The 60,948-nt window shown below is 39.4% G+C and overlaps 1 protein-coding gene across 2 annotated transcripts; it reads right to left on the bottom strand.

The window, feature by feature from the left end:
* Nucleotides 1-363: 363 nt before the first annotated feature.
* UBE2D1 (ubiquitin conjugating enzyme E2 D1) lies at nt 364-36,431 on the bottom strand. 2 transcript variants are annotated; one of them, XM_070043877.1, is made up of 7 exons: nt 36,407-36,431; nt 10,236-10,299; nt 10,111-10,142; nt 7,736-7,813; nt 6,574-6,679; nt 3,086-3,179; nt 364-2,347 (listed from the first exon to the last, which is right to left on the bottom strand). In XM_070043877.1, the coding sequence occupies exons 3-7, from the start codon at nt 10,117-10,119 to the stop codon at nt 2,302-2,304; spliced, it is 333 nt and encodes a 110-aa protein (XP_069899978.1). In that variant the 5' UTR covers nt 10,120-10,142; nt 10,236-10,299; nt 36,407-36,431; the 3' UTR covers nt 364-2,301. The 2 variants fall into 2 exon arrangements, with proteins under 2 accessions (XP_069899978.1, XP_030699853.1); XM_030843993.2 differs by lacking the exon at nt 36,407-36,431 and adding an exon at nt 36,042-36,279.
* Between the last annotated feature and the right edge of the window lie 24,517 nt (nt 36,432-60,948).

The raw sequence follows: 60,948 nt of genomic DNA, 5'->3' as shown, positions 1-60,948 counted from the left end.
TTGTATGTGGCAGTTACGAGTGTTCAGAATCCAAGACTTCAAGAGGTAGGATCATAAAACTCCAAAAGACTTTCCATTTTCCTCACTCCCAGGAGGTCCTTAAATTAATGGTTGATCTATGGAGGAAGGTCCTTGGCTTCAGATTTACAGTTAGGTAACTGATGTACCCTTTGTTAGAATTAAACAAAACAACAAACCCAAAATACTGATCTGGCTGATCATTATGCCATTGCTGAACTTCTAAGATTTTTAAATTAATTATGAGAACTTGTGCTCACTCCTCAAGAGAGTGGTTGTACAATTCAGATGTAAGCAAAGGCAAACAGAGTTAGTGTTAGGCAAGTTTCAAAACTTTAATACAGAAAAAAAAAAAGACATTTCCAAAAATAAATGCCACACAAAAGTTTTTTAAAAAGTGAAAGATATTCAAGAAACAAAACCCTTTATTATCAAAATATACTAAATACTTAAATCTAATGATGTTGAGTGTTCAAATTCTGGGCCAATGTAGCTTATAATAACATAGTAGTATTCTTCATGATATGGCTGTTTCAAGACATCACTTAATATAGTTACTTTTTAAACCTATATTTTCTTAAACATCCATTTCACAATTCATTTAATTATTTTACATTCATTTATAAAAACACATTTTTTAACAATGGGTTATTTTGTGCTTTATAATAATGAACCATGGTAAAATACTTAAGTGATTTACATTCTTTGCTAATGACTACACCCATCACAGATTTTTGTACACTTATACAGCTACTGAAATAATCAGAAGAGCTACAACTCTTCTTAAAAATGACACTCAAGTTTGGTAAGCATGCTAATAATTAGAGACATTTTTTTTCCAAGTTAAAACATTAGAACTTTCTATAAAATCTGCAAAGATAACCTGCTCATTTAAATCATTTTAACTGACAATTTATAAAACAGAGGGAAAGTGTCATTTTAGAATTTTCTGTATAACTTCTACGGTAAAAAATGGATGTCCTCTTTCAAACTGTGATGGCATTAAAATTCTATTTTAGAAATTCTAGATTTTAAAATGTTAAGAAATACAACATCAGTTATATCTAGAGGGGCATTTTAATGAATTACCTAATTATTCTTCAGGTCTATAAAGACTTTTCTTCAATGTAGGTGACACTGTCTTACATTCATCTCAGTACCTTAGAAAATAATTCATTTTAGATGTGATCCAAGACAAATGCCAACATACCCTAAATTCTTTTCAATAACAAGGGACCAGTGTATATCATCCTCTAGATTGACAATTTAGTAAACAGATATCAATACAAACCTAAAGCAATAAAATTTATATAATTAATGGTGATTAGTGCCAAATACAACAGACTTCATTCTTACAATTTGGAATTAATTTCCATGCAAAATTTTATATAGAGTATTGATCCTTACTTATAAAGTAATTTTTTATCTTTTTAAGTAATCAAGACAAATAGTAGAAAAAGCATTTTATTTAAATGGAAAAAGCTACATTAAGATCTGTAAAAGGTGTCAATATAATATTGCCTATACAGAAAAAAATTCTGATGTGAATAGCAACAAATAAAAGTTACACGTCTTCCTACTTAGCAGTGCAATTAATTCACATTGTAATAAAGTTAAGTCAAGTATAACAAGATCAAAACAAGTGTTTCTCCATAATCAGTATACTGAGAATTACAGTGTAAAGATCATTTCAGGTTTAAGGAATCTGCAATCAATCTACAGAATACCCTAAGACAAGGGAGACGGACAGTTAATTCATTTCATTATCAGCTGTTGGGTTTTTTCAATACTGTTCACAGGAAAAAAGTAACGAGTTGACATACATGTAAATAGAATATATTTAGTCTATACAGTAAAAAAATACAAATTATAAAGTGAGCTAACAAAGAATGAAATCTGAATACAGATTTATATAACTGACGACATCTTAGACAACACATACAGTATTTTTCATGTAAAAACATCTAGTTTCAGCAAAAAATAATTTGGTTGCTTTTCAGATGCATTGTAGATCTTGTAAGCTGAAGATGCAGATGTCCAAGTATCTTAAAAACCATAATAAATGTCTTTCTCAATGCATACAAAATGATAAATGCTCTCATCACAGTCTCAAGAATATTTTTGGAAGTTTGTTTTGTCTTGCTTCAGAAATACATTTAAAATGGGTAAAAATCAAAGGATTTCATGGTACAATGAAACAGTAAACGGTGCTCGATTTACTGCTAATGTTGAAAAAAACCTAGATTTTACAGTACTCTGGTATATATGAAAATCTTTTTGATTTTACATTGCATATTTCTGAGTCCATTCTCTTGCGTGTCTGTTGTATCTGTAGACATACAAAAGGGATATAGTAAAAACATACAAATTAAATCTTTTAGAAGATCTGTCTATGTAAAACTGTATACCTTTTTTATGCTTAACTGCAATAATCATACATACACCAATTATTGGGTCAATGTGACTTAGGTTCATGCATAAATAAAACAGAAAACATGAGCGATTTTTTAAACTAATGGATCTCTTTACAACCTATATGAAAACGTACCTAAGTTATACACACGAAATAAAGAAATCAATTTCTAATACAAATCTATAAATGACAACCCTGAATGGTCATTATCTGTAAAATGCAAATGAATCAATGGTGCCAGCAAGATGTGGCACCTTGAAAATTAGGTCAGTTTAGGGGTAGTTAAGGATAACTTTTCCTGGGAGAAGGTAAGGAATATGATATTCAGTAATTTCCAATTATCAACTTTTTAAATTTACTACTTAGAATTATAGATAGTTTGATAGTTACTATCAAAAAACATGCATACTATGTAAATGCAGAACAAGTACTATTAAATAGTAAAGGATGAAACAAAAAGTGGGAAGGGATGAGATTTTTTTGTAAAAGGAGTTAACAGAATTTAAAAAGAAAGGTTTACTCCACTGGATAGATAAACTTAACATAAACACAATAAGCATAACTAAATGTACTTCAATACATTGATAATACTTATGTTTTGGCAGACTACATAGAAATGCACCCAAATAGAAATTAATATAAGCAAACACTTACTTTTCTTTGTCTGATTTATAGATTTGTGCAATATCTGGTACTAAGGGGTCATCTGGATTAGGGTCACAAAGCAGAGAACATATGGACAATAAAACTAGATTTAAAAGAGAACATCATATTAAGTAATGATCTTTCTACTTTATATGAATTACACATGTGAAAATAATTTTACTGAACAGACAATAAACTTACAAAGAAAAAACAAAATGAACACATTAAATTACATTTGAGATTAATTTTGGTTGGCAGCAAATATCTTTAATTTTTTAAATTACAAAATTACCATACAGTGTATATAATACAAAATTATCACTTTTGCAATTTTAAATTCTATTTGAATTTCTATTTATTTTAAAAATGTGAACCTCCAAAGTAGCTATTAACTTTTAAACTCAAGAGTTCTCTACAAAAATATTTTTTAGGTAACACACATATACCCCGGATGGTACATAGTTGGAAAAATATTAGAATAGCATCCTAACTTTAGATGTTTCTTAGAGATATTTTTTTACTTTAATAAGAAAACTGTCCACTTTTATTCTACTTTAATGCAGAAAATCTGTGTCCTAAACAGTTCAAGGTAAAGCAATCAAATTACAGTTAACAGTTCAAACCGCTTTGGGAGATGAAGCTCATGCACTGTTTTACTTGGGCTTAGAGCTAAAGAAGGAATATCTGTAAGATTATTTTCAGTGAATTTTTTTTATTCCATGTACATTATTTGTGGCAAATGCATTTAAAAATAATAGGCATGGGCTTCCCTGGTGGTGCAGTGGTTGGGAGTCCGCCTGCCGATGCAGGGGATGCGGGTTTGTGCCCAGGTCCGGGAGGATCCCACATGCTGCGGAGCGGCTGGGCCCGTGAGCCATGGCCGCTGGGCCTGCGTGTCCGGAGCCTGTGCTCCGCAGCGGTAGAGGCCACAACAGTGAGGGGCTCTCGTACCGCAAAAAAAAAAAAAAAAAAAAAAAAAAAAATTGGCACAGCTATCATTACATAACTTGTGTATTTTTAAATATAAATGAAAATTGATAAATTATAGTAGTTGTTTCTTGCATGTTGTATCAAAATCCTAATGCAAATAGCTACACTTAAAAAAATAAACAACTAAGTGTCTGAAAAAGAAGGAAACAAGGACTCTGGTTCCTCATTTGTCTGCTTCCATGCCACCACTTCTGAGGGGATACATGGTATCTTTGGAACAACATTCCACCTTCACCTTCCTCTACTATGTTCCTTTATCTTTTCCTACTCTTACAAATCCAAAGGTGAATTTATAAGGAAGGCAGAGTTGATTCTTTTTTTGTTTGTTTGTTTTAAAGAAGACGTTGGGGGTCGGAGTTTATTAATTTATTTATTTATTTTTGCTGTGTTGGGTCTTCGTTTCTGTGCGGGGGCTTTCTCTAGTTGTGGCAAGCGGGGGCCACTCGTCATCGCGGTGCGCGGGCCTCTCACTATCGCGGCCTCTCTTGTTGCGGAGCACAGGCTCCAGACGCGCAGGCTCAGTAGTTGTGGCTCACGGGCCTAGTTGCTCTGCGGCATGTGGGATCCTCCCAGACCAGGGCTCGAACCCATGTCCAGGCAGATTCTCAACCACTGCGCCACCAGGGAAGCCCCAGAGTTGATTTTTAATGACTTGGAAAGGGGGTGCTACGGGCTAACAAAAACTAATATTTCATTCATCTTTTTAAACTTTCATCTGCCCAATGGAATTTCAAGCCTGTATATTAAACCAACTGGGTAAGTTATCTGGGCTCACACCTCCAGAAAGTTTCCAAACTAAACTCATGATAAAAAGCGAAATAAGACATTTAAAATATTAAAAAGTGAAAAATGTACAAATAAAGAAAATATAAGCTACTTTATAAAATAGGCAAGAGGGAAGTTCCTCATCTCCCTACTCCTGCTGCCAAGAGCCCTGTGCCCTGATTTCACTATTATGCACACAAATCAAATGTTTTCAGATAAGGAAAAAGATAACTATATAACATCCATTTGAATGCTTACTATGTGCTAGTTGCATAGTAACCATATGTGGTAATACTATTATAATCCCCATTTGACATATGAGGAAACTGAGGCTGTTTGAAACTGTTCTTAAAGGACAGTTTCTAGAAGCTAACAAAACTATTTTTTATAAAAAGCGACCAACGGCAGAAGGTAAGTATTCAACATCTGGCAGTCTGCGCTCTCTAAGTATTTAGCTGCATATGCTAAATGAATTTCAGTTTGTGATCCTATTCCAGGAAACAGAATATTAATTTGAAAAACCCTATGACACAATATCTTTCCTATATCTAGTGTGTAACAGTTATAGTATATGAAAGATTTTTAAAAGAACACTAGAATCTACATGAACGTTTTATAGGGATATGTTAGATCAGAAAAATTGCCATTCATGAATAACTAACCGATCTGAACGGCTGTTACTTATCTAATACTTGAAATAATCATGGCTATGGACACTGCTTCCTCTAAACCTTATCAATTTTTAAAACAAGCTATATATTCAGGTAGCATTTATTTAAAAAAATTTTTTTAATGACCATGGATTCCTCCCCCAAATCCTTCAAGAGAAACAGTTTTCTTAAATTTTATAAAAAGGGAAAACTACCAAGTTGCTTTCAGGGGTAGATGGTTCTAATTCAAAACAATAACTCAGGCTCTTTTCTGTTAGAGAAACAAGACAAAATTAAGAGGCTGGCAAAGCAAATAACATTAGCTAATGAAACAAACGGCTTCAGATGCCCTATATACACATCTCATAATTCAGCAAAGAATAATGCTATGCAACTGTGAAAGTTGAGAATCTGCATGGATTATGTATCAGTCCTTACAATGATGCTACTGATTATTTGAAGTTTAGACTAACATGCTATATATACTACATTACTCTAAAGTGTGAAATATGTCTTTCATTTTTTTGGCCACACCATGCAGCTTGTGGGATCTTAGTTCCCCGACAAGGGATTGAAGCTGGGCCCTCGGCAGGGAAAGCGTGGAGTCCTAATTACTGGACTGCCAGGGAATTCCTGTCTTTCATTTTAAATCATTTACTTTATCTGCCAATCTGACATTTCCTCTGAGATGAAGTAAAGGAGAGTAAAGCTTTACTCATCATGTCAACAAATAATTCCATTTAATGAATGGGACATCTGGTTCTAAAATCTTATTTTCACTTCTGTGTCTCTCTCTCTGTCCCTGTCTCTTTCTTTTTAAAGATAAAGCCCAAACTAAAGGGGTGAAATGTCAACAGTCTTATCCCCAAATTCCTAGTTCTAACATTTTAAATTTCTCTCATTTCATCACTTAGATCTGTCCATCAACCCCCCCAAGCAAGAGTAATATAAAAGCTATGAAAGCAAAGCAAAAGCAAAGCAGAAGAAAACACAGTAGATTGGTTTTTTTAAACTTTGGTCCCTAAGATATTTCTGCTGTATTTTTCCTGTCTCACTGTTATCAACTGTTGTAAATCTGATAAATGAAATTACCTTTTGATACAGTCAGAGCTGGTGACCATTGTGACCTCAGGATATCAAGACAAATACTTCCATTACTGTTTATGTTTGGATGGTAAATTTTTGTTGTGAAAGCAATCTAAACATAAAACAAAACAAAACAAAACTGTGACAATCCATGAACTATGAAAGCAAACAGAACCAATTTGCTCTAGGGTAAAATGTCCTCAATTTTATGTGATCTTAGAGGAGAGATGTATTCAACACAAATTGGATGAGCATCTACTTTATGTGCACGTGGCTTTAGCTACTGATAATGTGAAAGCAAAGTCAGTTTTCTGCTCTCCCCAACCCCAAGGAATTGAGGAGTATTTTGGAAAGTGTGATAAATAAGTCTATAATAGGTGGTATGACTGGTCGAGTAGCACCTGAAGTAATTAACCGTGGCTTTCATCAACCCTCAAAGCAATCCTTTTCTTAATTTGATTATCAGTTGATACCTGGATCTAGAAATAGGCTGCTGACCTTATTCCAGAGGAAAGTTGAGGGGCCCCAGCTTATTACCTGCCCTAACAAATCCACCAAGAATTCTAATCTTCCACGAGAGTTGTTACATCGTTTCATATGTAATGTTAATTAGGTGTTTTTAAAAATCTAAAGTAAATATTTCCTCAGTGACAGAATTTGTTAACGATTTTCTCCCTCACTGACACCCCCATCATTTGTTGGCTTCCTCTTTAGATTTAAGCTAAATTTAATAAGAATGTGTTTTAATCTTTCCTCACTAAACAAAAGGGCTATGTCTTTTTACTTTTGTATTCCCCAATGCAACAGAACATGGTAGGTGCTCAATAAATATTTGTTGAATACTTAAAAACTGACAAAGAAGGGTCAACCTAGGAAAGATAATCCCCTGAATGGAAGAGTCTAACTCTTGACCATAAAAACTTCCCAAACTACACATATCTAATGCAGAGGGAAAGACAGGTAGGGAAGCTAATTTCTAGCCTAACAGATACTGCCTTCTGTTTACAGACATAATACAATATTTGAGTAAGAAAGCATTTTAGATTCATTGATTTTACAGAACAGTTTGAACATGCTAACCTACCCACAGTCTTTTCATGAAAATATCTCTGGATAGAGAGTAAAACCCCTGACACAGGAGTCACATCAATCATAAAAATAAAAATACCTTTGGTGGTTTAAAAGGATAGTCTGTCGGAAAATGTACAGTGAGAAAGAAGACTCCACCTTGATATGCGCTATCAGGCTGAAATTACAAAATAATCACATCAGTGTTTTGATTACTATATTTATTATTAGTAACCCAAGATGATTCCCTCCAAATATACCAGTTTGAAAAAAATGCCATCATTTTGTCATAAGTTCAAATCATTTACCTTAAAAACAGGTTTGTCTTTGCAGGCATGAAGGAGGACTTTCCAACAATCATGCCAACATCATAGTTTAAAACAAAACAAAAATAGGACATACACAGTGGAGTGGTGTGACTTGCCCAAACAAATCTGTTCATGAGTATAGACTATTAAAGATCAGTAAACACACAAGACTGCTGTGAGAAAAGAATAATTTTCTGTAGCAGTAATCAGTATAAAAGAAAAGGATTGAGGCTAGTGTTTTTCTTCTTAATTATAAAACTTAAGTTCTCATGATCCTTTAAGGGGCAAGAACAGAGATGAACTGAAAGGACCAACTTATAAAAAGAAAAGGCTAAGTGACACTGTTACATAATTTAGACCTCAAATCTTCACTTAGTAGCAGTTTACAAAACAACGTGGGAAATGCAAAAAAGCCCCAAACAAAACTAGATAAATTCAGTTTCATAGAATTATCTAATTAGGAATGAACTTTACAAGAGGAATTTAAGTTTGGCCATATCTCTTTATAGCAATTAGGAAATACTTATAGTGTTACAAGCAAGAAAAAAAAAAGGATGATTAAAAAAAAGGAAAAGGGGGAAAAAAGTAGCAAAAATACCTTAAATTCTATTTTAATTCATTTATATTTAATTAAAAGTATCATGTATATTAACATTTTGGTAATAATAGCAAGGCTATCGTTACTTCCTCCTTAAGTTTCTACATATACATTAGAGGACTGTACCGTATAATTATTCTTACTATACACATAGTTTAATTCCAGTTCATCAAAAATTATAAGGAATGTAGAAAATGTAAGTTAATTACAATCAACAGATATGGTCTTCTTAGATGTTCAAATTATATTATTGAGTGGCATATTTACATTACTACAATAAAGAGGGTATGAGTAACATAATTGTAACCATTTGCTACATGTGATTCACCTGAGAAATATTTGTGATGGGCTATAATTCAAATGGTAAGGGTAAGACTTGATATTATTTTGCAGGTTCTTGTTAAGCAATGAAAATCAAATAACTAGATTCTTATTAAAAGTTGTTAAATAAATATGTTGCACTTCACCCTTTAAAAAACTAACTTAATAAAACAATGTAGTAATTTAAGACACTTGCTCAGGACTCCTGCTCTGAAAATTCAGTAACTGTTGTATTTTTTAAAAGCTAAGCATGAGGCCATATGATTAAAAACTCTATGGCTGGGCTTCCCTGGTGGTGCAGTGGTTGAGAGTCCACCTGCTGATGCAGGGGACACGGGTTTGTGCCCCGGTCTGGGAAGATCCCACATGCCGCGGAGCGGCTGGGCCCGTGAGCCATGGCTGCTGAGCCTCCGGAGCCTGTGCTCCGCAATGGGAGAGGCCACAACAGTGAGAGGCCCGCATACCGCAAAAAACAAAACAAAACAAAAAACAACACTATGGCTTACTAGATAAAGATCTTTCAAGGGAGGGAGGAGAGAATGATGTTAACGGAAACATGTTACTAATGCAGTCTTTACTCAGAAAGTAGATTTGAGCTATCAGTGCCCATTCTTATGCAATCATATTTTTGCCCACAGAAAGAAAAGTCATAACTGTTTCTCAGGTGTAGAAGGAAATAATCTTAACAAAGGTAATATGTATGAAGAGAAGCCAGTCATAGAATAGCAGGTAATTCTGAGTTCAGGACAATGCAACAAAAGAGGCAAATTCATGATGTGGCAACAACAGAGCCATTGCAATATTTTATCCGTTCCTCTCACACACAGGAACAGTGATGAAACTTATTGCAAATTGATACTTGTTACTTGTAGGAATTCCATTATTGGGTTAATTAGACTTATTTCTAACCTACTAAAATGTTGATGTGAGAGTAATTACACTTAGTTCTGAACAACTGACTTTCTGTTTAAAAAAAGATAAACACGCAGCCTGGTTGCAAATTGTGGGTGATTCATTATTATGCATAATGATCAAGGATTTGGCAAAGTGTTGTAAATGTGTTCCTAGCAAGTATTTGCCACCAGCGCTCTAGAAAATCATCATAAATCCTTTACTCACATTTTGCTTTCTGAGAGATTCAGAGTACAAGAAAGTTCAACCCTAGCCAAAAACATCTGATAAAAGGTGAAATGCCAAGAATGAAGGATGGCTGAGGGGATTAATTTCACACAAATGAATCATACTTACAGGCCCCATAATAGTTGCTTGCCAGTGGAACACTGAAACAAACAAAGGAGTTTTGGAGTCATTAACAAGTGTTCAAACCTGTATTATTAATGGTAGCAAAATCCTAGCAAGAGAGCAAAGCTTACAGTCATCTCCCACAGGTCCAGCCGAACAGTGAGCAGGTGGGTCGCGCTGTAGATCACTCAATTCCTGAAACAAAGCAAAAATACTTAAGGTTAATTCTTTTCCAGTGAAACAAGCATAATAATCCATGAAGACACAAACTACTCATTTAAAAATCATTTTAGGCAGTTCTATTCACAATATGGACACGTAAAATATATTGTCACTGATGGGTAGAAGAATATGGAATGAGGTAGTAAATTCCTTCATGAGATAGCTCCAAACCCTGAAAAAATTAAATGGATTAAAAAATTGTTTTTCAAAAAAAAAAAAAATTGTTTTTCTTTAGCATCTCTAAGACAAACTATTTTTGAGTATCTATTATATGCAGGGTAACTTATGTAAATGCTAGGTGTATAACATATAAAAAACAGATCCTACTTCAACCAGTTTATAATCTAATTTGGGAGAGTGAAGGCTCACAGAGAGATGGATATTTAAGGAACAACATGAAGGTTAAATGGAAAGAAAGGAGAGCAGTTGGGCCATATTTTTAAAGGCTAGCACATTGATTCATATGCTCTTTTCTGCTCTCAAGGAAGCAAAGGAAGGATCATGGAAATGGCACAGCTTTAGTTGGCCAGTCCTAGGCTGGCATTCCAATCCTACCATAACTAGCTCTATGACTTTGGGGAAATAATTTACCTTCAGTTGGGAAGGAAATGATCACCACCAACTATGAAAGGTGTAAATTCAATATAAAAGACTATATATTAGAACTGAAGAACCTAATTTAGTTATGAAGATAAGGGAATGTCTTTGAGAAAGTGACATTTCAGCTGAAATCAAAAGGATGAGTGGGAGTCAGTTTTGGGAGAAATGAGTAACGTGAGGCAGAGTGGCATAAGATGAGGATGAAAGAGTAGGCAGAGGCCAGGCAGAAAAGTGAGAACAATATACACCATATTAAGGATTGGGGGTTTTATACCAAGTGCATTGGGAGGGGTTTTAAGACGTAGCATAATCTGATTTAAAAGATGGCTCTGACTGGTCTATGTATTGAATGGATCAAAGATGGGAAAGAGGAGAAGCTACCAGATTAGTTATTACAGGCTATAACAGGGGCTTGGACTGGAGAAGCAGCAGATAAAAAAGAGGATGGATCTGGGATATTGTGAAAGGCCTACTTATCACAGGATTGACGATGAATTACATGTACAGAGGAAGGAGAAAGGTCACGAATATATATGTTGAAGACTAGCAGCAGCTAATATTTACTCGATGTTTTACCATCTTAATAATCCTGAGAGGTAGGTGTTATTACGCTTCCCATTTTACAAATGAAGAATAAAGGTGACATGCTTCACTGTGTACTCACAGAACTAGTATAGGGTGGAACTGGTATTCAAACCCTGGCAGTGGGACTTCTAGCTTTTTAGCTTCTACAGGTGTAGATACCATTTACTGAGATGTGGGAATATACTAGAAGACATGTTGAGTTGGAAAGTAGATACACTGAATCTGTGATCCTTGTGAAATCAAAGGAAAATTTATTCAACATACAGGGCTAGAGCTTAAAAGAGGATTAGAACAGAAATCAGAAAAATCACTGCATATACCTGTTATTTAAAAACTATGGGACTGATGTAAACATTTTCATGGGAACACATGTAAACAAATACTGCACTCATCAAATCTAAGATGCCATTAATGGTAAATCACATCCTTATTTTACATACCAATAATTAAGGATAAACACTGTCAATTAATTTTAAGACACCAACAATTATAAGACGCGTCCACATTTTAGAAATGTTAAAATGAAAAAGATGTACACCTTAGAATCATTGCAATCAGTTCAGTGTCCTAATAGAGACAAGCAAGGAGTAGGGAAAGGCTTTCCTAAGAAAGTGATATATGAGCTAAGTAACCGAGCCAAGTGCAAACTCAAGTCTCCTTCCAAGTCTTCTGGTCTTTTCCAGTATACCTCAGTACTTTCATTTTTGTTTTTGTTGATTTTTCCCCACAGTTCTTGCTGTCCTTCTCTTCCTGACAAGAATTAACTAAACAGTTAGCAGCTTCTTTGGTCCTGGTATAGTTAAACAATAAAGAGGAAGATTTCAGTGACAGTGATTAAAAAGCAGGGCTTTGGGGCTTCCCTGGTGGCACAGTGGTTGAGAGTCCGCCTGCCGATGCAGGGGACACGGGTTCGTGCCCCGGTCCGGGAAGATCCCACATGCCGCGGAGCAGCTGGGCCCGTGAGCCATGGCCGCTGAGCCTGCGCATCTGGAGCCTGTGCTCCGCAACGAGAGAGGCCACAACAGTGAGAGGCCCGCATACCACAAAAAACAAACAAACAAACAAAAAAAGCAAGGCTTTGAAGCTCAAGTCCAGGTGCCATCACTCATCTGCCTCATGATCTTGGGCAAAACTCTTTTTTTCCTCCTCTATAAGCCTTAGTTTTCTTTAATGCAAAGTGATATTATGACTTGCATCCACAGTTTCTATGACAAACAAGTAAAATGATACATATGAAGCATACAGCAGTCTCTGGCACATAGTAGGCATTCAAATATATTGTAAAGTTAATACAGGATTCATAGCAACTATCTAATTCTCTAGTAGCTGAATACAATTACTGAACCAGTTTAAATGACTGGGGGAAGAGCAGTTCCCAAGTCATAGCCCCATTTATTTATCTATTTATTTATTTATTTATTTCCTCACCAGGTGGTTTGTGGGTCTTAGTTCCCCCACCAAAGATCGAACCTGGGTCCCCTGCAGTGGAAGCACAGAGTCCTAACCACTGGACCACCAGGGAATTCCCCATAGCCCCATTTTAGAATAACTGTGCTTTACTTAACTGTTTTCTAATTCGGTCTTTTAGGAGATTGCTCTTGAAAAGATTCATCATGTTGAGTTTTCCAAACATTAGTGTAAATGGGTAAATTGAACTTCTTGGCCCTTATTTTATTTTATTTTTATTTTTTTAAGAGATAATTTTTAAAAATTTTTATTTATTTATTTTGGCTGTGCTGGGTCTTCGTTGTGGCATATGGGCTTTTCTAGTTGTGGCGTGTGGACTTCTCTAGTTGCAGCATGCAGTCTTAGTTGTGGTATGTGGGATCTTAGTTCCCCGACCAGGAATCGAACCCGGGTCCCCTGCATTGGGAGCATGGAGTCTTAACCACTGGACTACCGGGGAAGTCCCTCTTGGCCCTTACTTTAACTAGAAAACTAGTTAATAAGAAAATGATAGTCTCCTATGAAACAGAAACAGAATCACGGACATGGAGAACAGATTGGTGGTTGCCAAGGGGGAGGGAGTTGGGGGAGGGGTGGAGTGAGAGGTTGGGGTTAGCAGATGCAAGGATTTTTTAAAAAAATTTATTTAATTAATTAATTTATTTTTGGCTGCATTGGGTCTTCGTTGCTATGCGCAGGCTTTCTTTAGTTGCAGAGAGCGGGGGCTACTCTTCATTGCAGTGCACGGGCTTCTCATTGCAGTGGCTTCTCTTGTTGTGGAGCATGGGCTCTAGGCGCGCAGGCTTCAGTAGTTGTAGCATGCGGGCTCAGTAGCTGTGGTTCGTGGGCTCTAGAGCGCAGGCTCCGTAGTTGTGGCGCACGGGCTTAGTTGCTCCGCGGCACGTGGGATCTTCCCGGACCAGGGCTCAAACCCATGTCCCCTGCATTGGCAGGTGGATTCTTAACCACTGCACCACCAGGGAAGCCCCAGGTGTAAGCTTTTATATAGAGAATGGATAAACAACAAGGTCCTACTGTATAGCACAGAGAACTATATTCAGGATCCTATGATAAACCATAATGGAAAAGATATATAAGAATGTGTGTGTAGGGACTTCCCTGGTGGCACAGTGGTTGGGAATCCGCCTGCCAGTGCAGGGGACATGGGTTCGATCCCTTGTTGGGAGGATCCCACATGCCACGGAGCAACTAAGCCCGTGCAGCACAACTACTGAGCCTGAGCTCTAGAGCCCATGAGCTCCAACTACTGAGCCCACGTGCTGCAGCTACTGAAGCCCACGCGCCTAGAGCCTGTGCTCCACAACAGGAGAGGCCACCGCAGTGAGAAGCCCACGCACAGCAACGAAGAGTAGCCCCCACTCACCACAACTAGAGAAAGCCCGTGCGCAGCAATGAAGACCCAACACAGCCATAAATAAATAAATTAAAAAAAATAATGTGTGTATATATATCTATATATACATATATATATGTATAACTGAATCACTTTGTTGTATAGCAGTAATTAACACAACATTGTAAATCAACTACACTTCAATTAAATATAATTTAAGAAAAAGAAAATAATCTCTAATTGTGGTTAAAAAACTGTAATGACTTGCATGTATATATTTTACGGAGTAATGTATATGCGAGTAAATCATACATAAATACATACAAATTTATTTTGTTTACTAATAAAAAACCCCAAACCATGTTTTACATGGAATAGCCCTGAATTGTGTTCAAATTTCAAATGTCAGACTGTTCTTTCAAATCCCTTCAAAATAGTATAGAAAAATATTCACTATCATGTTCTTATATTTCTGTGCCCTGATTTTACCTCTTGATAGAAGTTAGACCTAAGGATGAGAAAGATAAAATCTAACAACTGAACTGCAAAGGCCAGGTTCTTTTAAAAAAATTAATTAATTAATTATATTATTATTATTTTTTTGGCTGCGTGGGTCTTAGCTGTGGTATGCAGGATCTTTGTTATGGTATGCGAGATCTTTCATTGTGGCACGCGGGGCTTCTCTCTAGTTTTCACGTGTGGGTTTTCTCTCTCCAGTTGTGGTGCGTGGGCTCCAGATCATGTGGGCTCTGTAGTTTTGTGGCACACAGGCTCTCAAGTTGAAGCACACGGGCTCAGTAGTTGTGGCGCATGGGCTTAGTTGCCCCGCGGCATGTGGGATCTTAGTTCCCCGACCAGGGATCGAACTCATGTTCCCTGCATTGGAAGGGGGATGCCTTTTTTTTTTTTAAATTAATTAATTTTTAAACATTTTTTAATTTTTTGCTGTACTGGGTCTTCGTTGCTGCTCAAGGGCTTTCTCTAGTTGCTAAAAGCGGGGGCTACTCTTTGTTGCAGTGCACAGGCTCTAGAGCGGGGGCTTCAGTAGTTGTGGCACACGGGCTCAGTAGTTGTGGCTCGCGGGCTCTAGAGCGCAGGCTCAGTAGTTGTGGCGCACAGGCTTAGTTGCTCCGCGGCATGCGGGATCTTCCTGGACCAGGGCTCGAACCCATGTCCCCTGTATCGGCAGGTGGATTCTTAACCACTGTGCCACCAAGGAAGCCCGGAAGGTGGATTCTTTACCACTGGACCACCAGGGAAGTCCCAAGGCCAGGTTCTTTTTTTTTTTTTTCTGAGGATTACAGTTGCCTTTACTTTGTCATTTATCACTTTCAATACTTTATTACTTGTTTCAGAGTGAACATACATTATATATTATACATTATACATATACATCATAATCAGAATTCAAAAGCTTTGTTTTAATTTTTAAAAGGAAGGCAGGTGGGTAGAAAAAGTGAAGAGCTGGGAGCACAGAGCTGGATGTGCTAGGCTCCGTGTCTGGGCCCTGGGCAGTGAACTCACACAGCCTTTCTCCTTTTCTCAGGACCATGTTCTCTGTGAAGCCAAAGCCAGGTTCTTAAGTTGTCTATTTAAAGCTCACTTATAGGAAAGAGGCAGCTGATGGTACATCAAACATTCTTAATAGTCACATCAATCATTAAATTACTACTAATACTGACACAAGTGCTTTGGTGAGGAAACTTACGCATCCTAGACTTTTTTAGGAGGGTCTAAATTTCTAATGTTATTTTTATCAAAATATGTGTCTGCTGCTATATTTAAGATGGATAACCAACAAGGACCTACTGTATAGCACAGGGAACTCTGCTCAATGTTATGTGGCAGCCTGCATGTGGCAGCCTGCATGGCAGTTTGGTGGAGAAATGTATACATGTATATGTATGGCTGAGTCGCTTTGCTGTGTACCTGAAACTATCACAACATTGATAATCGCCAAACCCCAATATAAAATAAAAAGTAAAAAAAAAAAATGTCTGGAAATATGCCCTATTACACTGTTTGGAAATACGCAACTGAAACTATGGTGCATACGCACAGACAGAATGACCAACAGAAAACAAAAGGCACAATACACACCCTCCCCTGCCTACAAAAATAGAGACCTTAAATTTGAAAAACGAAAAATTCTGAGTTGTGCTAAGGAGGTGAAAATATAAAACAAACAAAAACTATAACCAAACAAATCAAAACCCCACCTTTTTGCTCTTAGTCTATTCAGAAGCCAATATGCTTTTAGACAAACACAAGAAATCAAGGACCACTTATACTTTTCCCTTTTGATTTAGTTTACACAAAGTTTTTCAGAAATCACCCAATTACCTGATTTATGCTTTCTCTACCATAACTGGCATTCTTATTTATCTACTTCTAGCATCACAGCCACATACGGAGTACTAAAAATAATTTAATGATTCTTATGTTATTTCAAAAGGAAATGCTAGGATCAGTAATCTCTTCCTTTGCTCTTCTCTCCACTCTTTAAGAATTAACACTGAATTATACAAGTTGCTCAAGTCCATAGGATCCTCATAAGATCCAATTTATCCCATACTGATTAACAGTTAAAGGTCTCAAAGACAAAGCATTTAAAACCATTCATTTTTTTTCACATCTTTATTGGAGTATAATTGCTTTACAATGTTGTGTTAGTTTCTGTTGTACAAAAAAGTGAATCAGCTATATGGATACATATATCCCCATATCCCCTCCCTCTTGAGCCTCCCTCCCACCCTCCCTATCCCACCCCTCTAGGTCATCACAAGGCATCAAATTCATCTCCCTGTGCTCTGCAGCAGCTTCCCGCTAGCATTCCATTTTACATTTGGTAGTGTATGTATGTCAATGCTACTCTCTCTCTTCGTCCCAGGCTTCCCCTTCCCCCTCTGTGTCCTCAAGTCCATTCTCTTTGTCTGCGTCTTTATTCCTGCGCTGCCACTAGGTTTATCAGTACCGTTTTTTTAGATTCCATATATATGCGTTAGCATATGGTATTTGTTTTTCTCTTTCTAAAACCATTCATTTTTAATTATTGTGTGTGTGTGTGTGTGTTACAAAAGCAAAACAAAGCAAAACAGTGCTTTGTAGGGAAAAACAAGAGAGAGCAATGAATAAATAGTCAAACATCCATAAGGCCGTTACCCAAACCAAACCACTGTCACCGTATTAGAACACCTCCATCCATGGCATTGGCGGGAAATAAGCATGTCACTTGCTGTTGGAGGGAGTGTTAGTTGAGATAGAACCTTTTGGAGGGAAATTTGGCAATAATTGTGAAAGTGGAAAATGCATATGATCTCTGATGCAGGAATTTCACCTCCTAGTAATAATCATCCAAACAGACAAAGATATATATATATATATAAGGATGTTTAGTGAGGCATTCTGTGTAATTATGAAAGACTGAGGATAACCTAAAGGCCCATCAATAAGGGAATGGTTCTATGACATAACCATACTATGAGATACTACAGCCACTAAAAAGAATGAGATATGTATATGTTGACATCAAAGAACGTTGTATAAAAATAATATAGTTTTTGGGCTTCCCTGGTGGCGCAGTGGTTGAGGGTCTGCCTGACGATGCAGGGGACACGGGTTCGTGCCCCGGTCTGGGGGGATCCCACGTGCCGCGAAGCGGCTGGGCCCGTGGGCCATGGCCGCTGGGCCTGCACGTCCAGAGCCTGTGCTCCGCGACGGGAGAGGCCACAGCAGTGAGAGGCCCGCATACCGCAAAAAAAAAAAAAAAATATATATATATAGTTTTTGAGTGAAAAATATATGTGGTAAAAGTATGCTCAAGAGATCCCATAATACTATACATGCATAGAAAATAAAAAGAATACACACCAAACTATTAACAGTAGTTATATCTGGCAGTGGGCCATCACTTTTTATTTATGTCTTTTACATTGTTTCAATTTTTTTTTTTTTTTTTTTTGCGGTACACGGGCCTCTCACTGTTGTGGCCTCTCCCGTCGCGGAGCACAGGCTCCGGACGCGCAGGCTCACCGGCCATGGCTCACGGGCCCAGCCGCTCCACGGCATGTGGGATCTTCCCGGACCGGTGCACGAACCCGCGTCCCCTGCATCGGCAGCCGGACTCCCAACCACTGCGCCACCAGGGAAGCCCTGTTTCAATTTTTTACAATAATTTTTTCAACTTTTTAAAGAAAAAATAATGGTTTTACTCAGGTTCTTATGCATTTTAAGAGAGATGAAATGACAGTTTTTTCCCCACTACATATATTATAAGCATCTTCTCTCTTTTTTATTAAAAATTTTTGCAAGACAAGGAAAGACTGAGAAACTGTCACAGATTAGAGGAGATATATATAGATATATATATATATACACACATACACACGGAGACACAACTAAATCCAATGTGGGATCCCAGATTGGATCCTTGGACAGCAAAAGAACAGTGGAAAAACTGGTAAAATCTGAATTAGGTCTGTAGTTTAGCTTACAGTACTGTATCACTGTTACTTTCCTCATTTTGATAACTGTACAATGGTTATATATATTGTAAAAATTAGGGGAAATTAGGTGAAGGATATATGAGACCTTTCTGTACTATTTTTGCAAATTTTCTGTAAGACTAAAATTATTTCAGAATAAAAAATAATGTAAAACTTTTTTTTACATATTCCAAAACTTAATTCACTATTTTCCTTCCCAAGCTTGCTTCTTTTTTATGTTCCCTATATTTATTAATGGGATTATTAGTCTCCTAGTCACCACGCTCATTTTGACTCCCGTTTCTCTAGTTCATCTTGTCAGAGGAAGAGTATAATATATTCTACCTTAATACCTATTACATTACCTCAAAAATCTATTACAGTTCAACTATAATTGCTTCCCAATACTCTATGAATTACTTGCATAACAATCTTCTAAAAGCACAGCTTGGTTTATTTCATTTTTCTGCTTAGAAGATGTCAGTGGCTCCCCATTGCTTATTAAAGACCAAACTCAACCAACTCTTTTCATTATCTAGTCCTAACCCTACACTTTCAATTGGGTTCCCCTTCACAAACATCCCAAGTAATTCTCCAAAGAATGCCCTTGGGTTTTCTAAAACACTTTCAGGAGGTCTGTGAGGTCAAAATTAATTTCATAATAAAACTAAGATATCTGCCTTTTTCACTCTCAATTATCTCATGGGTATACAGTGGAGTTTTCCAGTTTAAGAATATTTGATACTGTAACAGAGTGAATGCATGAGCAGATGTGAGAATTCAACTGTCATTTATAAGCCTGACTATAATGAGATCTGAACACGTATAAAACAATGACACTCTACTTTTATTTGTTTTGGAACATACAGTTATCTTTAATAAAAATTTTATTATTTTAATATGCAATGGGTTTATTGTTATTTTTAAATTACTAAATATTTTTAAATTTCTGTTTTAATTTCTCATATGGTAAATATTAATACATATAGCCTATACAAACAAAAGCTCTTTGAGGCACTCAATACTTTTAATATAAGGGGGTCCCGAGACCAAAAAGTTTGAGAACCATTTAGTCAGGTCTAGCCTGCGTACTTGGATGTTCCCTGTACATGACTAAAGTTTTCTGACCTTCATAATTTTCCTTCTCTAAAAATAACCTTCCTTCTAACTCCCTGTGCCCAAATTTTATCCATTCTCCTTAACAGTGGCTGTCTTCTCAATGACCACTTCAAAAATATGAGTTTTGGAGTCAGACCTGGCCTTGCTACTGACCCTTACTAGCTATGTGACCTTGGGCAACTCACTTAACCTCTTGCTCAAATGCCTCATATGGGAACATCACTGGAAGAACTATACTGAGAATTAAATGAAAACACATAAGTGAAGTAACTAACTTAATACCTGGCCTATATAATAGATGCTCAAGAAATTCTAATTTCCTCCTTCCCTTTCCTCTTCTACCAGAATATTATTTTAAAACTAAGACTTTTTTGCATTTTATTCATGAATTCCTCCACAATACTTAGAACAATGCCTTTCATATAAGGTGCTTGATATTGTTTGAGTTAAACAATATAATTTAAGGAATAGCTTGATACAACCCCTATGGAGAACAGTATGGAGGTTCCTTAAAAAACTAAAAATAGAACTACCATATGATCCAGCAATCCCAATCCTGGGCATACATCCAGAGAAAACCATAATTCAAAAAGAGTCATGTACCACAATGTTCACTGCAGCTGTATTTACAATAGCCAGGACATGGAAGCAACCTAAATGTCCATCAACAGACGAATGGATAAAGAAGATGTGGTATATATATACAATGGAATATTACTCGGCCATAAAAAGGGATGAAATTGTGCCATTTGCAGAGATGTGGATGGACCTAGAGACTGTCATACGGAGTGAAGTTAAGTCAGAAAGAGAAAAACAAATATCCTATATTAATGCACATGTGTGGAATCTAGAAAAATGGTACAGATGAACTTACTTGCAAAACAGAAATAGAGACACAGGTGTAGAGAACAAACATATGAATACCAAGGGGAGAAGGCAGGGTGGGATGGATTGGGAGATTGAGATTGACATATATACACTACTATGTATGAAATAGATAACTAATGAGAACCAACTATACAGCACAGGGAACTCTACTCAGTGCTCTATGGTGACCTAAATGGGAAGGAAATCCAACAAAGAGGGGATATATGTATACGTATAGCTGATTCACTTTGCTGTACAGCAGAAACTAACACAACATTGTAAAGCAACTGTATTCCAATTAAAAAAAAAAAGGGAAGAGTGTGATCAGCAGAGCATAGATACCTCAAATTTCTATTTTTTAGAAATGCAGGGGCTTTCCTGGTGGCACAGTGGTTGAGAATCTGCCTGCCCATGCGGGGGACACGGGTTCAAGCTCTGGTCTGGGAAGATCTCACATGCCGCGGAGCAACTAAGCCCGTGCGCCACAACTACTGAGTCTGCACTCTAGAGCTTGCGAGCCACAACTACTGAGCCTGTGCACCATAACTAATGAAGCCCATACACCACAACGAACAGTAGCTCTTGCTCGCCGCAACTAGAGAAAGCCCACGCACAGCAACGAAGACCAATGCAGCCAAAAATAAATAAATAAAATAAATTTATTTTTAAAAATGTAAATGATTAGATTTGGCAATAGAATCAGAATTAATTACTCCCCTATGCAGATATGCGGACTGCATATAATAAAAAAAATCTTAATAACAGGTGTTGAGAGAATAGTGCAGGTCACTTAAAAAAGACTGGGGTGGCCTTTTAACTAACATATAATAACATCTAGAAATGAACCTCAAAAGAATATTAATCATTAAGGTATCGAAAACACATGGCACTGCCACAACTATTTTCAATTTACAGAATGTATGATATTCCAGCAAAGTGTCCAAAGCCACACAAAATTCTTGAGTCTTTTTTGTTGTGGTTCTTCTGATTTAGGAGACCGCAAAACTCTAAATATGCCATCCTTATTGTTTATTTAAGATGCTGCTGACCTACTTTCAGGACGTAGCTTTGGGCTGCTTTTCCAAGAGGAGTTAGGGGTTTGTGCGGAGCTGACCTAGTCTCAAAGTTAAGCTGTCTTCCAAACACTGGCAATCCTTGGTGACAGAGCTACGCATACTCAGAGCTGCAGTCTGTGGCATGGACTGAGTTTTTTTTTTTCTTACTTGTTCCAAGCTCAATTTAACCAGCTGAACTAATTATAGCAGGAGTTTGTTTATTAAGCACTTCCACATCCTTTCTAATAGGGATCATGACTCTTGATTTTATACTCTCGTCCCAACTCCAATGTTTTAAACATTTATTTTTAATGGTATAAGATTATGATAGTAATAAAAATCCTCACAAGTCACTAGTCAGGCACATTTGTTGATGATTGAACTGGGGCATGAAATTCAAGGAGAACTCATTTGTGGAAAAAAGTAACTTTATAAGATATATTGGGTTGGCCAAAAAGTTCGTTCGGTTAGTGAATAATACATTGTTCAATAAAGTTCTTCATGAAAATGAAAAACATGCCTTTTATTTTTACTTAAAACTGAATGAACTTTTTGGCCAACCCAACAGTTTAAAAGATATAGGTTACAAGTAGTTGTGCCTCCAAGAAAATACATATAAGAGTAGCTACGAGCCTCAAGGGTCACCTTCTGAATGTGTTCATTAAAGTTTAGATCACTCAGGGGAGCCCTAGAAAGAAAGTTCCTCCTAGGACAGAAGTGTGATCTAGGAAGGAACTGGTATAAAATATCTTGACTGACACAAACTACTTTCTTTCTTTTTTGTTAAATTAATAAACTACTTTCTAAATAAAAAATAAACTCAAATATGAAACATTAAAAGGTTGTAAGAGCTGGGAAATTCTGAAAAGCCACATGGATTGCCTCAGAGTTTCTTTCTTACTCCACCCCTTTAAACTTGTGGTGCACCACAGTAATAGAACACAAATAACCCTCGTTTTACAAACGAGGATTGCTGGAGCATAGAAAAAGATCATGTTTTATTTACTTATTTATTTTAATTAATTTATTTATTCATTTATTTTTGGCTGCATCGGGTCTTCATTGCTGGGCGCATGCGGGCTTTCTCTAGGTGCGGAGAGCGGGGCCTACTCTTCGTTGGGGTGCACGGGCTTCTCATTGCAGTGGCTTCTCTTGTTGCGGAGCACGAGCTCTAGGCATGCGGGCTTCAGTAGTTGTGGCACACGGGCTCATTAGTTGTGGCTCGCAGGCTCTAGAGCGCAGGCTCAGTAGTTGTGGCGCATGGGCTTAGTTGCTCCACGGCATGTGGGATCCTCCCGGACCAGGGCTTGAACCCGTGTCCCCTGCATTGGCAGGCTGATTCTTAACCACTGTGCTACCAGGGAAGCCCCAAGATCATGTTTTTGTTTTTGTTTTTTTTATAATTTGCCAGTTATTACAAGCAGCACTCAGGGCTGCTGCATTTGCCCCACAGGCCATGTATGCCAACTCCAAGGGGCGCCATTCACATAGATTTCAATGTGAGTGGTGCTCTCTGGGGCTCTACAAAGCTCCATTACAGAAAGCTGCACATTTTAAAAATGGACAGCATATCCTTTAAACCCAATTTAGGATATTATCACTGTTTTGAATAAACAAATAGCACTTCCGATGTAGAAGCAAAAGTGATGGTGTTTGACATCTGAGTGGTACCATGAGCACTTATTTTAACTTCATCAATGTGCTGAAAATGGAAAGAAAATGGCAAACTTGGAATTCAAAAATTAAAAGTGAACACAGTGACATTCTAGTGGAGGGAAAAGGAAAAATTTTTTCAATAGGTGGTGCTAGGTCAACTGGGTATCCATATAGAAAAAGAAAAAAAGGGACTTCCCTGGTGGTGCAGGGTATCCAAATGGCCAACAAGCATACGGGAAGGGCCGCAGCTTCATTAGTCATCAAGGAAATGCAAATTAAAACCAAAATACAATGTCATTACAACCTCCAAAGGTGAAAATTAAAAAAGAAGAAAAGTACAAATGTTGACAAAGATGTGAAGCTACTGGAACTCTCATATGTCACTGGTGGAAGAGGAAAAGTCTGACAGTAATCATTAAAGGTGAACATGACCCAGCAATTCTACTGCCAGTTACACAGAGAGAAATCATATAATGTAAAAGATGGCTATCAAATAATGAGACTAGTTATAACTCCATATATGAAAAGAACTCGTTATAGTAAACACGCTGTGTGTATACATGTATTTTGTGTATCTTCCAATTTCATTTCCAGTGGCTTTTTAAATTGAAAATTGAAATACATAGTTTTAACTTCTGTCTTCTCCTTTAAAACAAAGTAAGCTTAAAACAAACCAATCTTATACTTAAACATAGACCATGCAATAAATATCATCAATATGGTGAAAGTATGCCCCCAGATAGTCTGTATCAATGAAGCAGTTTTCTATTCCAATCTGACACTCATAAAAATACTAATTAAATTTCAAAATAAAAATACAAGATACAATAATGAAAGGCAGATTATAAGATATTGTCCTTATCTAGATAGTGTCCCTAGACTGGCACTATGAGTCCACAAAAACATGTACTTAAGGAATTTATATAGCCTTACATGGCTAAGCACCTCCAGTCTAGTTCAGATTTCTATATCGAACTAGACACAAAGAAAAGTACTGAGAGGCCTGAAACTGAATTTTAAATTGGCACAGATGGCATGTTTATAACATCCCCACAATATGCTGAGTGTTCTCCATAAAACCAAACTAGACACAGTCCCTGCCTCTAGGGGACTTAAAATCTAAAAGTAGATGAGGCAGCCTAATTCAAAGAAAGTAAACAAATAAAAGGAAACAAAGAAGGGAATGTAAGAGCAGAGAGGCCTGCATTAATCTCTCAGCTCCCCGAAGGGTAACAGGCCAATCTGAACAGTGGAGGAGGAAAGCTAACAAGTCAGTTTCCTTATTTACCATCATACTTAATATGACACTGTGCAGTAAATATTCTCTAAAAAATTGTGCTGACCAGACTGAAAATGCTTTGTTGTTCTCTAGTTTCAACATTCAGAAAGTCTAAATCTCCATAATAGATGTAATATATACCCCACTGGGTGTGTGTAAAGGACATTAAACAGCCCATGCATAGTGACTGATTTACAGTCCAAAATCTAAATTACTGAATCCAAAGCACATGAAAGCATTATTTCAAAAATCCTGGCTCAACAGGCAATTAATTAATGTGACACAACCATCTTTATATCAACACTTCTAAAACAAGACAGTGATTCTTACTGGATTGCATTTTTTATGTTGTCTCTAAAGGGATATATGAGCTATAATTGGTTTGTCTGTAAACAAACACTTCATGGGCTTATAATTCAGACTCTGATCTCCTTATCCAGTTGACTAGAGCTATTTCAATAGGGAGATGTCAAACAATTCTCAGAAATGTCTCTGAATACAGAACCCCTCTAAACACTTGAATTAAAATACCTTTATTTTTGGGCTTCCCTGGTGGCGCAGTGGTTGAGAGTCCGCCTGCCAGTGCAGGGGACGCGGGTTCGTGCCCCGGTCCGGGAAGATCCCACATGCCGCGGAGCGGCTGCGCCTGTGAGCCATGGCCGCTGAGCCTGCGCGTCCGGAGCCTGTGCTCCGCGACGGGAGAGGCCACAGCGGTGAGAGGCCCGCATCCCGCAAAAAAAAAAAAAAAAAAAAAAAAAATCTTTATTTTAAACTGTGAAGATTCTTTCCTGAAGACTTCAAAATGCTGATGACATCCAATTAATTAAGTTATAGGAACCAAATTCACTTCAGTAAACTGGTCCTGGCTGCTTCGCTGTCTCTTTGGATCAGGTATCTCTGGCAAAGGCTGTTTATTAAAAATAATGATGATAATGCAGCCAAATTCCACACAAAAGGAAGATGATGAAGAAAGCAATGACACTATTGAGTTTGCCACATCAAAGTAATATTTATTAAATTTGAACTATAAAGAGCACAATTTAGAATAAATGTTTGAGGTCAGGTTAGGGACATTATCTACCCAATATCTCAGATCTGAAACCACTTTCCCCCATGCTCTCTAGAGCAACCATAATATGACTTTCAATTTCCCAAAATGCTACCTTGCCTGTAATTTAAAACATGGCTTCCTTTTAAAGGGAAGACTCAACAACCTCCCTTTATATGTAATATTTCCATCATAGGAATTACATAAATAAAAATATATTTTGGACAAATACAAGGTATCCCAGTAAAAAAATGTATTTGAATCTACTTTATGAAGTATTATGGTAAAAATGCACTTATTCCAGGAACCCAAACTCTAAACCTTGAGATCACCATGATTCCTTCTTCCCTTCACACCCCATCGTCTACACGAATCAGTACCAAGTTGTTTAGATTCTCCTTTAGTCCAGATCCTCCCACTGAAAGGGTTCTAGAAGGAGGCCCATCCTATAGAAAAACTGAGGTCCAAAGGGCAGAAGAGTTGGAGAAAAGCCAGAGGAGAGACATTTCAGGATAAGAAGCCAAAGGTTTGAACCAGGGAGACACTATTAAAGAACTGGTCAGTAGATGGAGGGGTCTGAAGAGACTGCCCAGATTACTGAGCCTTAGAGATTTGACTTGAAAGGCCAAGCAGGGGGAGGTACGGTGGGTCAGACCAATTCAAAAAGGCCAGGTGGTACAAACACCCACAATTTTCCTCACATACTCCCTTTTCCAAATGCCCTCTGCCACCAGGATGGCTCAGACCCTCCTGGACCTCATTTGAACAAGTGTAATGCTGTCTTAACTAACCTGCTGTCCTCCTACTTCTCTACCAACACACTGTGGTCAAAATCATCTTCTTGAAGTACCATGTCAAACCCTTTCAATGTTTTTCCATTAGCCTTAATAGAAGATTTATAAATCCTTAAAATGGTTTCCAGGATCTGACTGCTCTCTAGCCCCACACTTTCCCCCAACATTCTCTGCACCAGTCACAGTGACTTTCAATTCCCCAAAATGCTGTCTTGTCTCTAGTTTCAAACATGACTTCCTTTTAGATAGAAGACTCCTAATCACCGCCCCCCTCAACTTTCACTTTCATGTCTCATCTTAAACATCATTTCCTTAGGGCGGCTTTCCTTGAACCCTCCAAAGGGTCCCTGCTATATTCCCATGGCACTCTTGTACTTCCCTTTTCGTGATGTACTACAAATCTGTAACTACAAACAGTAAAGAATCTTGTGTTCTATGAGGGCAAGAATGTATACCTAGCAATAGGATTAAGAATGTTTCTTCTTTACTCAAAAATCTTCAATGGCATCCCCCAACTCCTGCATTAAGTACACATTTGTCAGCATGAGTCTTCAAGGCCCTCCACAGTATGAACTTTTATGGTCTAATATTTTCTGAATGCTTCCCAAAAGCATGATTATCTGTTCCCTTCCAAATAAGCCATGTAGTTTCCAGTGCCTTCATTTCTGTAGCTTCCTCTATGGACCTAGCTTCCCTGTCTTAAAAAATGCTATTCTTCCAAATATGCCATTCTTCCAAACCTATATCCAATTCCACCTTTTCCGTATAATTTTTCCTAATTTCCCCAAAATATATTTGGCCTCTCCCACCTTTGACTCCCCTCCTGCTCAAATGTTGTATTTTCCTTATGGTACTTTCCTAAGTCTACCTAGTTGTTATGATACATCTCATATCCTTACTAGTTTAAAATTTCTTAGATAATGTTGGTTATACCTTGCTTTTCCATATATCTCCTTATCACATTTTGTATATGCCTTATATACATAAGGTGCTCTATAAGTGCATTAACTTGAATCTAAAAAATCTACTACATGTAAAGCAGTTGTGTAAGGCAGCTGTCTAAATATGTGGATAAAATAATCTTTTAAGTACAAAAGATACCTTTGAAACAGATGGATGCTAAATGGAATTAGAAAAGCTCATTATGTTACCCATACAAAAACAGAAATACATCTTATTTGCATCTCAAATAAATGCTCTTTAATCAAAAAGTAATATATCTTTAGAGGCTCATTCATCTTATATTATACATTAAGATGCCCACATTTATTTCAATACTGACAATTTAAAATAAATATAATTTTAACTCAAGTTTCATGCAGCAGTAGAGCACAGTGTCACTGCTCAATATTTATTTTTGTGACCATTTTTGCTGTTTGCTGGACAAAAGGAAAACAGCAAATAACATTATTTAGATGTGCTTAAGATTGTAAGTCAGAAAAGACCACAGAAGTTATCTAGTTCAACTAATTATATTTCTAGATAAAGAAAATAAAGACTATGAGTTTCTTGGCCAACGTCACAAAGCCAAAGCCAGGACACAGGCTCAGACCATCTGACTTCCACTCCAGCACTCCTCCCACTCCAAAACAATACTCACCTCAAGGCTGTAATAACTAGAGCACATTATTTTCAGTTGACATTGGAGCCAACAATACTCCAGTACTGAATGAAGGACATCTGCACATTTTCAGTCATGCTCAAGAGAAACAAAAGTGTGACAAATGAAGAAATGAAAAGGAATGCTTATTATATTTTCCCAGGAGCCTTCTTTCTTATAAATGGTTAGAAATGAACACTACTTCACAAGCTTTGAGAGGGTCTGTGTTCAAAGACACTCTGAAAGGCGAGAAAAACATGATAGGAAATTACATACACAATAGAATTTTGACACACGATGGAACATGCAACACAACATTTTAAATGCTACATTATCTAAAGTTACTATTTATTTCATAGTAACCAAGAAAGATGGTGCTTCAGGGAAAAAGAAAAAAGGTAGCAGCCTATTTCTCAAAACCCACTTAAAACACAAACCTATCTACCAATATGTACTAAATATTTACCTTCTTACAGTTCTATCCCTAATAACTGGCACATAGTAGGTACTTAATAAGTATTTTCATAATAAAGTAATTAATCTCTCTTAGTATCACCCAGTACTATTCTTGAATACTGCAGTTGTACATCAGTGACTATAAAATGCTGCTACTTGTAGCAGAAAACAATGAGCATTGACAGTTTGTATCAAACAGAAACGTTCTAAGACTAGCACATTTTACAATGTGTGTGAATCTATATCTGTGTATGTGTGCTTGTATGTATGTATATAGGTTCATTTGTTTTCTCTCTATATACATATGTACACATATATGTATATGACATGTATTTTTTGACAATAGTGATTTTACCTAAAGATCTTATGCTATGGGACAGTGATTTTCAAACTTTCCTTACAGCAAGTCATAGTAAGAAAAACATTATATACCACAACCTAGTACACATAACACATACACGCACAGGAATACATATACATAACTAAAACAAAGATTTCATGAAACAACACCATTACTATACCCAAAGCACTAATGTTTTCTATTCCATTTTTTAAAATGCAGTTTGTGTCCCCCTAAACTGATTTTGTCACCCCTGCTCTGAAAGCTCATAAAAGTACGAGAAGACACTAAAACATTGGCAAGGTGTAAATGTCTTAGTTTGGCATTCATTACTTAAACATAGCCTAGGCTGTACAGACACCAAACGGACACTGGCAAAATGAAGGCAAGAAATTATTGAACATTGTTCATTGAAAAGCTATGCTGAAAACCGGAAGGACGTTATCATTGTGTAAGTAAAAAATAGAGACCACATTCTGGGCCATAAAACAAGCCTCAAAAATTTTAAAGGAGTCAATAATAGATATTCTGATCACAATGGAATTAAATTAGAAATCAATAACAGAAAGCTCTCTAAAATCCCAATTATTTAGGAAATAAATAATATATTTTTAAATAACTCAAGAATCGAAAAAGAAAACAAAAGGGAAATTAGAAAATATTTTCAACTAAATGAAGATGAAAATACAACACATCAAAACCTGGGGGAAGCAAAAACACCAGCAAGAGTTTTACTAGTTTATGGGACTTCCCTGGTGGCGCAGTGGTTAACAATCCACCTGCCAATGTAGGGAACACAGGTTCCTGGTCCAGGAAGATACCACATGCCATGGAGCAACTAAGCCCGTGTGCCACAACTACTGAGCCCGTGTGCTGCAACTACTGAAGCCCGCGTGCTCTAGGGTCCGGTGCCGCAACAAGAGAAGCCACCGCAGTAAGAAGCTTGTGCACTGCAACGAAGAGCAGCCCCAGCTCACTTCAACTAGAAAAAGCCCACCCACAGCAATGAAGACCCAACTCAGCCAATAATTAATTTATTTATTTAAAAAAACAGTTCAATCAACATACATTAAAAATAAATAAATTAAAGAAAAAAAAGAGTTTTACTGGTTTAGAGAGAACAATGAGCCCAGGCCACCAAGTCTGCTGGGTTACCTCTAGAGCAATCCAAACTACTCACAAAAGGAGGGTGGCCACCTGGAGTGAGAACGATCAGGTTAATTTTACTGCGAACAAAGTTTAAGGTGAACAAACCCCCCACCTCACCCCAGTTAAAAAGGCTTTCCTAAATCTGAAAGACTAGGAATCTAATAACAATCTGCTGTCAGTGAAGGAGAAGAGCCACGCAAACAGGGATAATATGAATACAGAACAGTGGGGGAAACATCCAGAAAGAGGAAAGACAGGAAGCTGCAGAGCATAGTGTGATCCAACGGGCAGTGCTAGATGGAGTTTTTCAGGATGGTTTCTTCCCCATACTACGGACAACTCCTGGAACATAGGAGCCTCGTACTACTGTCTAATGTATGTAACTGAACCTTCACAGATTCATCCCAAGACCAAATTAAATGCAGAAAAAAACCCTCAGCTTCTCAGAGGCCATCTAGATCAAAGCAGGCCAGAATCAGAACCTGTTTGGCCTTCATTTGTTCTGAGGTGGTCTGTGGACCCCTCCAATCCTGAAACCCTGCATATCTGGGTTATATTATATATTCCAGTATTTTTTAATCCAGCATACAGGGTTAAGAGGAGAGAGGACAAGTATCTCAATACTTAATTTTTTAATTACACATAGCATCAGTTTACCCACTTTTTAAAAAAGGGGTGGGGGGAGCTAATACATTACAGACAACCATTAACTCAGTCTGATGCAAAGCATTAGGCTGATCATTTTGATTAGCGGTGCTCATTAAATACATTTCCTACATGTATTTCAGGGAACTAAAATGAATAAGGATGCTATTCTGCTTTGCTGGAAGCGATCCCACATCCTGCTAGGTTTGGTTTTTATAACATGTGCCTGGCTTCCTAAAGCAGGCATAAACAGCCTTATTAGATCTATGCTATTTATTTCCACAGAGAAGAAACCTCAGAACTTTTAAACTAGGATAGGTTATCTAATCTTTTTACACCTTGGTTGTGATAAAGGAAGAAAAATATATGATCTTGGCGGCAAAAGGAAGACTGAATTTAATTACAAAGATTTAAATGCAGAAAAATGCATACAGTGGCTTTTTAGAAAAAGAACACTTTCTTCCTTTCATCTCGAGGCAAACCATTTATCTACCAAGAAGCATGAATAGTGTGTTCTTTTTAAAATGTTTTTAGAAGTCATATCCTTTTTTACTGAAGGAACCTGGAGTCTTAGACTTAATCTTGTAATCTGAAAGTCTTTCTAATATATCTGTGTAATCTGAACTGTTGACTACTATTCAAAGCCATTATAGGAACTAAATAGCTAGATCAATTCGTAAACCATTTTCTCAAATGAAAACCTCACAATGAAATGATACTTTTGACAGAACATTTATGAATTACACCAATTTTTCTAAATCCTTTTGGAGGAGAAACATTTTAAGTGATGGAATAAAGATGAACAAAGTTACATTATTCTTTTACCATGTTAACCAGTCTAGTGCACATTACCTCAGAGCAAAAACTTATAATGCATAATCAACAAGCTGAGTGATGCATCAGTGAAAATGATTAAATATGCCAAGGTCTTAATTATAATACCACATTACATTTGTACAGAATATTCCAGTTTGCAAAACACTTACATCCATAAACTCATTTGACTCTATGTCCTTCAGTTTAAGTACAATAGATAGAAGATGTGAGTCTACCTGGATATACTGAAATAGTTAAAAGCAGGGACTCTGGAGCCAACTGTCTGGTTTGGGCTCTTAGTGCTGCCACTTACAATTACAAAATGTGATTCTGAGTACATTACTCAACATCTTTATGCCTTAGTTTTATCATCTGTAAAATGGGGATAATAATCGTTTCTACCTCTTGGGCCCACTAATGATTAAATCAATTAATATATGTCAAGCACTTAATACAGTATCTAGCACAGAGGAACCATTATATATTATACATGCTGGTTGTACTTATCAGCAGCTGTATGGATAGGGAAACAAGCTGGTAAGTCACAGAGCCAGGAACAGAAACCAGAGCTTCTTCTCCCATCTGATGCTCCATCCACAAAGGCCTGGGTTTTTTTTTCTGTTTGTTTTTTTGAAGTATCCTAAGGTTTTCTAGACTGACATAAAATAGTTTAATGCGGAAGTGTACAAATCAAAAAATTCAACAGTTCAGAATACTTATAAAGTATTTTAATTTATATATACATTTTAAGTTAAATTGATTATTAAAAATACAAATATTCCATTTTGGCAGCAGAACTATATACTGAGGAATAGTCATCTGTGTTGCTATATTTGCAAAATAAAACTCAAATCTAGACGGAAATATACTAAGATGATAACTGTGTTAGAATTTCCTTTCTTTTTTTTTCCCTTTCTGGTTTTCAAGACATTCAGTATTGTGATATAACATTCATAATTAAAAAAAATTATTTCCAGGGACTTCCCTGATGGCGCAGTGGTTAAGAATCTGTCTGCCAACACAGGGGACATGGGTTCGAGCCCTGGTCCGGGAAGATCCCACATGCCACGTAGCAACTAAGACCGTGCACCACAACTATTGAGCCTGCACTCTAGAGCCTGCGAGGCACGACTACTTAAGCCCATGCGCCTAGAGCCCATGCTCCACAACAAGAGAAGCCACCACAATGAGAAGGCCACGTGCCCAACAAAGAGTAGCCCCCGCTCGCCGCAACTAGAGAAAGCCCACGTGCAGCAATGAAGACCCAATGCAGCCAAAAATTAATTAATTAATTTAAAAAATGATTTCCAAAAAAAGTTTACCAAGGTATGAAAATAGTATTCATAGAATAAACACTTCAAAATTAATTCTAGAAAATAATAAATGTCCAGCTGAAAAACTGCCCTCTTTTTTCAGACATGTTTTAGGGGATCTTTCCTCAGACTTTGTTCAAATTTTTTCCCTTTAGTGATTCAGGTGACTGTGACAACATCTTCCATTGTGTCTAAAAATAGGGCATGGGTGTGTAAATTTATGAGCCGAAATGCAAAACTGGCATTGGATGTCTAAATCAGAGTATTAAATCATTTAGCATACTCTAGCATAAAAATATATTCTGAGCACTCATATCCACATGCTTTGTATATTCATACAATTTTAATTCAACTATCTTTAATCTTTTCAGACGAAGTGAAGTTATGAACTTTTAAAAACATGCCAAATCACTTAAGATATTAACCTGGACAAAGCACTCCACTCCAAACCTCAAGCTCCTTCTCTAATAAGGAGAGTAGACTAGAATGTCAGTCAGTGGTTCACAACCTTCTTTCCACCCCAGCGCATCTGTGGGATTCAACATCTCTCCATTTACAGCAGTGGGGACAGTCTGAAAATGTCCCACAGGTGATTCTGATACACTACCTTATAACAGGAGTCCCCAGCCCCCAGGGGCGGACTGGATACTGGTCCATGGCCTGTTAGGAACCGGGCTGCACAGCAGGAGGTGAGCAGTGGGCCAGCGAGCGAAGCTTCATCTGCGGCTCCCCATCGCTCGCATTACAGCCTGAACCATCCCCCCCATCGCTCGCATTACCACCCCCCATAGAAAAACTGTCTTCCACAAAACCGGTCCCTGGTGCCAAAAAGGTTGGGGACCACGGTCTGTAAGCTATTCCCCTGCCCTCCACCCCACTCCACTCCTGCAGAGTTCTTTAAGGTTCTGCACAGTTCTAAAGCTTGCCACTGTAGGTACACGAAAATCACAACCCAATGACCTGGAAGGTACCTGACAGTGTTACTTTATTACATTTTAAAAGAAAGGCCGAAAGTTAATTATGCGTATTCTTTTGTTGAAGCACGCAAGATTCAAAAAGAATCTGTAAACTGATGATATCAAAGACAGCTTTTAACTTAACTGTTCATATGGCAAACAGCACAGCTCCCCTGGAATTTGCTTCTAGTCAAGGAGGTAGGTAAAGAAAAAGGAAAAGTGGGGAATCAAATAAAATGCCTCCTGAAGTTGAAAGAATGGCTGGAAAAGAGATTTGTACAAGTTAACTTTTCTGATAACAGAGAAGAAAAGCCAAAGACTGATATGCAGAGATGAGATATTATGTGATCCCAAATTTTTCTTTTTTTTTTTACAGACAACTCTGTTATAAACTAATAGTAACCAATAGCTACTAAAAATATGATTTTCATATATGCCATATTATAAATATAAGCCAAATATATTGGCTTAGCATGGTGATTGATAATTGCCCAGTATATCTACAAATAGTGTCCATTTTCTTTGAATGCTTACTTACTGTGGACAAATTCTACGGTATTTAAAAGCTACTGGATGTGCGAAGTCTTGTGAAAAATTCTCACAACTAGGGAAGAAGGAAATGGAATCTTAAGACTTCCTTGCAAAAATGTGTTTACCTCAAATGTGAGCCAACATTACATCATCATTAATAAGTACACAAGACATGGCAAAGATGCTGAGTGTGGCTTCAAAATTAGTATTTTCTACATGAAAAAAATGTGTAATTGCATTATCTTCAAATCAGAAAACACATTAATCAATAAATGCTGATGATTAGCTATGTGTATTGTAGTGAGAGGAACCTTAAAAGGCACAAAAAAATAACAGTATTTCACAGATTTAGTATTTGACCTCTCCCCCACCCCCGGCAAACCGGCTGGGTCTGAAAGTTGCTGTCCTCTGTACCAGAAGATGACACCAAGGGTAACTGAGAATACAATGTATACATCTCTATCACTGCTCTGTGGATTCATGCCTGAAAAAGTTGACACAAATTTTTGGTAGGATTTCTTTTGAAATTCTTTGCAAAACATGCTGTCCACTGTTGGCTTAACTTGCTGAACGCACTACCCATTAAAAAAAACAAATTCTCAGTGTTCTCCACATGAACCATAACAGTAAAAACCTAAAACTTGTGTCAGTGAACAGACGTGATAACCCAAAAAGAAATAAAAGTGAAGAGAAAGAAAATGCCCCAACCTCAGTTTTGTAAGATGTTCACATTAGAGACTGTAGCAATAAACATTATGCAAGAGAAGATAATTCCTAACACTGAGTTGGGATGGATAAATATTTGTTTAATGAACATACACATTTCTTCCTCATTCTATAGCCATGTGTCAAAGCATCAAACAATTTAATTTGTGGCAGTTTCTGTTGTGTCACAAACTTTACATATAAGTTTATCACAAGGGGGAAAAAAACCTGCTTGGCTTGACTCACGATGAATCACAGCCAAGAGGTCATCTTGTTGTGTATCAGCAACTATGTTTTCACTACAGCTATGTGACCTAAAGTGGCAGCAGGAGAGGCACCAAAATAGAAGAGGCAGGAGGTTTCTCCTGGTTTCTCGGCCCCAAAAGAGCTTTTCCACCCCATTCGGGCATCTGAGCAACAGCCAACCGCAGAGGAGAGAAAGAACAAACCCAACAGCTCCGCGGAGGAAGGCTGCAGGCCCAGGCCCTCCCGGGAGCCCGGGGAGGCAAGCACATAAAGAGGACGGGCTTAAGAAACAGCGTGGAGAAAGCAGCATGACAAGGGCCAAAACTAGCCGGTGTAGGGCAAAATCCAGCAGTGACCGAGCAGCACAGACTGCGGGATGGTCTGGAGACCAAGGAGGCTCTCCAGCCCGGGCTCGGGGCTCAGCTCCGGCGCGAGCGCACAGCGGGCCCCCTGCCTCCAACAAACCTCCAGCACACGGGACCTACCGCTGCTCCCACCTCACCTGTCGGGTGCCCGCTGGCCCCGCCGGCGTCTCTGGCCCCCGGTCCCCGCCCCGGCCCATCCTCCCTTGACGTTCCCTCGCGGCGCGTCTCTAGGGGCCACCGCCGGGGTCAGCGTGGGCAGGGGGCCGAAGCCCGCCCCGCCGCCCCAGGCCTGGCCCCGGCACTCACTTTCTGAATCCGCTTCAGCGCCATGGGTCAGGGAGGGCGGCTGGGATACCGGCCGGCTGGGGTCGGCTGCGGGGCTCGGGGTCGTGGGGTCGTCGCGGGCCCGGCTCGCCGGCTCCTCGGCTGGCTCAGCCGGGTGAATCCCCAGCTCGCCGCTCTCTGTCTCGCTCTGGGTGCCGATGCCTGTTCCTAGGGCGCCCGAGCGCGAGTGTGCGCGAGTATGCGGGCGGGGACACCGGCGAGACTCTTTTGTTTCCGCTTTTGCTTCTGGGAAGGAGCCTGCGCCCGCCCCGCCCCGCCAGGCACACTGGGAAGTGTAGTTTCTGCGCCCTGCTCGGCCGCCGCCCCGGGCCGGGCTGGTTACTCACCGCTGACCTCGACCCACAGCGTGGGCTCAGAGCTGCCGGCTCTGGAGTTGGTCCCTGCAATTGGATTTTGATCAAGGTACTGAACCTGGAGTTCCCAATCTGTAAAATGAGGATAACAAATTAGCTCGAAAAACATGTACCGGATTCGAATATGTGCTACAGCTCGTCTTGTTATTTTTACCTTTACAGATTTCACTGTTCTCAAATACATGAATTGCCTAAATTTCTCACACATGCACAGACTCATTCCAGTTATGACGCCTTACTTACCTCCTTAGTTTCTGTTTCAAAAGGCGCCTCTTCTGTCCGACGCTAATCTCGCATGCCTGCTCCTCTTTGGAACTGTGAATTCTGAGCTTCGTCCTCACTCTTGTCTCCTTTTCCGTTGGCAGTACAATGCCTGCTCAATCCACATAGTCTGCTCGCACTCCTCACTCCCCCAATTCTTATGAACTTGTGTGCTCATTAAAACTTGCCTTCTGCTTTCAGCAGCAGAATTCGGTTTTCACCAAAGTTGAGCCTGAGCTTCTAATTCCCGAATCCAATTCACTCCTTTTCCTCTGTGATGTTTTTGACCCATTTGATTGCTGGCTACCCTTTCGCTTTTCAAAACGCTCACCGCCTCCCGCTTCCGGAGCACCAGGGTGGTTGGCTCTTCTACTTCTCTGACTTACTCTTTTCTGTTACCAGCTCCTCTTCTCAAGAGTTAGAGTGCCCTGGAGTTCCAATCCCTGATCTCTCACCATCACTATCTTCCTAGAAAGTAGACTTCGTGTCCTCCCATGTCCTGGGAGGCCACCCAGCATGGCTGGAGGAGCTTGGGCTTCGTAGATTGACCCCCTATCCTGGAGTGGAATCCCAACTCTGACCCCTACCACTGTGTGACCGTGTAGCTACATAAACTCTCTAAGCCTCAGTTTCCTCATGTCCAAAGCGATAATAATCTCTAGATATGTTATTGTAAGAATTCACTGATATTAATGTAATGTGCCAAACACAGTACCTAATATGCTGTGCTGTATAACAATTATTTCCTTATTTGTTTTTATCTATATGATGATGCCTTTAAAATCTGTCTTTCCAACCAAACTGTCACCCCAGTTTCAGCCTTTTATGTCCAAAAGTCTACTGGACATGTGCAACTTCCTCCCCTGTGGCCAGGAATCAGAATGTGTTACCAGGTAAGGGCTGAAGGGAAAGCTTTTCAGGAAGTCCAGAACAATAGCTACCATAGCATTCTAAAGGCTTACAAAGAGCAAGGAGCAAAAATCCATTCATGTAACTTAAAAGAAAATGTCTAGGGAAATAGGATCGTGAAAGAATGGTAGAAATAATTAATGGAATCTGAAACTTTATTTAGAAGCCTGTCATTCCCCCTCCCCGCCCTCCCACCCAAAATAAACAAAAACTAAAACTGGTCTGGAGCCTGGCTACTCTCTTACTTTCCTTTCCCTGAGGTCTCGCTTCTCTCTGCACGCTGGCCTGCCCTCCTTTTTCCAGCTCCCGCCTTAACTTCTCTTGTACAAGGCATGAGCTCCCACCACCCTTAGCCCACTTTTTGACACTCTTCAAGCAACTGCTCCTGCTGCTAAATGGCCAAGCCTTTTGGTACTCCCTATTTATCTCCCTAAAAGGAAGAATTCCATTGACACAACTCATCTTTTTACTCCAGGCTATACATTTTCAGCTAGTGAGCAAAGTATATGTAGATTGACTTGGGTTAGTTGGCCACCCATGGTCAAATCAGCTGTGGGAAGTTTGAAGTACTGTGGGGCAAAGAGGTTTCTGAAACACACCAGCAAAGTCATATCATCCTGTAGAGAGGTGTATTGGGGCCAGCTTGATGCACCATCTTTGTGCTCCAGAAAGTAGGGCCCTACCCCAAACATTGCTCTTCCTTTTTATAGGGCAAGCATGAGAGTGTCCTTGTAAATAGGGGAGAAATAGTCTGAGCTTGGGCATCAGCTGCTTTGGGGAGTTGCATTCCCAAGCTGATAGCATTTGGATAGTATCATGTAGGAAGTGAGGCCATGCTTAGCTGCTCCCACTACAGGGAAGCACTAGTTGCAGGTAGCTCATTACCAGGAAGCCCAGAAAAAAACCTCCAGGGTCATTAAGTGGACAGTCCTGATAGGACAGTCCATCATCACTCCGTAGATAACAAAAACACACACTTAACGCAGAGGCTACAATCAGGGCAATTTCATTCAAAAGGCCCGGACACTGGCATTAATTTCTCCCTCTTCCAGGTTATCCTACATACTCCTAGAAGACGCAGTAGTCAAATCACTCCATTGCTTAAAAACCTCTATTGGTTTGTATCATGGAAGTCCAATGCCTCAGCTTACTGCAAAATACCCATCCCAATTTGTCCCTAAATGCCTCCTTTCCGACTTTAGCTCACACATTATAGTTAATTAATGTCACGTGTCTTTGCACAATGCATTCTCTCTGCATAGAACGACCTCCCACCCTGCACCTGACAAACCCAACTCAAATGATACAGACTTTGTGGGAGGGATTGCGCTTCTTTCAGAAACTCATATTTGAGGATATGGAGCAGCCATTCTCAGCACTTGGAATACAGAATGGTCGCTGGATGATTTTAATCAGGAAAAAGAATGGTCCAGGGGAAGAAGTTCAATTAAGTAATTAAGACATTTGGAGAAGTCTGGAGAGGTTCGCTGACCAAGTAAAAGAGGTGACTGAAGAGCTTCTTGGGACTAGGTGGAGTGTGCTGAGTCTTTGACAGACTCAAAGCAACCATCTGGGCAGTTTATGAAGACCCTGGAGAAACTGACACACTGATCTGGCCAGAAATTTTCAGAGTAGAGTGAAAAGGAAGGGTTCGATGAAAAGATTCAGGCATTCCTGGTGAGTGTGGCATGATGGAGCAGGGCATGTGTCAGGACTCTGGAGTCTGTAGTCGCTGAACTTGGCCCTGGCTGAGTGAGGTGAGCAGAGAGGCCACCCTGCTAGGAATACCGTCACCAGCTCTACTCTCTCTGGAACAGAAGTTACCTGTTTCTCAGGTACTGCTGGGAACAGTCACTGATAGCCAGTTTTGCTTCTCTTCCACCTGTTCTCTATATAAACGTGTTTGTCTTTGCAACTATAAGAGCTCCTTTTGGTTTTCTCTCTGTGCCTCTTTGTGGCTGTGCTGTCAAAAGCCTTCGTAGAGGGCCTCCCCACTCAAATGCTCCCAGTTCTTTTGAGCTGTGGGTGCTTTTTGGGGCTGATGAGAGCTCTCATTTGTCCTGGGACAGTTCTGAGCATATAGGCCACCATGGTCTTCAGATACAGGAGGGCCTTTTCCCCTTTGATTCTACTGTCCCATAACTGTAAAACCAGAATCACCAGGGGTCAAAACCCAGTCAGGAGAGTTGGGACGGCTCAGAACAGGTGTTTGGCACACATGTAGTTCAAGCATTCTTCCTTTTAAAGTATTTCCAGAATAGCTGTCTGGCTTGTTTGCTCACAGATTCTAACCTTACCCCCCCCCCCCACTAACTCTGTCCAGCTACCCGCCGGAAGATTCAAGGGGACCATTCCCAGGCTGGGGCCTGTGTGTGAAGCATGAATTTCCTTGTCCCCAAGGAAATCTCCATAGGGTTAGAACCCAGTGTTGAGGTAGCTTCTGCTTGAAACTAGGCCAGAACCATGGTTTAAGAAGGGCACAGAGCAGACAGCCTCAAAGGTTGTGCAACCAACCATAAACTTTTCAGGAGGTACTTCCCTTAAGGGCGTTTTCTGTTATGTGTATCCTTCTAGGGCCTACATTTCCTTCAAAAGTGTTTCTGTCTATTTTGTAGCCTATTTTTTAAACGGTTAATTAAAACCAATTTCGAGCACTGAACAGCAAGCAGAATGTTTGAACATTTTTTGGTTTCTGTTTGTTTGATGAGGTATGAGAAGGAAACGCCTTCTGTGGTTCCAGTCATAATCTATTTTAATAAAGTTTTGAGCAGCCCTGGTGTATTAGGTAGGACTCTCCAGAGAAACAGAACCAATAGGGTATACAGTACATAGATATGTAGGAGGAGATTATTATGAGGATTGGCTTACATGGTTACGGAGGCTGAAATATGCCATGATATGGCGCCTGCAAGCTGGAGAACCAGGAAAGCCCGTGGTGACATTCAGTCCAAGTCCGAAGGTCTGAAAACTAGGGAAGCCTATGATGTAACTTCCAGTCTGAGGCCAAAGGCCTGAGAAAGAGGAGGGAAAGAGGGGGATGCTGGTGTAAGTCCTGGAGTCTCAAGGCCCCCAAACCCGGGGCTCCTGTGTCCTCCTATGTGCAAGGGCAGGAGAAAATGGATATCCAAGCTCGAGAAGAGAGGGAGAGAATTTGCCCTTCCCCAGCCTTTTCGTTCTATTTGGGCCCTCAACGGATTAGATGACACCCGCCCACATTGGGGAGGGTGGATCTTCTTTACTCAGTCTAGTGGTCACTGCCACACACACACCCAGCTATCTGGGCCTCCATTAGCCCAGTCAAGTGGACACCTAAAATTAACCACATCTGGGTAGCTAGAACTCTTCTTAAACAGAGCAACTGAGTCATCTCATTCTTTAGCACAGTGCCCAGCAGACGTCCAGTCTGAGGCAGAGTGGTGTTTCACTGAAGTCCCAGAAGTTTGGACTGGGATTGTGGAAGGTAGGACAAGAAGGGGGTGAGGGCAGATGAGTGGTTGAGGCTCTAGGCCTGGCGCCTCTCACCCCCAAAAGTAATTGGAGCAGTTCAGTATGTATCTGTTTTTCTAAACTGTCTTGAGTGGACTTGGGTAAGTTTCCTCATATAAAAGTTGGTTTAATAACACCTACCTCATATAATGAAATGAGGTAATGCACTGATGCGCTTAGCACAGTGAGGGGATCATGGCGCTTTTCAGAAAAATGTTATCTGCTATTGTTTGGATTCTACTTTAGAGTTTGTTAGAAGAATGGTTTCTAGTACTTGAAAATCACTCACTTGGCCCTCATTTAGAAAATGTTTTGATAAGTTATATAAATATACATGAATTTGTTTGTATAAATTTTTTTTAAAGAAGTAACAATGACAATACAGCAGTCTCCCCTCATGTTTTCTTCTCTAAAATGAAAAAAAAAAAATTCTGTAAGAAAATGTCACTAATCAACTCGGTTCAAACTTTTAATGTAAAAAAGATTACATCAGGGACTTCCCTGGTGGTCCAGCGGCTAACTCCCAATTCAGGGGGCCCCGGTTCGATCCCTGGTCAGGGAACTAGATCCCACATGCTGCAACTAAAAAGATCCCGGGTGCCGCAACTAAGAGCTGGTGCAGCCAAGTAAGTAAGTAAATAAATAAATATTAAAAAAAAAAAAAGATTAAGGCAGTGATAGTCCTAGAGCAGAAAGCTATATGTAGAGAGAATTTTACTCCCTGATTAGATGTGTTCTATTCTTTTGCAGAGTTCTTCCTTCTCAGATCTCTCTTTTTTTTTTTTTCTTCTCAATTCCATTTAACAGTTTTCTCCTATGCCAGGAAATCTCTTGCTTCTCCACAAGTATGTTCAGAAACTTAGTTCCTTCATTCTTTGATATGACTTGTCATATTAGGCTATGATATAAATATTCTGGATGGAGCCTTTCAACTCCACCCCCATGCTTCATTGCTCTGAGAATTTTTGCTCTATTTTACAACAGTTGCACATTTTCCATTTGATATTACCATATAATAGTAAAGACTATTCTTTAGAGGCAATAAATGACTACCCCGCTCTGTAAATTCTCTAAGTAATCCAGGACAGTATATGACAATTTACTGAGAAAGAGGGATGTTAGTAATTTTGCTCCCCAGTTTAAACAATATTAAGCATGTTAATGCTTTAAAAGTTGTTGAACAAGTCTACATGATACAGCCTTTCAGCAAACAAACTCATTCCCAAGTGCCATGAATCATGGCTAGATGTGCTTTTCTGCAAAGCCTAGCAGGATCTAATTATGGGCAGTAAATGCAGAGCCAACTGCATAATCAATTTAAAGCTGCAAGGACTCCAAAAATCAATCTGTCCAAGAAGACCATATATATATGTGTATGTGTATATATATGTATATATGTGTGTATATATATATATATATATATATATACTTTTGCCCTGTGAAAGGCAGGAAGGAGATTACTTCTGACTGCCAAGGGGAGTTTGGTGGTTGGGCTCACCCTGGGCAAAAAGGGATAAAGTATGTGTTCCTAATTCCTTTCTGTACTTTCTCCTTTTCAGAAACTTTCCTCCACAATATACTTCTCCTATCTTCCTTCCTCTTTCCTTCTCTTTTTCCTTCCCTCCCCTGCACCTAGGACTGCAAGAGAGACTTTGCTTAACCCTAAGGTTGATAAATGTAGCACTCCTTAGCCTTTAAAAATCCATGCCTCCTGGACATATACAGACTGCCAAATGTAAAATAGATAGCTAGTGGGAAGCAGCCACATAGCACAGGGAGATCAGCTCAGTGCTTTGTGACCACCTAGAGGGGTGGGATAGGGAAGGTGGGAGGGAGACACAAGAGGGAGGAGATATGGGGATATATGTATATGTATAGCTGATTCACTTTGTTATACAGCAGAAACTAACACACCATTGTAAAGCAATTATACTCCAATAAAGGTGTTAAAAAAAAATCCATGCCTTCAACCTTAAAAAAGAAGGAAATCCTGACACATGGAAGAATCTTGAGGACATTATGCTAAGTGAAATAAGCCAGTCACAAAAAGAGAAATACTACGTGATTCCACTTATATGAGGTATCAATTTCATAGAAACAGAAAGTAGAATAGTGGTTTCCAGGGGATAGGGAGCCTAAGAGGCGGGGGGAATGGGGAGTTGTTGTTTAACGCAGCAGTTCCCAAACTTTTTGGCACCAGGGACTGGTTTTGTGGAAGACAAGTTTTCCACAGACGGTGGCAGGGGACGGGGGATGGTTCAGGCTGTAATGCGAGCGATGGGGAGCGATGGGGAGTGACAGATGAAGCTTCGCTCCCTTGCCCACCGCTCACCTCCTGTTGTTCGCCCAGTTCCTAACAGGCCACGGACCAGACACCTGGTTTAATGAGTATAGAGCACAATGATGTGAATATACTTAACACTACTGAACTGTACTCTTAGAAATAGTTAAGATGATAAGTTTTATGTGTTTTTTTTAACCACAATTTTTTAAAAAGTCTTATTAAAAAGACAGGTGTTGGAGATGGTGGGGACAAACTGGAACTCTTATAATACAGTGCTGGTGGGAACGTAAAATGGTACAGCCACTTTGGAAAAATATATTGGCAGTTTCTTAACAAAGGCATAAACTTTACCATATGACCCAGCAATTTCATACTTAGGAATCTACCCAGGAGAAATAAAACATATGTCCAAAAAGACGTGTACATAAAAGCATTATTCATAATGGCCAAAAAAATGGACACAGTTCAAATGTCTATCAACTAGTGAATAGATAAACTAAGTGTGGTAGATTCATACAATGGAATATTATTAGGCAATAGAAAGGAACAAACTACTGACACATGCTACAAAATGGCTAAACGTCAGAAACATTATGTGAAGTGAAGAAAGCCATATGCAAAAGATCTACATATTGCATGATTCCATTCATATGAAATTTCCAACGAAGGTAAATTTATAAAGACCAAATAAAGCAGATCAGTGGTTGCCTAGGCTGTGGAGTGCAAGTGGAGATGAACTGTCAATAAGCACAAAGGAACTTTTGGGGGTGAAAGTAATGTTCTAAAACTGGGTGGTGGTGATGGTTGTACTCAGTAAATTCACTAAAAATCACTGAGATGTACATTTTATTTTATTTTATTTTTTAATTTTTAAAAGTATTTATTTATTTATTTGGCTGCACCGGGTCTTAGTTGTGGCAGGCAGGCTCCTTAGTTGCAGCTCGAGAGCTCCTTGGTTGTGGCATGTGAACTCTTAGTTGCGGCATGCATGTGGGAACTAGTTCCCTGACCAGGGATTGAACCAGGCCCCCTTGCATTGGGAGCAAGGAGTCTTATCCACTGCACCACCAGGGAAGTCCCTGAAATGTACATTTTAAATTGGTGAATTATACAGTATATAAAGTATACCTCAATAAGATAAATATTAAAGATAAAAATTATAAACAACAGCATGCCCTGCATCTGGGGAGCCATGTTGGATGTAGATCCTGCAGCCCCATTCAAGCTGCAGGGCAAGTGTTTCCTGGAGCAGAGATGACCTGTCTCAGTGAGCTCTGCCCAACATGAAGGTCTGTGAGCAAGATAAAGCCCTACACATACACAAACCCATGTCACAACAATAAAAATAATATTTCATCTTCCCACAGATTCTAACCTGCCTATTTTCTTGAAGGAAAGAAGTCTATCATGGGGACTTCCCTGGTGGTCCAGTGGCTAAGACTCTGTGCTCCCAATGCAGGGGATCTGGGTTCGATCCCTGGTCAGGGAAACGGATCCCACGTGCCACAACTAAGACCTGGCACAGGCAAATAAATAAATATTAAAAAATAAAAATAAAAAGTCTGTCATGGAAGAATTCCCACCAGTGAACTGCACTTTACACACAATCACCTTTCAGCCTCCTAACAACCCTAGGAGAGAGACTAGTATACACAGAATATAAAACAGCACAGATTGTCAGATATCCCAATCATAAACATTAAAATACAAAAAAGTCTGCCTCTCAGTTAAGGAAATACTTATTAGCCCCATTTTACATATATAGAAACTGAGATTTAAAGAGAAAAAATTATTTCATGAGGTCGCATAACCTGTAAGTAATAGAGCAAATAGCCATGCTGTTAGCCGTGGCCCTTCACTGCCTTCCACTGCACTATAATATGCTTTTTCTAAATGTATATGTTCCTCCAACAAATAACCACCCTGTCTTGAGAACAGTTGATCTCTCAGAGGATGGGATTTGGCATTCACTCTGCCAACCCTTCTGTTACAGACAGAGCAGGTGGGTGACTCACCTCTGGGAGCCAGTCCCTTTTGCACACTTGTCTCTCTGGCTTTTATTTGTGAGAGAACTCCATCCACTGTTGTCCTGAAGAAAAGGGACACACTCTATCATTAGATGATCAGGAAATGCAAGAAATGAGGAGAGATTGAAAATGAGGGAGCAATCCACCTTGTAAGACTTAAAAGTAAAAGGAGTTCAGCTGCCTGGGAAATAGTGAAGACAAAACACATTTGACCAGGAGAAAAAGTGTGAGACTTTGGGCAGAGGCCCTTTGTTTGCTAGGAGATAACTGTGCTGTTTTGATGCTTGCCTGTTGGGAAATGGGAGAGGGCTATTGTGTAGAAATGGGAAAGAGAGCCACAGTGTCTGGGTTTTGACAAAAACATCCCATAAAGGTGCACTTACTTAAGTGTCTGCTATTTGGTTAATTTCTTAAGTCTCCCCAGCCCACCACTCTAGTGGGGGATAGGGAAAAACTGAGTCACATCTTAACGTTAACATCCCACCCACCTCAAAACAAAACAAACGTTTGGTGTCTGGCTTGGAGTTTCTTTTGCCTTTGCAAGAAAAGGAGGTGGAATTAGTGTGAATGTAGGTGTTGTAGCTACACAGATGCTGCAGCCTTCATACCTTAAAAAAGAAAATCACCTTATTCTGCTGGTGTTAAAAAGTCTCAGAAAACTGACAGGTTTAAGAACATTAAGCCTCTTGGAATAATTTTCAGATATTTCTTAACACGGAATGCTGGGGAGGGGGAAAAGGAGGGAGAGAGAGTGTGTGGGAGAGAGAGACAGAGGAACTACATGACAGAAAATTCATTATCAGAGGCAGAGAAACTGCAAAGTCATCCCTGAATGTCATTTCATGCTAGATTCCACAATCCCCTGGATTACTGTGTGGTTTAGCATTTGGGCAGCCATAGTACAGCTGCCCCGAGTTTAGAGCCTAAAGGAGTAAAATTTAATGACAATTACATTACATAGAATTATAAACACATGAATTAATTGATCCAGTGGCATGCCAAGGGAGCTGTTCACCCTGGGCACAGACTATATGGGGCTCATTGTAGAGAATTTAAGAATAATACAAAACTGCCAGCAATTCTAAACAATGTCATTGATAAAATTCTCCTACCCTCAAAAATCATTCATTGATGTAAGTTCTAAACTATCGCTGCAGTTCCTCTTGAGTTTTTAAAAACATCTTTATGGTGATATAATCCACCTACCATAAAATTCACCTATTTATATAATTCAGTAATTTTTAGTATATTCACAGAATTGTGCAACCATCACCACAATCTGAGTTTAGAACATTTTCATCACTTGTTGGGTTTTAGTAATGCGTATGTAAGATTCTGATTAGCACATTTTTATTACTAATTCTTTAATAGCTTTGCATACTACATGGAAGTTAATTTGGAGAATTTCCAATTATACTGTTGGCTTCTGACCCAGTGGAATTTAGCTACATGGATTCATTTTGAAAATAAGTTCATAATGATCAAGAATTGTTTTAGGTCATTGGGCAGTTTTTGCCTCCAACGCTTGTAATTTACATATTCTTACATTTAAACTGTAGGTTCAAAATGAACAATGGTGGATGTAAGTATGTTTCTTGTTATCTTTTTTCTGGTATGAAATTCTTAGATGAAGTTAATCAGATGTGAAAATATTTGTAAACAGCAAGAATCAGACTTGAATATCTGATGAAAAAACACTAAGCTTTGAAATTGCTCCCTGAAGATCTGTGCGTAGAAATTGAGAAGGCTATACAACAACAAAATGTAAAGAAATGGGACATTTACATTAAAAAAAGAATAAAAGTTCAAAGAATGCCAAGAGAAACAATGAAAGATTCTGTTCTTACATTGCTAGAAAAAAATCAGAAGTCAATGTTTCAATGTCAAGCACTGGACACCCATTTTAAAGTAATGGATCAAAAAAATGCCAATATTTACTATTATTCTGTCATTTCCTCAGATTTTTTCTTTTTATAAGATGCAAAACTTTGGAAGTTTTTACTAAAATACAGAAAAAGTAATCTCTGGTAAAGATTACATTTTAATAGAAAATTTTTGATTGTGGAGACATTTGAAAGCCTCTAAAATCATTCCTGAAGACAAAGACTTGAAGCATATTGCAATTTCTGGAATTTCTTGTTAAATCTGATTTTTATGACTCTTCCAAATTTATCCTCATGTTTAAGACTTTCCCTAACTCTTTGTGTGTCTGTTTCTTTGTGTGAAAGAAACTTTTCCAAGTTAAAATTATTAAAACATGTTGTTTGCTCTGAAGATAGATCCACAAATCTATTGAATGTGAAGATACGAAAGAGGTCCAATTTGATGAAGTCATTGACAAATTTTTCTAAGCCAGCGCCCCAAAACAGAAGATGTAATGTTATTCATTTCTGTCACAGACAAATATGTAGGTATGTTTCCTTTCTTTCAAGAAATACATTAAAGTAATTGAAAAGCTAGATGCTTTTTTTCTTTATTGAAATATTTAAATTTTAATTTTTACCAGCATGCTTATACATATGAAGTTAAATAAAGGAAAATTTTCTCCCCTCTGCATTCTTTTCTGGCCATTATTATTATTTATTCCCTTTTACAATACTACTGAAGCTAATTTTGTCGTGTAACATAGAAGGTGTTTAAAAGCAACAATAATAAAATGATTTGCTCTGGATGTCAGATAAGCAACATATTTGATCACTACATTGATCATCTTTGAAAACTACTTTTGTTAAAAAAATTTATTTATTTTATTTATTTATTTTTGGGTGCGTTGGGTCTTCGTTGCTGCGCGCAGGCTTTCTCTAGTTGCGGTGAGCGGGGGCTACTCTTTGTTGCGGTGCGCAGGCTTCTTATTGCAGTGGCTTCTCTTGTTGAGGAGCACGGGCTCTAGGTGCATGGGCTTCAGTAGTTGCAGCATGCAGGCTCAGTAGTTGTGGCTTCCGGGCTCTAGAGCACAGGCTCAGTAGTTGTGGCACACAGGTTTAGTTGCTCCACCGCATGTGGGATCTTCCCGGACCAGGGCTCGAACCTGTGTCCCCTGCATTGGCAGGCGGATTCTTTTTTTTTTTTTTTTTTTTTTTTTGCGGTACGCGGGCCTCTCCTGTTGCGGAGCACAGGCTCCGGACGCGCAGGCTCACCGGCCATGGCTCACGGGCCCAGCCGCTCCGCGGCATGTGGGATCTTCCCGGACCGGGGCACAAACCCGTGTCCCCTGCATCGGCAGGCGGACTCTCAATCACTGCGCCACCAGGGAAGGCCCTGGTTTCTTTTTTTTTTTAAACCTATGCTATCATAAATAAAGATATACTAATGACTTCCTGGAAACTACTCGGTTAGAACCTGGCGGGGCATGACTCACATCTGGTCCTCAGATGTGTCAGATGCTAGGACAGCCGGTTTCGCATGTGTTGCTTGAATCAATCAGCCCAACTCCCTGTGGTAGGTTTTATTATTTTCATTTTACAGGTGAGGTTTAGAGAGGTTTAGCAAGGTAAACAAAGTTACATAGTAACATGTGGTTTGTAACTAGCGGATTTGAATCCAGGTCTACCTCAAATGAGAGGCATTGTGCTGCAGACGTTTACAGCCTAACTGGGAATTCACAACCCATAAATGAAGATAAAAAGATAAAATAATATAAATAATCTATGCCAAGTGCCCATAAAGACCTGACCAAGACCTTTATTGGGTCAAAACATGGAGCCGTCATTAGGGGGTCTCGCAGTTGAGAAGGCTTTATGGGGAAAAGATTGAGCAGGGCCTGGAAGGGAGTATTTATATACAGAACTATAAAAGAAAGAGGAATCTGCATGAGGAAATGTGAAAAGCTGAAAAGCTGGGTCTGTTCCTTGCCTGTCAGGATTCTAAGCGACGACTTTAATTGATTTAGAGGGACCTGCTTACAGAAGAAAGAAAGTTCACATCCTTTTAGTTTACCTGTATAACTGAGGCAAAATCCTACCAACCATTTCCGGTCATCTTCAGGTTTGGGCTTGGATTTCAGAAGCTCATGCCACTATATTCAATGTAACAAATATTTCAAGCATAGTAGCCATGGATAAAGCTTTGCACTGATTTTTCTTGTAACTTTATGATTTTTAGTTATATGTATATGCATATCCACACAGATATACACTCACACAAATATACATTTTCACACAAAAGATAGTTATGGATAAAGCATATACATACTCTTCTGCACCCTTTTTTTTTTAACTTATCATATATTGCAGAGTTTCATATCAGTACATAAAGATCTGCCTTATTTCTTTTTTTTTTTTTTTTTTTTTTTGCGGTACGCGGGCCTCTCACTCTTGTGGCCTCTCCCGTTGCGGAGCAGCAGGCTCCGGACGCGCAGGCTCAGCGGCCATGGCTCACAGGCCTAGCCGCTCCGCGGCATGTGGGATCTTCCCGGACCGGGGCACGAACCCGTGTGCCCTGCATCGGCAGGCGGACTCTCAACCACTGCGCCACCAGGGAAGCCCTGCCTTATTTCTTTTAATGGCAGCACTTTCTTTCATTGTCTGAATCCTATCGTCTTTAACCCTTAGGTTGTTTCTTTTGGTTTGCCATTACAAACAGTGCATCATATAACAACTTTAAAACTATATCCTTTGCTTATGTGTAAGTAAATCTAGGATAAATTCCTAGAAGTAGAGTTTCTGGATCAAATTATATATGAATTTTTAATTTTTAAAAATAGTGACAAAGTCTCCTTCATAGAGGTTGGCATTAATAGTTTTTAACTTATCTGCAACCAAATTATTTTCTTGTAGGAACAAAAGATTGATCCATTAATGCTTTGTGCTGTCTGCTGGGTCCACCAAAGCAGTGCATGAAAGTGCATTCAGTTCATTTCAGCCCATATCGCTGGAGCCTGTGCTGTGTGCAATGCATAACTTAAAACAATGAGCAAGAGAAAGGACTGAGGGGGAGAAATGGGGACATATTGCAAATACTAGAGAAGAAAAACAATGCTCCTGCACCAAAACACCCACTTTCGCACAGGTGGAAAGTACAGAGAAATCTTGAAAGAAGAGGCCTTTTGTGTTTTTTCCAAGGCCCCTCTCAAAGCCGTGAGAAATCTGGGACAGGCAAGGTTGCGGTCTTGGCTGTCCCAGTCTTCAGACAGGCAGGTGACTCCAGCAACAGAGGTCAAGCTTGGGTAAGTACACTGAGAAAATGAACACAATCAAGGTGATCAGCTAAGAAAAAGTTTGGTGGCTGGCAACGGAGAGGAGAGAGAGGATTTTGGAGGAGAACCAGTGAGGAAGAAGGGCTTCTTGGGGGGCAGAGAGGAAAGCTCGTGGGGAGAAGGGCAGTTTAGGGGCCAGGAAAGGGGAAGCAGGTTATACAGGAAAACGTAGGGGGACAGGGTTTGTTGAAAAAGGTTCATTATAATCTCTTTCCTGTCATTATCTCTCAAGTTTTGTCTGTTGAAAACCACTTCAGTGGGTCCCTACCAACCTAGACTCAAGACCTGTTTTCCTTCCATTGAGACACAGGTCAAAGCATCTGGTGTCTTGTCTTCCTCTTCTTGCCTCTTTCCCTCTCTGCACCAAATGGTTAGTGCAAACCTAGCCAGATAGTTACCTCATTTGTAAATGGGAATTCTTATTCCTGAACCCATGACCCTCCCCAACAGACAGGATACATAATGTAGTGGGAATCGATCATTTTTTAAAAAAAATTTTGTTGGAGTATAGTTGATTTATGAATCTATCATCTGAATGCAGGCTAGAGTTTGCTTTGCTGAAAAAACTCTGAGATCTTTTTACTTCCAGCTCCTTCATCATGTCCTCCAAGAAAAGATTGCTTTATATATCAAACCCAAGAAGAAAATACAGATGACATGCTAGTTGGAAGCAAAAACCCAGTAACTTTATAAAGTTATGGACTAGAAGTTTGGAAAAGATGTTAAAGGGTCACTTGGTCCCATACTTCAACAACTACAGGAATTCCCAGACCAATGATCTGTAATGACAAGAAACTCTAGTAAGTTTGGAAAAAAGATCAGCTCCTGGGGTCGTTTTATCAGTAACACTTCTCCCTTTTTTTTTTTAAACTATGTGATGTCTTTTTTTTTTATTAGAAATTTATTTATTTATTTTTGGCTGTGTTGGGTCTTTGTTCCTGCACGTCAGCTTCCTCTAGTTGCCGTGAGCGGGGGCCACTCTTCGTTGTGGTGCGCGGGCTTCTCATTGCGGTGGCTTCTCTTGTTGCGGAGCACAGGTTCTAGGGGCGCGGGCTTCAGGAGTTGTGCCTCGTGGGCTACAGAGCGCAGGCTCAGTAGTTGTGGCGCGTGGGCTTACCTGCTCTGAGGCATATGGGATCTTCCCGGAGCAGGGGTTGAACCCGTGTCTCCTGCATTGGCAGGTGAATTCTTAACCACTGCACCACCAGGGAAGTCCAGCACTTCTCTTTATAGTGAGCTTAAACTTGTTTTCCTTGTACTATTCACCCACTGATCCAACTGTAATATCCATAGTTATACGAAATAAATTTAACTTCTCACTCCTCTGAATGTTTATGGTATTTATTGTCTATGTTGTTTCTCTAGGACTTATTATAATTTAAGACATTTAATATAGTAATTAATCAGTGAACACCAACTGCTGCTCTACAATATAACAGGCACTTGCCTACATTCTGGTATTATTTCAATGAATAGGACGAATCTGGAAGAGACATATAAACAGATAATAATAAATAATTGTTAAGTGCTATCTCTATTAAAGGTTTGAACAAAACACTATGGAACCACAAAGGAGGGAATAATAGAACATATGGATGGGGTACCATGAAAAAACAACCAAGTTCATCATTAAATAAATGTTTGATCTAGGTTTTGAAGGATGATTATGCATTTGGCAGGTGAAGAAATGGGGAAATAATTTTAGGAGGTGTTGGTTTCAGGGATTTCTTTTGGGCTTTTTTTTTTTTTTTTTTTTGGCTGCACCGCCTGGCTTGCAAGATCTTAGTTCCCCGACCAGGAATTGCATGCCCTCGGAAGTGAAAGCGCAAAGTCCTAACCACTGGACCGCCAGGGAATTCCCTCTTTTGGGCTTATAGAGAGCAAATTAGAGTCTAGAGACTGAAAATTCCTTTCTCCCTGCGGTGCACAGACCTTAAGATGGTCTGCAATGATCCCTAACTCCTGGTATTGATGCATTTGTGTAATCCCTTCCCCTTTATTGCGGGTGGGGCCTGTGACTTGCTTCTAACCAATAGAATACTGCAAAGGTGACAGCATGTCACTTCTGCAGTTATATGAGGTATAACGCCCATCTCGATAGCATGATGAAGCAAAGGCCGTGTTGGGGAGGCCTACGTAGCAAGGAACTGAGAGTGACCTTTGGCCAGCAATCAGCCAGGGACTGAAGACAGCAACTGCGACAGCAAAAAACTGAAGATTTCAGTCCAACAGACCACAAGGAACTGATTTCTGCTAACGACCATCTGCGTTTGAAGCAGATCCTTGCCCAGTCAAACCTTGAGATGAGACCAAAGCCAGGCCAATACCTTGATTTCGGCCTCATGGGACCCTGAAATAAAGAGTCCTGACCCACAAAAGCTGTGAGATAATAAATGTGTGTTGTTTTAAGCTGCTAAATTTCTGATAATACTGTTATGCAGCAATAGATAAGAGATAACCTTATGCATTTTCTCTTGCTGTTCCTTTTTTTCCTCTTCATTATCTTCTTTGTTTTAAAATAGCTCTTTTCGGGCTCCCCTGGTGGCGCAGTGGTTGGGAGTCCGCCTGCCAATGCAGGGGACGCGGGTTCGTGCCCCGTTCCACGAAGATCCCACATGCCGTGGGGCGGTTGGGCCCGTGAGCCATGGCCACTGGCCTGCCCGTCTGGAGTCTGTGCTCCGCAACGGAAGAGGCCACAACCGTGAGAGGCCCATGTACCGCAAAAAAATAAATAAATAAATAAAGTACCTCCTTTCTTCACTCTCTTCTCTCTGTTTTAGAGAACTAAGCTGACTTTTCTGCCAGTCTTAGTCCAGAATGCTCTCTCTCTTCTTTAAATACAGCGAGTAATAACTTTAGCATGCATCTTTGTCTAGGATTGAGTGAAAAATGGAATTGTGTGGGAACACTTGGATTTGTGGAGTCAGAGAGACTTGGGTTTGAATCCTGACCTCTCTACTTAACAGCTACGTGAATTGAGGCATATTATTTAACCTCTCTGAGCTTCACTTACAGTAAAATGGGTATAAAAATAATGAACCAGGGTGGAAGATTTTAATTTTAGGAATTTCCTTGTAGCCAAGCTGCTTCTTCTAAGGGCACCTCTAAATACTGTGTACTCAGCTGAGCAGTGGCAGCATCAGTAGCTAATGGTTCTCTCTAGCAATGCCAGCTAGCGTTAACTAGCGTCAAATATGAAAGGAGTCCTGATTGTAAGGGAGTCCTTCACTCTCATATCATCTGGGAAAAATACCATTAGATATTAAATTTAAAGTCCTGGTTAGGTCTTATAAGAAAATCTACTTATTTATTTGGGGATGGGGAAGACTTTACATATTTCATTTAATCTATTAAAATAAAGAGAGATTTCAATTTTGCTTTTATTTCACTTTTATAATTCTTTAAATAGAGACTTGACCCCATTTTAGCAGGCTCTGATAGAACACACACCATTCATTTAAAGAGTATTCCTAGTGTCTATTTTGGGCAAAATGCATTTTATAAAATTCACCTGTCCTAGAAATAGAAAATATTTTATAGAGGAAAGTAGCTAAATAAATTAGGGAAAAAGAAACCATTCCTTATATTATTTAAAAAGAGAAGAGAAAACAGAAGTAGGCTACTCCCAACAGATACAGGAGATGTAAGGACACTTTATTTTTATTTCTTTGAATTTTTGAATTTTATTTTATTTTTTATACAGCTGGCTCTTATTAGTTATCCATTTTATACATATTAGTGTATATATGTCAATCCCAATCTCCCAATTCATCATACCACCCCCCACCACCACTTTCCCCCCTTGGTGTCCATACATTTTCTCTCTACATCTGTGTCTCTATTTCTGCCCTGCAAACCAGTTCATCTGTACCATTTTTCTAGGTTCCACATATATGCGTTAATATACGATATTTGTTTTTCTCTTTCTGACTTACTTCACTCTGTATGACAGTCTCTAGATCTAATGGAATATTACTCAGCCATAAAAAGGAATGAAATTGGGTCATTAGAAAGGACACTTTACAGGTCAGGTGTCCAGCATGTTCAAGTCTGCACCCCAGGGCTTGGCAGTCCTTGTATTTACAACTTCTGCCTAGTGGAGAAAAACTGAAGAATAAAAGGCCTCGCGAAGAGAATAAGGCAGAAATGAGAGGACGGGAAGGAAAGGGACTGGGAGGAACACTTTTTTCGAGAAACTTCACCCTCCTTTTTTTATTCAACTCTTCTCAAGAGCTGCACAAGCTGATCCAAGGCCTCTAAGAAACAGGATGAAGCCTACATGCTGAGCATTTCTCAAATAAAAGATCCCAGGGTGGGGGCTTCCCTGGTGGCACAGTGGTTGAGAATCTGCCTGCTAATGCAGGGGACATGGGTTCGAGCCCTGGTCTGGGAGGATCCCACATGCCGCGGAGCAACTAGGCCCGTAAGCCACAATTACTGAGCCTGCGCGTCTGGAGCCTGTGCTCCGCAACAAGAGAGGCCACGATAGTGAGAGGCCCATGCACCGTGATGAAGAGTGGCCCTCGCTCGCCGCAACTAGAGAAAGCCCTCGCACAGAAACAAAGACCCAACACAGCAAAAATAAAAAATAAATAAATGAGGCAGAAGGAAATAACTGCCCTTTAAAACAGATTTTGAAAGGATTCTTCTACTTATATATAAAAAAAAAAAAGATCCCAGGGCTGGTGTCTGCAGTTCCTAGGGTGTTTGTTAGTCTAATGAAGTTTATCTTGAGAAGACAGGCTCGGTGGAGGTAAGTGTAGGGAAAAAGTAAGTAATAGCTACTTCTACATAGTAAGTACAAAAGGGAGGGGAAAAAAGAAGTTTATCCAATAGGAGAGGGTGTAACAAAGTTTAGGAAAGGATGCAAATGCGAAAGTAGAAATAGTAGAGACTTTTTTCTGGTCATTAATTCCTTTGGACTGTAATGTTGGAACAGGATTGTGGAGGCCATTTCATTGCTGGGTCATAGGGAACTGGGTGGAAGAGGAGTTTGGGAGAACATATAGGAAAGCTGGGGCAGCACTTGGGGGTCTCCTCTGGGCACTGGCCATTTGCCAACTGATTCAGAGGAATTTCAATATTTTAACATCTGGAATGCCCATCCTGGTGCTTCCTGGCCTGAACATCAGCCCTGCCAGTGTCCCCGCCCAGGAGCCCCCTCAGGTTCTTACTATAGTTTCCTGGGATCAGTGGGGCCAGTAGCTCAGCCATTGGGCCAAATGCCCCTCTTCAGTTTTCTTCTCTTGTTTTGAGCTGCCTGAAAAGAAGTACTGAAACGCTATATTACTTTTCCTTCCAAAGAACAACAACAACAACACACACAGATTTTAAAGGAAATCCACTGTATGATAAATCTTGATCCACAGTTTGACAGTTTGCTCATCCCATAAAAAAGTTTCACAAGGAAAAAATAAAACATAAAGTGATAAAAAAAAAATTTCACAAGGACCATCCCAAAGTTAGAAACTCCAGAAGCAAAGACATACCATGCATAAGAAAGGAAAACAACCAGTGCTCCTTTAGGAGCACAGACTCAACATAGACAAGAGCATGGACGTCACCCAACTCCATGGAATAGAATCCCTCCACCACCTCCCAAAGTATCCTCCACAGTCCTCCATTTGAAACCCTCTATCACTATGTATAATTTGTGTATCCCTGACTCCAGTATTGTCACTGGGCTTGGTGCCATCCTGCTGTTACCTTCAGTGCCCACAGGAGAGTTGCTTCCACTGGGTACTTGTCATATGCAGTGAGCCCTGCTACATCTGCTTTCACTAGACCTCCCAAAAGGAACCACCGATATCTTGGATCCCTACAGCACTTAAGTGGCACTGTGTTCTCTGCAGCCCTCAGTGTCCTAATGCTGCACTGTGTGTTGTGCAAGAGAGTATGAAATATCCCTATCTGTCTTGTCCAAAGTGATCAGACATGGTCTCAGTTCCCAGCTCTAGGAACATTCTGCATGACCAATCTCTCCATATTGTCCAAAAACCTCTCTCCCTTGGCCGACTCTGGGCTCTGGAAGATGGATGGAGTACCTAAAAGAAGGCTAGCCTTGGGAAGTCCCTGGCGGTCCAGTGGTTAGGACTCACTGCCAGGGCCCAGGGTTCAATCCCTGGTGGGGAACCAAGATCCTGCAAGCCAAATAAAAAAAAAGCTAGCCTTTTGCGTGGTTAAAACTAGCCTCCTGCCAACATAGCTCCAATGTGCTGAAAGGATGTCTGTCTCTTTCTTGGCCTTGAGTTGCATTACCAAGGCTCCTGTCTGTTTTCACAACCTTAGTACATACCAGGAATCATAAAAGAAATAGGAGAGAAAAACTTGCCCATCCATGGGAATTCCCTGGTGGCACAGTGGTTAAGAATCTGCCTGCCAATGCAGGGGACACGGTTTGATCCCTGGTCTGGGAAGATCCCACATGCCTCGGAGCAACTAAGCCCATGTGCCACAACTACTGAGCCCCCCATGCCACAACTACTGAAGCCCGTGCACTGCAACTACTGAAGCCCGCATGCCTAGAGCCCGTGCTCCACGAAAAAAAGAAGCCACCACAATGAGAAGCCCATGCACCGCCATGAAGAGTAGTTCTCGCTCACCGCAGTTAGAGAAAGCCCACGTGCAGCAACGAAGACCCAGTGCAGCCAAAATAAAAATAAAAATGGAAATTAAAAAATGAATAATAAAATATTTAAAAGAAAGAGTATATTAAAAACAAATTAGCCCACCCATGCCCTGCACCACTATGTCTCCTAGAATTTTAAAGAAACTGTACTTTCTGTTTATATTTACAGAATTTCACTCCCTCTCTCTTTCCCTCTCTTCACCACCAGTTTTCCCCAGCAACCCTTGGTCATGAGCCCATGCGGAGAGTGGAGACTTGGCTCAATGAAGAATGTGAGTAGAAGCATCATGTGTTACTTAAAATCTTTCCTTCCTAGTGATGACTGAGGCTTTAGTTAAGCTTGTCTGCTTCTCTCTTTAAATTATGACTTTTTTTTTCTTTTTGGCCGCACCACATGGCATGTGGGATCTTAGTTCCCCGACTAGGGATCGAACCCACTCCCCCTGCATTGGAAATGTGAATTCTTAACCACTGGACCACCAGGGAAGTCCCAAATTTTGACATATTTTAAGCATACAGAAAATACCAAAATTATATAAAAGATCCACAGTCCTATTCCCACCACTGAAATATACTGAATGTTTATATTTTGTGGTGTTTAAATTACAGGTAAAGTTAAAGACATTTCATTCTCCTACTTCTTTCTGAAGAGGTAGCTCCTCTGCTGAAGTTTTGTGTGACCCCAGTGTATGCTTTTATAACTGTATTAGACATTTATGAACACATAGCTATGTATAATATTGGTTATATAATATTAGGTATACAATTCATGTGTCTATAGATATTAAAATATTAGCTATATTGGTTTGGGTCTTCAAGTTGTACATTAATGGTATCACACTATGTCACTTCTTTTCTTTGCTCAACAAAAGTATTTTTAAGTTTTATTCATTTTCTTACATATAGAGCTTAAGTAACTTTAATTGCTGTATTTTAGAAATAAATATATCACAATTTATCCATTAGTTCATGTCAGTGGACATTTAGATTGTTTCAATGTTTTACTATTACTAATCATGTGTCACTGAGAGTTTTTGCTCTATGGATCTTACAATTGAGTAAAAGTTTTTCTGGGTTAAATTCCAAAAGTGAAATTGCTGGATAATGGTATATGCATCTTCATCTTGACTCAATATTTCCAAATTGACTGATCTCCAAGCTGGTGGCGCCAACATACACTCCCTCATTCTCTCCCAACATTTAGTATTATCAGTCTTTTCTGATAATCTGATAAATGTCAACTTATTTTAAACTCTGCACTACCCTAATTACTCAAGAGATTGAACATCTTTTACCTAATTATTGATCATATGGGTGTCCTTGTCTGTGAATTGACTTTTCACATCTTTTGCCAATTTTTCAATCTTTTCTTTCTTTATGAATTTGTAGAAATTCTTTATATATTCTGGATACTACGTGGGTTGTCTTTTGTGAAACAGAAAATTTAAAATATCTGTGTAATCAAATATCTGTGTGATCTATATAATCAGATCTTCCCCTTCAGAGTTTGTGCTCTTGGGGTCTTGTTTCAGAAATCTCTATCTCAACATCACTCAAATAGGCTGCTGTATTTTTTTCTAAACATTTTAAAGTTTGCATTTTATATTTAGTTTTTAATTTACCTAGACTTTTTGTACAGAATGATACTGAAATCCAGTCTTATCTTTCTCCATGTGGTTAGGCAATTTCTGTCACCTGTCCATCTATATGCGGCTCTGGTGTGGGTTAGCTATTCTTTTTCTGGTATTCTTGTCTCACACTAAACCATGCTGTTTGTTTTTTGGTTTTTTTTTTTTTTTGCGGTACGCGGGCCTCTCACTGCTGTGGCCTCTCCCGTTGCGGAGCACAGGCTCCAGACGCGCAGGCCCAGCGGCCATGGCTCACGGGCCCAGCCGCTCCGCGGCACGTGGGGTCTTCCCGGACCGGGGCACGAACCCATGTCCCCTGCATCAGCAGGCGGACTCTCAACCACTGCGCCACCAGGGAAGCCCAACCATGCTGTTTTGATTACTCTAGCTTCATGAATTTTGCTTTCCTGCCCCTTTCTTATTTGCCTTGAAAACTATGTTGCCTCTTCTTTACTTTTTCATATGAATTTTTGGATCAGCCTATCAAAGTCCATGAAAAACCCCGTAGGGATTTCAACTGTAATTGCATTAAATGTAAAGATTAGTTTGAGGGAGAAATTGATATTGTTGAGATGGCAATTCTTACCATTCTTGATCATGCTGTAGTCCCAGTTTACTTAGGTCTTGTGTTCTTCACTGAAATTGGTTTACTTTTTTCTCATAAAGATCTTTGCATCTTTCGTGAAATTTATTGCTTGGCATTTTTGTAATTATCTGTTGCTAGTTTATAAGAATATAATCGATTTTGGTATCCAGATCTTGTATTCAGCAACATTACATGATCTTAAATGTGCTAACTGTAACAAGATTTTCATGTCCACAATCTTTAGGGCACCATGAGTACTCCAAAGTCAAGACTAATTATAGAGTCACAGTTGAGACCGAAAGTTACAAAGTGACATCTAGAATTGTGTTTGTCCTTTTCAGTCCTTTTGTCTCTTTTTTAAGTATCTTAGTCTCTTCCCCCTCTCCTCTCACACTGACTTGGACTTCCAGTGACTTGTCTGAACGTAGTTTTAAGTCTAGTTCAGACTCAGTCAAGTCGTACAACAAGGTTGTACGACTTGACTGAGTCTGAACTAGACTTAAACAAGGTTCAGAAGAGAAAACGGTTGTCCTTTCCCACCAGTTTTGGTAAAATCAAAATTAATGGTTTAATCATTATAACCAGATAAATATTCACAGCAGAGCCACACATAACTTTTTCTCTTCTTGTATCACACGTACTTGTCTCAGAGTTTATAATGCCTCTGTTAACTCCCGAATGATTTCTGTGTTGTTGGTTTGGCCTGGTCATCATTGGCTATCGGTTCATATTTAAGAGGAGGTACTGAAAGGCTGGCTTCAGCCTCTGAGTGTATAAGCAGGGTTTGTTGACCCATGGGTATTACTTTAAGATTATTTATTTAGTTACAATTGTCAATATTTTCTCTCAATTATTCTACTGAGCTGGGGTGGTGCTATGAAACAGATGTTTGTGTCCACCCACCCCCCAATTCATATGCTGGAGCCCTAACGCGATGGCATTTGGAGATGGGGCCTTTGGGAGGTAATTTATTCGTGAGGATGGAGACATAACGGGATGAGTGTCCTTATAAGAAGAGGAAGAGAGTCCTGTCTTTTGGCTCTCTACCATACGTAGATACAACAAGGAGATGTTTATCTGCAAACCAGGAAATGGGTTCTCACCAGATCTGCCGAACACCTTGATCTTAGCCTCCAGTACTGTGGAAAATAAATGATTGCTATTTAAGCCACCCAGTCTATGGTTATCCTTGTTATAGCACCCCAAGCTGAATAAGGTGGGGAGGGGATATGTAAAGGAGTTATAAGCAACCCATCAGGAAAAGGGGTTGCAGGTCTCCCCATTAATATACAGATTTCAACTTAACTCTTCTGTTTTTAACCCAGCCCCTTGACAAGTCTAGGATCCTGGAGTCCAGTGCCACTCATGACAACCTCTCAGAGTAAATCTCAAGTCATCTTTCAGAGAGTTGGGGGAGGGGAAGAGGAACAGTCACCTGCCCATAAGGGCCTTGCAGGGAATTTGGTGAGGAGCGTCTATAGCTTCCTAGTCAGATGTTTAATATAGCCTCTT

The sequence above is a fragment of the Globicephala melas genome, chromosome 16 (genome assembly GCF_963455315.2).
Source record: "Globicephala melas chromosome 16, mGloMel1.2, whole genome shotgun sequence".
NCBI classification, from domain to species: domain Eukaryota; kingdom Metazoa; phylum Chordata; class Mammalia; order Artiodactyla; family Delphinidae; genus Globicephala; species Globicephala melas.
This window is presented reverse-complemented; position numbering and strand designations above follow the sequence as displayed.

Bases quoted from the DNA above. Each gene is read 5' to 3' on its own strand.
- UBE2D1 (XM_030843993.2), bottom strand. From the start codon at position 36,065: ATGGCGCTGAAGCGGATTCAGAAA. The intron at 3,180-6,573 runs GTAATTTCATTT...TTTTAAATCTAG, and splicing joins AGCTCTGACTGTATCAAAAG to TTTTATTGTCCATATGTTCT. The intron at 2,348-3,085 runs GTAAGTGTTTGC...GTATGTCTACAG, and splicing joins TATAAATCAGACAAAGAAAA to ATACAACAGACACGCAAGAG.